This window comes from Schistocerca cancellata, chromosome 4, assembly GCF_023864275.1.
Source record: "Schistocerca cancellata isolate TAMUIC-IGC-003103 chromosome 4, iqSchCanc2.1, whole genome shotgun sequence".
Taxonomy (NCBI): domain Eukaryota; kingdom Metazoa; phylum Arthropoda; class Insecta; order Orthoptera; family Acrididae; genus Schistocerca; species Schistocerca cancellata.
In genome coordinates, this window is record NC_064629.1 from 380,187,345 (window position 1) to 380,259,433 (window position 72,089).

At 40.6% G+C, this 72,089-nt stretch overlaps 1 long non-coding RNA gene across 1 annotated transcript; it reads left to right on the top strand.

The window, feature by feature from the left end:
- The first annotated feature begins 5,010 nt into the window (after positions 1 to 5,010).
- On the top strand, positions 5,011 to 54,637 carry LOC126184700 (uncharacterized). The gene is made up of 4 exons (XR_007536863.1): positions 5,011 to 5,135; positions 15,495 to 15,578; positions 51,142 to 51,282; positions 54,424 to 54,637. It is a non-coding gene; the product is annotated as an uncharacterized LOC126184700 (long non-coding RNA).
- The last annotated feature ends 17,452 nt before the right edge of the window (positions 54,638 to 72,089 follow it).

Consider the following 72,089-nt stretch of genomic DNA (forward strand, 5'->3'; position numbering starts at 1 on the left):
TACCTTAGGGCCATTCCTCATGAGCCGTAGATGGCTAATGATAAGAAGGCTTTCTGTGTCTCCCAAAGCCCATGGCAGGGCGAAGGAGGCTGTCATATGCCACTACGAGTATGTAGTTGGCTCTAATTCAGTAGCTCATAAGCGTGTGTGTGTAGCACTCAAAGTTGTGGCTATAGTACTACTGTGAATGTGTCTCTAATTCAGCTGCTCAGAAGTATGTGTCTAGAAGTCAAAATTGTTGCTACATTGCTGCTATGAAAGTGTCACTAATTTACTTGCTCTTGAGTGCGTGTGTAACAGCAGAAGTTGATCGTGTGGCATAAATATGTATTTATAGGAATAATATTGTAATAGTAATGTGATACATGTACCATCATCTTGCCGTTATCGGTGTGGATTTATTTACTCGTTCAGTCTCAGGCGTTCATGTAGAAAAGAGAACCAACAAACTACAATGCAATGCAAATGTAATGTCGCAAAGTCAAATAGTAGTCTGAAAATAGTATCTCCGTCGTACGACGTTGAACTGTAGAAGTATGTAGGCACTGGAAGACATTTATCAAGAAACATGGTATTGGAATTCATGCAACCGAACTAACAAATCAGCGGTAGGGCAGCCTCTGGCAACGGAAAAGACTTGTATGTAACTATATAACTATATGGGTAGTGTATCAAGGAATAAAAAAAGGGAAAAGAGAGAAAACTGAATGCGGAACATTGATTTACATCTGTTGTTAACCGATGCCATAAATCAGTCACATAATGAGTAAAGACAAAGTGACATCAGATCATGTACAGCAAATCCTGCAAAAATATAGTCTTCGTCTAACGCTGTGACAGTACGGACGTTACCATGGCGCAAAGGCGCCCTTCTCATATTGCAAAGTGGCAAATAGCGTAGAGCATCCGTTTGCTGGATTTTTCCGAATATGCCGCACCTCTCGTACGCGTTTCTGACGTTTTGCTACACGTTGATAAAGTGTGTCTCAGTAGAATACCACAAGGCATGAATGAACTGTAAGAATAAAATGAAGATAGCGACCAGAGTCTTGCCTCAAACAAAAAGTTTACTGAAACGACTTTTAGATAGTGAAATTTATTACCTTATACCATAAATTTGGTCGTGAAGATAATGATTAGTGGCTCTGTGCACTGAAAATTGTATCTGGTTTAATTGTAAACTGTTGTACACAAAATGCTTCGAAATCCACCTCACAAACTCCTAGGACGTGTGGAGAATAAATCGTATGATAAGCCAAAAAGACAAGCAATTTCCGTGTTACGCAACCAAATATGTAAACCACTCTCTCAGCAACTGTGCGAATGGGCGACAATAATTCACCGTGACTCTTTTAATAGTTACATTTTATGTAGTAAGAGTGCAAGTGTTAACTGCTATCGAAACAGAGTAACGAGATGCAGACCACTATAGAAAGAAAAAGACACCGATCTACAGACGAGACCTGTACCTTTCGTCAGTTCTACCCAGTACCTACACACATCCTGGGAGTTTGCATGGGACTTTCGAAACACCTTGATTTATGTAACATGTATGATGTTAATAAACTGATTTCTGTCTGTGCATTAAAACTTTCAAAAATCGATTATGTAAATGTGTTTCATAACATTGTTTTCTACAAACGAATAAATGCATATTATTTACTTAAGACATTTTGTGATTTTCCTAATCACATCTTTATTTAACTGAATAGTAGTCTATCTCTAAAGCTCTCCAAGCTAGTGGGGAGTTTAAAATCTAACCTTGTTTTTTTTTTTTTGTCCTGCCCAAGGGCAGACACTCAGTAGTATGATTTACTCCGTATCGTTACCTGCAGTGTTATTCGTACGAAAGATTACACTCGTAGCTATAGCACTAACTGCATAAGGAAACAGACTCCACAATTAAAATAAATCAGTCAAATTACCGTGTGAGCGACATGACGCTGAAATCTAATTCCAAGAGATCGATAGAGGCCTTAAAATACCAGTTCGTCACTATAAGTTAAATCGATTTCTTGTCTCAAGTTCGCAAGGCAGAGAAAGGCAAAGTGGAACTGCGCCGAGAAGTTTATTGATGGCTAATCGTTCTTCACTCAGTGCAGCTGCAACTGTTTTTACTTAATTCGTATTACGACAAACCTGATACCGGTACAGGGCATTTTGAAAGGGTAGACCTTAATCAGCAGTGTTAATATCTGTTGGTTACTAGAAGTGCAACACTAAGAAGAATAGCAAATAACGAAATTTTTTATTGTGCGTATGCAGTATAGTAGGAAGAATACGTGATTAAATTCGAAAGTGATTTGGGAGTATACTTGGTGCGAAAAGTAATGCACAGGGCTGCCGCCTCTGGGAGCAAAAATGGCTCAGAAGTGGCTGGTTCAAATGGCTCTGAGCACTATGCGACTTAACTTCTGAGGTCATCAGTCGCCTAGAACTTAGAACTAATTAAACCTAACTAACCTAAGGACATCACACACATCCATGCCCGAGGCAGGATTCGAACCTGCGACTGTAGCAGTCGCTCGGCTCCAGACTGTAGCGCCTAGAACCACACGGCCACTCCGGCCGGCAGAAGTGGCTGGATGTCGACTCAAACTGAGCTTGGATGACTGACACGGGTACATCATTCCATACTGCTTCAACCCTCTGCCAGAGTTCGTCAATCATAGTGGCTCGTGGGTGATGGCGTACCAGTCTTTCAGTAACCCATGACAAGATGTTTTCACTTTATGAGAGATCTGGAAGTGTTGGCCAAGACAAGAGTCGAACACTCTCTCTATCAAAGGTAGGTCTGGTCAGCACGAGTAACACACCGTTTCCTGTTATCTTGTTGAAAGATAACGTCATGGAGTCCTCGAAGATAGAGAACAATCTTAACACGTGTGACGATGATGAATGCAATATGGCAACGTTATGGCAATGGTCGTCATGCTGACAGTTATTTAGTACTCCAGACTTCGTCACATTGTGCGTGTTGGTACTTGTCTTGCTGAAAACAACGCCATTTCCTGACAATGTACCTGACATTGTTGTACAATTCCTCGGGCGCCAGTCACGTGGTGCCCTAGAGATCCTGCATGGCATAGTGTATAGCCCTCCTGAACCCATCGATTCCATATTCGAATAACAATCGTGGGGCCGCCCGGTGTGGCCGTGCGGTTCTAGGCGCTTCAGTCTGGAACCGCGTGACCGCTACGGTCGCAGGTTCGAATCCTGCCTCGGGCATGGATGTGTGTGATGCCCTTAGGTTAGTTAGATATAATTAGTTCTAAGTTCTAGGTGACTGATGACCTCAGAAGTTAAGTCGCATAGTGCTGAGAGCCATTTGAACCATTTTAACAATCGTGGGATGCTGACCAACGCGAGCAACAATATTGCAGGATGATAAACTGCAGTTTGAATAGGCTACGATGTAGAGCCGTGACCAGCTGCGCTACGTTTCTCGGTTGAGTTCCGTGGTGCAAATAGTCCGATGGAGATGGTCCCGCAGATTCTAGATTGGGTTTAAATCTAAGCAGTTTGGTGGCCAGGGGAGTACGGTGAACTCATCTGCTCTTCGAATCATGCATGTACACTGCGAGCTGTTTGTGTGACACATTGCATTTTCCTGCAGACAGACGCCATCGCACCAAGGAAAAACAAACTGCATGTAGGGGTGGACATGGTACCAGAGGATGGAGACATACTTGTGTTGATCCATTGTGCCCTCCAGAAAGACGAGATCACCCAGGGAATGCCACGAAAACATTCCTCAGACCACGAGGCACCCTCCTCCGGCCTAGACCCTTTGCCTTCAGACGTTCCACCCTGTACACCACCTGTCGCCACTCAGAGGATACGTCTATTCGCGGTACTGGCGTCCAAATTCCAGCCCTCGTCGCCGTTGAACAGTAGCTATCATGAGTGCATGAACCAGGTGTCTGCTGTGGAAGCCTATAGCAACGTTCTTTTTTGGTACCTCCGTCGTTCATAGAGGCACAGCTGCACATCTATTCGTCCGTAAACATGTCCGCAGCCGTCGTTCAGCCCTGTTCATCTAAGGCTCATAGTGCACCACAGCTGCCAAACGCGTTTTGGATAGCGCCATTTTGGCATACACGGTATACTTTAGCCTAGGCGGCAGACGAACAGTTTACAAACTTAGCCCTTTCGAAAATACTTCCACCCTTGTCCCGAAAGCCAATGACGACGGATAAATCGCTCCATTTATGCATTGCGACAAGGACTGCACAGTTTCCCGAGTCCTCCCCGCTAACTTTATATAACTTCCACTGCTACTGCTGCCACTTGTCGTCTGTGAGTGGTTGTTGCACGTTGACGTCGAACGTAGGCGGTGGTCACATTACTGTGACTGGACCATGTATAATTCAAACAGCGTCAAACAAATCGGGCAAAGATAACAACTAGTTTTGCTTTGCAATTTACTTGTCGTTAACTAAGGTACTATGGATAGAAAATTGAAGGTACCATTAACGGAATCCCACCACAGATTCGGTAAGAAGAGGGAAATGAATTTCCATAGGATTTATTTACTCTCGTATTCACATAGACTGACTGGGGGAAACGTCTAGAAACTCAATGTCTCGAGCACATAGCAGAGACATCACCATCGACGAGGTACGCAGATAGATCGCTTGGAACGGAGCTCTTTTAACGGGTGTCTTCCTTTCGGATTTTTAAATTATTTGACGTGCATTTTACAACGATTTACATAGTATAGATGTAGATTTATGAGAAATAAGGTTCCAGTTGCACACATACAAGGTAATCAAAATCGAAAGGGGAATTCCTATGGACCGGCATATCACAGTAGCCTAACACCGGACCTTGGGAACGTTTCACATAATGATGTATCTCACTTGACTGAAGCTCGTTGAAAAAAAGCTATTTGTGAGCGAAAACGAGAAGAAAGCTTTCGAAATAGGTCTGTTGCTACAAAAACACAGAACGGATTCCCGCGGTTCAACAGTATGACGTCATTTCCTGACAGTAGTGGGAGGTAAGTGCATCTTCAGTTGTGAAAATGAATCTCTGGCGTTAGAGCAGTAGATCAGTGGTAAATTTTGCTGCGGAGTTACTGTTGAGAAACGACAATAACATAGTAAAGAGTGCTATTCAAGAAGTTTCCGAAGGTTAATATCGGTTATATTTCTTCATACTTTAGTGTTTGCATGTGCATTAGTTGCTGTGCAAAATCTAAACATCCACTGTTCGCGAACACATGCCGCAGGAGGGAAGAAATCACTTAATGTGGGCAGTGGTTAGACGACGACGCTTCTTGGTGTTATAGTATTGTAGTGTGTGCTTTAGTATTGGAAATTGAGAGTACGTTTTTGTATATTGGTTGCTGCAAACTTCCTATAGTTAAGCCAGTGTTAAATGATGTGGGTGTTGTCTGTCCATGTCGAATACTGTGTGCAATAACAGACCGTTGTGTTCAGGTTTATGGCCTTGTGTTGCTTATTTCGCTACCATCAGCCTGAATGAATCAAAATTCTATTCTCTCTTGAAGGTCAGGTGCATTTATACGGAGTGACAACATTTCGAGAACGTCTTTTGGCTTCTAAAAATTTTGTAGCAAGCTCTATGTTAATCATTGCTTAGTTCACAGTACATTTAGATTTAGTTGGCCTGAAATAAGACTGTTTCTTATCCGTTTGTCTCGGCTCTTGTAGCTGTGGATCTTGTTACAAATAATGTGACACGTACCTGCGTGCACGCGTGTGTGTATATGTGTATTATTTAGCGGTTTTGTTTTGACATAGCTTGATTGCTTCTGCACGAGATTGCCTGGCATGCTACTACATACTAGCTATAAATTTCAGAACAGTCTACACAGCTATGTATGATAACCAGCAGATGGCTGCTTTGAGTTTTACCGTCATAACAACATACATGTCGCCTGGAGTGCCTGTTAAAGTGTTCCCATAATGATGGTAAACTGGCCAGGAAGATAAAAACTCGCAAATCGTTTGAGAACCACTCATTTTCCAATGCCAACAATAAAAGAAATACTGAAATGACATCCCACATTATTTTTTTAAAAAAATCTGGAGACAGTTACGTAGTGCATAATAAAAACATTAACAGATGTTGTAAGATAAGAGAAATGCTAAGAACTTAAAATCAGAAGTAATTGTATTGTAAAAAGATATACTTACATGAATATATTAACATAATAAATATTGTCTGGCAACCAAACCCAAACTGTAGAGTTATCCAAGATCTTAAGTTCGGTCTAATGTTTTGTATTATTAGTTACAATATACAAGTTTCTGCATGCTCCAGAAATTTTCACTGAACTGATATTAAACCTATGGCAGTACAGTATGTGAGATATGTTTTGCTCAAAGGGTAACTCAAAGCAGCAAAATAGACACACCATAAGCCAGCACATGGCAGTTGATACAGGGCACCCTGTACCATTAATTATTCCTATTCCCCTCCAACCCGCCCCCCCCCCCCCCTCCAGCCACTTGTAGTATCCAGTACTGTCACACTCAACATATTGAACTTTGAAGCAGACTAGCCCACCACTCACAACCCACCATCTTTCATTCCTTTCTGATAAGAGGCTCAGAATAGTATTCAGTTTTCTGCATGGCCATAAAAGTGTCTGTGAAGTTCATGAGTTAACAGAGATAGTTTTTGGAGGTTTGTCAGCTATACACAGTGCTGTGAACCACCATTTATTCCATCTTATGTTGTAAAATCTGACGCAACTTGAATACAATAAAATGCAGTGCTGTAGCCCTTGGAAATTTAGACTTCTTAATAGACTTATGTGAACAGCATTGTCACTGGTAATCCAATAAATGATGTATTACAAGTTCATCTATTTGTGGTCATTTTTTTTTCCATGGTAACAACAAACAGCAAAATGTTTCATTATGTTGTTGTTCTACGAAAGGTTGGAAGAAGATAAAAGAAAACCATCTCAATTAAGACCTTGCCTGGGTTGACACTGCATTATTCCTATTTTGACACCAACCTGCATTGCTCAAGTATTCACTTGGCGGCATTGGCTCAATAATCTGACTCCAGTGGCACCAGGTATACTGTTTTACACCATTTACATCTTCCTGAAGTATTATAATATGATCTGTCCCAGTCCAAATTGAAAAATAAAGCAGCCATTTATTGTCACCAGTTATGCGTCTGACTTCAACAGTAGAATTGCAAGGAGTCAAAATACTTGAAAGTGGCATTCGATAACTATTGAACTTGATCAAAAATTCAGTTCCTTCCAAGAATTAATAATTTTTCATTTGCTACAATCAAAATCACAAGTTACAGAGATGCCTTGCTTCTGTGGTGTTCCACAGCAGAGTGTATTTCACTTTTGTATAACTCAGTCTTTATGAAATTGACAGTGAAGTATCTAGGCTGAAAATTGTTTGCTTAAGACCTATTCCTACCAAATGTCTGAACCACTCAGAATAGTATGAGCATCAGTTTGAAGACAAGTAGGCTGGATGTGTGCAAAATGGGATGAACAGGTGAACTTAACCCAGCCCACTCACTAAAACCTACCTTCCTAAACAGAAGGTGAAAGTCGAGGTAAAAAATTTCTTCATACTCCTAAGAAAGTAGCAGTTTCTTTTGACAACACATAATCAGAATTGTGAAAATGAAGGACTGCCATACTGAAAGCTGTAAATGTTAACATTCAAGAGTGAGAACATTACTTTATCAGTATTAACATAAGTGAAGAAGTAAAAATCATAAGTTATGTTCTTGTATACCCCTGTTGTGCTATCTCACTTGGAATGCAATGTATTGATGTGTATTATACTCAATCTGTGACATCTACATGAATTAATTATTGTGCAAGAGATGAAACAAATAGGCCCAGTATTCACAGATAAACTACATTTGTGATGTTGAAAAGCGTATGTTGGTTTAATACCACTTGGTTAATACAGAGCATCAAGAGGAAGTGGACAGAGTTTGACACTCCCACCCCCCCCACCCTTTTACAGTAGTTCACTAAATGTAAAATTTTCAGCCGAGCTTCAGGAAAATAAATTACCGGGAAAACTAAGGGTCTTGAGAATGCCAAGGAATTCTAGAAAGTTACTAACTATACCCATGATACCTCACAGTTGGTTTGATGGCTAGCCATCGTGAATACCCTTGTGGTTTGACTGCCTGTACAAAAGGTGAAAAGAAGCTGAAAATCCACATACAGAAAAAAAAATTAAAATACTGTATGAAATGTAGACATTACTCTGATTCCTCCCCCACCCAATGCCATTCCAAAGACACACCAATAATGAAACATTTTGAACAACACCCTAATGCAGGAACAAACTCTGGTTCATCCATAACCTGCCCCCCCCCCCCCCACCCATAAAAAAAATAGTCCCTTGGAATTGAACTGTGTAGCTGTAACTACTCTTGCACAGTGCACAGAAATTTAGCAAGTCAGTACAAATCATAGCATTATTAAGAGAAATGTGTACAAAATGACAGTGTAAAGCAGTTTTGTAAACATAGTCTACAGATTTGTTTATGCATAGCAGAGATGCTTCAGACTTATTGCTGTTTTACTTTTTACTAGCAGTCACTTTTAGCCATTGGTGTGCCAGTAACTGCATCGTACATATTCAGTTCTCACGGTGTCCCAGCACGACAAGACTTTTGAACCATATTTACTTCATACGTGAATTATCTTCAAATTTAATGCACTCAGTAATAGTTTCATAGTACATCATTTGCAAACAAGAATATAAATAACTTTAAAGATATGTTTCTCATGGTGCTAACAGGAGGGAGAGGGCGGGTGGGGTGAGAGGGAATAATACAAAACAAAAATATGTGGTAAAAACTGTTGTAATGCCTTGTATAAGGAACTATGGGAGGTATACCTATATGTACTATAAATTAAATTGCCCCAATGTATTTTTTTCTGTCTGTATGTAAAGGCAAAGCTCATTATCTACTGTAGGACTTTTAATACTGGTATGGCTTTCACTAATAAACAGATTGGTTCATGAGGAAGGGTAGTGTTGCCAGGCTCTGTCCTATGAGCCTAAATCATGCACTCTGCACTTTTAACACATTGACTGACATAATACTGTTGTTGGCCACAGCAAATTTTCTCACCTGATGCCTTGGTATACAGCATTGTGGCAGTCAACATACTGAACTTTGAAGCAGACTGGCCCACAACTCACAACCCTTCATCCTTCATTCCTTTCTGATAAGAGGCTCAGAATAGTGCCATACAAGTCATCTGGCTCCAGATACCTGTGCAAAACCGGGGCGGGTTGCTAGTATGAAATACACTATGGTCGCACATATGGATGTTACAACTAGAAGCTGGCATGCATTTTTGTTGAATATTGTAGGCAAGGAATGTATTGAGTCAGATCTGAGTGTTATTTGTTCCAAGTGTGTGACATTTTTTAAATACAAAGGAGACTTAGATTTCAGTAGTTGAAAAATGAATTTACTGTAAGCTGGAGTTTAGGTGACAGTAGCAGGCATCACATTAAATGCCAGATTTCATAGTAGAAGAAACTATACATAAGTTTCAAATTACGGAAATTAGCTGGTTTTGTGTTCCATGGATTATTAGGATGATTAAGCTTGATTATGTGGAACGAGTCAGTCTTTATTCACATTACACATTCATTTGTAAACATGGCTAGATGCTGATCATTTACAAGGATTTTTTATTTAAAAAAGATCAGGTTGGGTTAATGTTTGCTCATTGTCTTTTATAGTTTACAAAAAGGGAAATTTTGCTGTGGAATAAGAGTTGTCCAGGAGAAACTTTTTCAGTTTGTTTTTATTTGTCAGACATCATTGGGTTAAGTGATCAAAAATTTTGGATGTAGTATTATGCACCCCTTTACTGGTAGAGGAAACCTTATGTGGATTAATGAATGTCATTTTTCTACTGGTATTGGAATAATTACCATTATTGTTCCTTTTGATCTGAAGTGAATTTTTTACAACATACTTTGTGAGGAAATCTACTATATAGCAGTAGTCAAAACACCTAACTCCTTAAACATATGTGGGATAATGGTAGGTGAGTACCACATATTATCCTTACAGTGAGTTTTTGAGCTATGAAGACTTACTTTCTTAAAGATGGGTTACCCCAGAACATAGCCCCATATGACAGTACTGACTGAAAATGCCCAGAAAATATCAGTTTACCAATTTGCCTCTCCCCAAGATTGACAATGATTCTTAGTGCACTTGTGGCTGAAATAAATTGTTTTATGAATTTCAAACTGTTTTTTTCTCCAGTTTACATTCTTATAAAATGGACACACAATTTAAAAAAAAAATTCTACCTTATTTACTATTTCAACATGTATTACACTTATTGTTGGTGTAGAAGAAGATTGGGAAGGAGGGACAGGTCATTCAGAGCCCAGGTTGAGAAGGACCCACCTGTCCCGATGACGAGGGGAGATGTTGCATTTTTCCGTGAATTGTACAGGAAAAGAAAGGTGCAGCCACCACTTCTTAGAATATCATTTCTGCCCCCCTGTCTCTGTTCCTTTGGTAGTGTTGGGATTGTTCCACAGATGTCTTGGTACTCAATCATTTTGTGATTGACATCGTAATTACTGAGTGAGTTGGCGCAGTAGTTAGCACACTGGACTTGCATTCGGGCGATCGTCAGTTCAAACCGCATCCGACCATCTTGATTTAGGTTTTCCGTGGTTTCCCTAACTTGCTGTAGGCAAATGCTGGGATGGTTCCTTTGAAAGGACACAGGTGACTTCCTTCTCCATCCTTCCCTAATCTGATGGGACGGATGACCTTGCTGTTTGGTCTACTACCCAAAATCAACCCACCAGACAACATCATAATCAATGTTGTAAGCTGTATTTAGTAGTTCATTTATCACCTAAGAGTTATTTTGGCTTGACTGGGTATTTATCTCTAAAAGCCATAGTTTTAACATTTTTATATTTGGTCGTACTTCTTTTAAGCTTGAACATCGGCAAATTGTATTTCAGTGTATTCCTGAAGTGAATCAATGTTGTAAGCTGTATTTAGTAGTTCATTTATCACCTAAGAGTTATTTTGGCTTGACTGGGTATTTATGTGTAAAAGCCATAGTTTTAACCTTTTTTATATTTGGTCATACTTCTTTTAAGCTTGAACATGAGCAAATTGTATTTCAGTGTATTCCTTCATTTATTTTAATTCCTAGAGTTGTAGTGGATTTCCATTCCTGCAGACAAGGTGTTTTTTTCCCCTTCTATATAAGGCTTTTCCATACTAACTAAATGTAAGCAGTATCTTAAGATTAAATTCACTTCTCATTTTAATCAGTATTTCGTAGATTGTGTAACACAACAATATACAGCAGCACTCTGCAGATACAAGACATACACAGGAGAGCCTGAAAAAATATCTTAATCTTCAAGTAGCTGTAATCCAACCACACATTAACTAGCAGTATTCCTTCATTAGTCTCATATGGTACGAGGGCCGATCAGTAACTAATGCCCCACAACTTTTTCTCAGAACATATTTATTCCCAAGAGTTAGAATTTGGTGACATTATCAGTAACGTTTCTTTTATATGTACTATTTTTCTATGTAGTCTCCATCATGTTCTATGGTCCAATGCCAAGTGTGTGTTTTCCCTGTTGATAAAGGCTCTTGTCCTGTGTGTAGATGTGATTTCATTGCAGAATTACACACACACACACACACACACACACACACACACACACACACCTTTAGGAAGTGTGTTCCACAACGAGAAACCATGTCTCACAAACAGGTCAAAGTCAAGCTGCACCAATACGAGCTAAAGGGCAAACGAGGCAGTGATGTTCCAACACAATTTGGTGATGTGCTCTCTAGTTCTGAGACTTGGGTGTGGACATGCATTATCATATAGGATCAAGATGTCTTTTGGATTTTTTTTTTAGACTGAACGTGTTGGAAACAGTTCTCCTCATAAGCCTCTGAATTAATGGTTAATACTTTCGGCAACACATCCAGAGAATGATACCATTACTATCACAAAAGACTGTCAAGTCTTTGCCAGTAGAGGGAGCTGCCTTGAATTTCTTCTTCTTTGGTGACTGCAGGAGGTGCCACATCAGTGACTGCATTTTTGTTTCTGCGCAAAAGTGGTGCACCCAGGTTTCATCATCTTCAGCAATCTGTGAGAAAAAGGCTTCTCTACTGGGCTTAATCTGCTCTAACAGTTCAGATGAAATGGCTATTCTTTGAATCATGTGATCCGTTGTGAGCATTTCATGGAACCCACCTTGATTATACCTTTGAATCTCCAAGAGTCTGTCATTGCACACTCACTTCAAATGCTCACCGATAGCTGTAGAGCCAAATGTCAAGTTGTATTGTGCTGACCTGCATGAGTAATGGCAACTGTGCGATTTTCCATCTCGGGAGCAATGGCAGTGACAGGGTGTCCCAAATGTATGTAGAGCTGTGTTTCTGGACTTACGTAAGGTTTAACTCTCTCTGCCTCTTGCCCAACACTACTCTTGTAAGCTGCACCATTACCACACATGGCACACAAACATGTATGGATGTTCACCACTGTTTCTTTTTCAATAATCAAGAATTTAATTCTAGTGTGTTGGTTGTAGTGAGTGTATAATGGGTAGTATTTAGATGTTTCACTACGACTCTGCCATATGTCGGGACTGTTGAGAACATTGCACTGTATTGGGGCGTTATTTATTGAACAATCCTCACAGTTTGGAGATATGGATCAGTAAAGAGAGAAGTGTGTTAAATATGGCACAGACATATTGATTTGTAATGTAAGCAGTATGTAGAATGTAGTTTATTCGTCTAATAACATACAGTTACAAATCAAAGATTTTTGTACTGGAGAAACATCAGATTACTTTAATAAAAAAGGTTATAATAACTAACATATTTAAGCAGGCATTTCTGAATTTTTAGACATGAACAATTTAACAAGAACGTATATAACACTTATGGTCATTTTGCAGCTTGCAATAAATTTTATGCAATATATTAACAATTTATTATAGAATTGCTGCTTCTCTTTTCAAATTGCCAAACTGTCCTGCATGAATGCTTCAATTGAATAACAACATTTTTTCACTGGTGTATTAAATAACAATCTTTTTAGTGGGTCAAACAGATTTGTGTTATTTAATTTGTTGTAAATTTTTAATCCTTTTACAATGGCGTTTGAGTGTAAAGTTCTCAATTATAAGAGAGAAATTTGAAGCTGTGTCTGTGACGAGTACTGTAATTGTGATTGAAATGAAAATTATCAAGTGAGTTTTAATTTTCATACATGAAGATAACAATTTCGTAGATGTACAGAGAAGGAATGGTTAGTATTATTAATTTTTTTAAATAATGGGCGACATGATGTTCATTTTTGGGCTAAACACGTTTCTTATTATCCCCTTTTGACGATTACATAATCTAGGGCTATTCCTTAAGTTTCCCCAGAAAATTCTTTGGTATCCAATTACGGTCTCAAAGTAGCTGTGGTAGATTATCTTCCTGGTGTTCATAAGGGTGAAACCAGATAAGACAATCATCACATAAGCTAGGCTGTTTAGTTTGTTTGCTAAGAAGTCTACATGTGCCTTCCAATTTAAATTTTTGTCCAGATTTAGACCTAGAAATTTTACATAACCTGCTTCAGTCATTTCCTTGCCGTGCACTATTTTTATGGGGGATGCTGATGGTGTTTTAGCACTGACTGCACTAATTGTGTTTTTTTTTTCATTGAATTTTAATCCATAATTATTTCCCATTATATTTTCCACAGTATTGTGAATTTGTTCTAAATTGTCATTTTCAATTAAAACTGAGGTGTCATCTGCGAATAAAATAGAGCGAACATCAGTGCATAAAGGTAAATCATTTAGGTACAGCAGAAAAAGAAAAAGACCCTAGAATTGAGCCTTGTGGGACCCCTGTACAAATCTTTTTCCAGTCCAAGAATAAATTTTTTCCATTTGAATTTAGAATAACTATCTGTGTTCTTTCTGACACATAAGATTTGAACCACTGCAATGCCCTGTCCATAATCCCATATCTCTCTAACTTGTGTAGAATTAGTAAGTGGTTGACAGAGTCCAAAGCTTTGGCCTAGATTAGGTTGAAAGATGACAGTTCAGTTATGATCTGGCAAAGTCAACGTATATAATGCCATGAAAATAACAAAATTTCTTGGATTTGTGTGTGTATTGTGCATATTAGTTTTAGATAGATAAATGCTGTACGTCTGTCATTTTGATGCAAGCAGACTGCCTGTATTGATAGGTTCAGTATTAGTAGAAACCTTTTCCACTTGTAGAATTTTTTCAAATTATCAGTTTTGTAGGTGTTTCACATAATTAGTTAATTCTGTCAACAATTGTTATGGCTATGCGTCAGTTATTGCTACTAATCTGAGTGTACGTATACATGAGTTAACTACAGGAAAAATAATAATAGGCTATAATAAAGAATGATTTACTTTGCCACTAAATGTTCAGTCATATTCAAGACAATTTCTGCTTGGCTAAATTTTCTTGTGTTGTGAAACATGGGAAAAAGCACAAAGTGCAGTGTTTGGTTGGACTTAAAATTAAGTTAAATTTTTGAGGATAAGGCCATTTTATATTTATGAAAGAATGGACTGTAGACTGCATAGCTCTGTATGTTACAAATACCATCTCTGTTCTGCTTTTCTCTCAATACAGCTTATGTGTAACACTCTAGCAGATATAGTTCTACCTTTTTATTTGTAACATTATCATTGATTGCTACAGGGTGTATTTTACATTCCACAGCTAATTACACAGCAAAAGCAGTTAACTTTTACTGATACACTGGCAAAGTTTTTGTAATTGTACCTGTGCTGCTCAGATGTCTCTGTCCTGTAATTACAGGCTGATAGCTGTTATAAAACATCTGTCGTTTTGCTTATTTTGGTTTCCATCACTTCCAACTAACAGTGAATACAGGAAGTTAATGTCTTTCCTACAGGCAGAACTTTTATGAAACAGCTTGTCGCCCCATTGCTGAGCTGACTCTTTCTTCTGTTTTTCAGTTTGAGCATTTCACAACAGAGAAAGTAATATCTAAGTCTTAAATCACTTAACATTTGAACCCTAAAAAAATAAATAAATGAAACATTTCAGACCTCCCCATCCCCTTTTTTGTTCAAGAACCAATTAGTCTCACTTTTGTTGATGTAAATCCTCTTTCATTTAGATGAAAAGCCTTTTGATACATCTTCCACAAGTAAAATGACTGTTATTTGGAATTTGTTTCAAATGTTATTTGACTTAATGAGTGCAGCATTGTGTGATAGAAGTGAAACAGTAGCACTTTCTGTTTGCACAAACAGTTTTGCATGGAAACAGATGGTCATCGAAATACAGATTTAATTGTATTACCACTGTGTAATATGTTATAATTTTTATGAAAGTCAGGACGACATTAATGTTATTTTTCTGTAGTGAATAACTGAAGAATTGAAACACATTTTGTTGCAGGGACTGTCGAAAATATTGCAAGATCGAAAGCCACTCCTTCATGTGTTTGAACACGTGCACTTAATTGGCAGTGAAAGCTTGTTGGTAAGTCTCAACTTGAAAACTTTATTTTCAAATGTAATTTTCGTTTTTGCTGCAGTTTTTGAGATAAACATAACAGCTTTCGAGAAGCCTTTTGCTGTTTATTAGTTTCCCCCATTTTGTGTAATTCATTTTGACAATCAGCATTAATTGTAAGAAGTCATTCCACCTCATATTGGAAATACACACATCGGGCTTTATTAATATCCTTCCATTCTCATTAATGTATGTTTGTGAATGCATAGTTTATAATTGTACAGATTATTAGTTACATACCTATTTTATGATAAGCTTAAACTATAAAAATATAAATCTATGAGTGCTTGTGATATAACTTGCATTCTTTTTGATAGATGAATAATGTGTGCACCTCAATAAATTAGGCTGATGGCATCGGTATTTCAAGCCATACATTTCAGAGCAGAACCAAGCACCAAATGTCACATTTCCACAGCATAATATTATCCATGGAAAGATTTCACAGCCATTGAAGGCTTGAAGGCATTGAGCTTTAAAGTTATTTTTTATTTGATTTCTTCCGGATTTCTCATGCTGCCAGTATAACACACACCTTTAAATTTTAGTATAAAAGACAAACTTTGGGATAACTATGCTTGTAATTAACACAGTAATTATTTTTCTGTCATGGATTTCACAAAAGGTCCTCATTCTGAAATTCATTACTGTTGAATGACGTAGGGGTCACCACTCTGCCATGTCAGATTTTGCTCAAATTTTGTGTGCACATTTCCTAAATGATCAAATGAAGGCATCCAAATTTATAGCTCATAAAGTTCAATACTTTGTGAGTAATTAACTCATAACCCTAGAGTGGTCATGCTCTTTAATGTTACAGGAGCAGGCGCACGGTGTATTATGTTCACATTGATAATTAGTGGCTATTTCATATTTGTTAACATTGTCAGCAGAGATAAGTGATCTTTCACAGTTTTTTTATATGGGGTATTGAAACTCTTCCAAGCCAAGATTGCTAATAAATTTTTACGGTATAACATGGTTAGTGTGAACTCGCTATTAACACGAAAAAAATATTGACTTGGCAGGAATACATTAGTTCTTATGAGAAGTTTTATCAGTCAACAAGAAATTCAGTTAAGATGGATTACAGACTTTTTTTAGTCTCTAGTGTAGTTAAATTTCATTATAACAGAAACTATTAATGTTACAGTTTTTTTAAGCATCATGAATGCAAGAAATGTAACTACAAATCTAACAACCCATTGTCGACTCGTTTCTAACATATTGTAGGTCGGCAGCCACAATTATCTCCTCAACAGTCAGCATAATAATAAATAAATTCAATAATGTGTGCATTAACATTTAGAAATATATTTGATGCCAGATCTTCTTTTAGTCATAGCCAGATCAAGTTAGAATACTGAATAAAAGTCTAGAAACGGTAGCACGTGAAACATGGCGAAGAGGATTAGGATTAGATTAGATTAATACTTGTTACATAGATCATGAATACGACACTTCGTAATGATGTGGAACGTGTCAGGTTAATAAAAGATGTCTGTACAAGATATTACATTACACAAAATATTGCATGACACTAATTTTTTTCCCCCTTAATTTATATCTAAAAATCCAGCCAATGAGTAGAAGGAGTTGTCATCTAGAAATTATTTTAATTTATTTTTAAATGTTAGTTGGCTATCGGTCAGGCTTTTGATGTTGTTTGGTAGGTAACCAAAGACTTTTGCAGCAGCGTAATTTACCCCTTTCTGTGGCAAAGTCAGATTTAACCCTGCGTAGTGAAGATCATCCTTTCTCCTGGTGTTACAGCTATGCGCACTGTGATTACTTTTGAACTGGGATGGTTTATTAATAACAAATTTTGTAAGTGAATATATATACTGTGAGGATCCCTAGATCCTTAAATAGATGTCTGCAGGATGACCGTGGGTGGGCTCCAGCAATTATTCTGATTACACGTTTTTGAGCAATGAATACTTTTCTACTCAATGATGAATTACCCCAGAATATGATGCCATACGAAAGCAGTGAATGAAAGTAGGCATAGTAAGCTAATTTACTGAGATTCTTATCACCAAAATTTGCAGTAACCCTAATAGCATACGTAGCTTAACTCAGACGTTTCAGCAGACCATCAATGTGTTGCTTCCAGTTTAACCTCTCATCAGTGGACACACCTAAAAATTTTGAAAATTCTACCTTAGCTACAGACTTCTGTTCAAAGTCTATATTTATTACTGGAGTTGTGCCATTTACGGTAGAGAACTGTATATACTGTGTTTTATCAAAATTTAAAGAGTCCGTTTGCTGAGAACCACTTAATAATTTTGTAAAAAACATCATTTACAATTACATCACTTAGTTCTTGGTTTTGGATGTTATTACTATACTTGTATCATCAGCAAAAAGAACTAACTTTGCATCTTCATCAATGTGGAATGGTAAGTCATTAATGTATATCAAGAACAGTAAAGGACCTAAGACCGAACCCTGTGGGACCCTGTACTTGATAGCCCCCCCCCAGTTTGAGGAATCAGCTGTTGTTTTAACATTACATGAACCACGTATTTCAACTTTCTGCATTCTTCCAGTTAAGTATGAATTAAACCATTTGTGCACTGCCCCACTCAAACCATAATGATTTAGCTTATCTAAGGAAACAGACAGCTCTAAATGTACAGGTAAAGCTTAAGATTCTAAATGAAGTGGACCATGTACAAAGAAAACAGCAACTGCAGAGTAGTTTGGAATGCCAAAATTTACTTTATGTATGATGATTAAGAATCAAGAAAAAATCCATTTATGCTCCTGCATCAGGTTCTGGAAACAAATCTAAATGACTTCATAGTGCTATGTATGAAGACATCGAGACTTTACAGCTAGAATGGTTCAGTCGTATACATGCATCTAACATACCTGTAAATGGCTCTATGATTCAGTCCAAAGCAAATGCGATTGCCAGAAACATAGGCATCAAAGACTTCAGTTGCTCTGCTGGTTGGCTGCATTGGTTGTGAAAGACAGATTCAATTTCATCTGGATATATGATGAAAGTGCGAACAGCAGATTGCAGGAATTCGACCGAGAAATGTATGCCTCGTCTTATGTATTCAATAACGATGGAACTGGAATTTACTACAAACTTTTTCCAAATTGCACCTTGGGGATAAAAGGTGATAAGTGACATGGAGGAACACACAGCAAACAACCTGTAGCTGTTTTCCTTGTATGTATTGCAGATGGCAGTGAGCAGTTTCGTCCTTGGATTATCGATAAGTCCGAGAAACCACATAGTTTTAAAAACATAAATATGGGCACTTTACCTTGCATCTGCTCTCATCATAAGAAAGCTTGGATCGATGGCACATCATTTAGCAAGTGGCTTCTTTGCTTCAACAGTCGAATGGTTGCTCAAAACAGACGTGTTTTTCCTACATTGGACATATGTACTGCCCATAAAGTACAGGATCGAAACCTAACCAACGTAAAGGTTCATTTTTTTCCATCAAATGTGACAAGCCACTTTCAGCCCATGGACCGAGGCAGCATTTTTCTTGTGGAGAGAGCTTATCGCTACTGACTTGTAACAGCTGCAATTCGTGGTGCTGAAAACAATACAACGACACCAAACTGGAATCTGCTTGAAGCAATAAAAGCTGTCGCAGCAGCCTGGAAGTTCGTGTCATCACATCACATACAGTAGAGCTTTAACAGTGTGTGAAGACATAGCAACACTGAAGATGAAGATGTCCACGAGTTAGACACTGCCACTTCACCTGATGAATTGACAATTCTGCAAGACATTGCAAACTTTGGGATTAGTTTTGCAGAATTAATTAATGCAGACGACAGTGTTACCATATGTGTTTCTGCAGAATCTGATTTGCCAAAAGCTGCAACTGAGGTCCAAGAATGGTCATCAGAAGTAAGCGAGGAGGAGGAGAATACAGATACCATTTGAACTACCTGTCAGGAGATGTTTACAGCTTCGGACAGTTTAGAATGATCTGCTTCAACATCTGACGTCACTGCTGGGTTTACAGACACTATTAGTTAAAATTGTCTGTGAAATTACAAGGTATTTATGTTCCCGTGAAGTCAGCAAACCACGCTTGAATTTTTTCCAAGAAAATAGTGTAATTTGTGAGTACTTGTACTTACACAGCCACTTTGTAGTGTTGTAAGTCTACAGTAATCTAAAGTGATTTATACAGTAATATATTGCGTATAACAGTCCTACTGTACATGTATTCGTATTAAAATCTGTGGTTCTCAACCCGAATTTATTTTTTAACGTGAAATCTCAATTTTTTTAAAATTTGTGTTACGAAGGCCATACTGTATTTTAATTACTAGTTTCAGCTACACACGACCCGTCTTCAGAGCAAAGATAAAAAATTGCACATAATAATACAGCAATGTACAACAGCTTATAGGAATCAAAATTACAGGTCCAAAATACAAACTGCATATAAAATTATAGCAAACTTTAAAAGTATGTAAGAAGTTGTAATTGCAAGATACATGCTGTATAAACATTCTCGATAAGTGTAATTGCCATAACAATTCAGTGCGATATTAATATCTTTTTTGAAATGACAACATCCTTACAGAATGTGTAGGTAAAATAACTTTGCACTTTTCATAACAAGAAGAACAAAAGCCATAAACTGAAAAATATTCAGTAAGATAAGAAAGAGGCAGTGAACAAGAGAGAATATATTTACGCAAGTCAAAACTGCCCGCTTCAGTGAAGAAAAAAAAAAATCAGCAGAGATTATAATGAGTACATTATGTGGTATATGAGAATAATATAGCTGTTGATGACCATTACAGTGATCAACAAATACAACATTTGAAATACATGCTGTGTAAACTTGTGTGGTCAGTTCCACAGGGAAGAGTAAGATAAACTCTAATGATCAAGGTTTTGCAACTATCATGTATGCACTTCATAGGCATCTAGCTACAGAGTTATATGCAGTTTTTATAATTTTCATAATATATTTCTGGTATATCATTTGCATTATCACAAATTTTGTATCATTTCCTTTTCAATAATTGAGTAATCTGTTATTACAGTCATTATGACGAAAAATTATCAACTGTTATTTCAAACCCAGTTATGGTCTTTAATGTTGTATGTTGATGAGATTCCTTATACTTTAATTTGTTATGAAGGCAAGTACTTTGTTGTTTTTAAAAATCTTGAGACTGTGGCTAAGACTGTTAAACCTTTGTAAATTACAAATTTGGTAGAATAATGCATAAAATTGGATTGCTTGGTTTACATAACTTTAGTAGGCTCATATCACAATGCCATGTTATTATCAGTTACAGCCATATTCATTCCGTTATAGGGTGAACTATACTGATGTGTATTTCTTTTAATTTTTTTTAGAATATTGAGATTTTACACAAGTTGTATAGTCGACTGCTGACACCATCTAGTGATCATCGCCTCAAGCAGCTTATCGAACTTGGTGGTTGTTAGTTCCATCTTCGTTGTACTACTGGCCACACGTTTGCATAATGTGTAGGTCAAATGTGATATTTCTTGCTCGTTGTAATGGTCATCAAATGCAACGCTATTATCATGTACCATGTAATAATGGAAAATCCAGCAGGGAGTAATGACAGTATTATGAAAGGGATAGATTGCTACTCACCATATAGAATAGATGTTGAGTCACAGACAGGCACAACAAGAAGACTGTTAAAGTCATGAGCATTCAGCCAAAAGGTCTTCTTTTGAAGTAGATAACATACACACATTCACGTAAGCACAAAATAAAAACACGCATGCACACGCACACATGCGTGTGCGCGCCACCACTGTATCGGCCACAGAAGCCGAACCTCGACGGCCTGAGATAGCAGTCGGGTGTGTGTGTGAGCTGTGCTTATGTGAATGTATGTGTATCTTGTCTACTTCAGAAAGAGGTCTTTTTATTGTGCTTGCGTGTGGGTCATCATCTCTATGTGGTGAGTAGCAATCTATCCTTTTCATGATATTGTCGTTATACTACTTAATAAAGTACTCATGGTGATCTCTGCCATGAGGTAATGCAAATACCAATTAAACTGTATCAGTTAATAAATTTTAACAGCTTAACGTCTTAGGTAAGGAAATGCCATATATAGGATAGTTTTGGCTTATGTAAATATAGTCTCTCATTTTCACTGCCTCTTCCATATCATAACATATTTTTATGACCTTCATTCTACCTGACTGGCTGTGAACATTGTAAGGGTATTTACCTGTATGTTCTGTGTGAATGTTGTCATTTTAAAAATGATTTTAACGATTTATTGAGCCAGTATGGCAATTACACTGATCAAGAATGTTTTTGTGGTATGCATCTTGTAATTACTTCTTCTTATATACGTTTGAACTTTGCTATAATTTTATGTGCAGTCTGTATTTTGGATCTGTAACTTTGATTCTTGTTGTTGTTGTTGTTGTTGTTGTGGTCTTCAGTCTTGAGACTGGTTTGATGCAGCTCTCCGTGCTACTCTATCCTGTGCAAGCTTCTTTATCTCCTATAAGCTGTCATTCATTGCTGTATTCTTATGTGCAATTTTATATTGTAGCTGAAACTAGAAATCAAAATAAAAATATATTTATGATCTTGACTTGGAGGATTTTCAATCCTTAAAAAGGAATAATTTGCTGGCAAATTGTCTTCAGGTTTGGGTGAATACACATTGCATTTTTCACAGAGAAATGTTGTTGAGAATGATTTTTGCAAACAAAATCATTACAAGTGCTGCCTGGGGCACCATTCTTCCCCCTTCTACATCCACCATTTTCTCCATTAGTTGCTCTTGTATATGCTCCTCTTCAACTTCATGACGACATGGATATGTGCTAATATCAGCTGGTAAACTTGGTATTGGAGAACTTTCAATAAGATTTTGTTCTATTAGTTGACAAAAAAAGATAAAAGAAGACTCATTAGTAAAAACTCAACATAGACGTTTCTCTCTCTATTCATTTGCTGGAAACTACAGCGCATTGATACCATCCATGTTCAGCAGTGCATACCACAGAGCTATTGTCCATCTTCTTGTCATTCGTGTTACCGAGTACTTAATGCACATTTGGTCAACAGTGCCAACTCCCACCCTTTATTTTATTATTATCTAGTATAATGTGAAGTTTCTTATTGGCCTCATCTACTGTTCCTTCATTGTTCATTTTGGAAATAGGTAAAAGAGATTTGTTGCATTTAGGTACATACAGTACATACCACGTAATGTCTTTCTGGGATCCAGAAACTGCTGAATTAGTTTCTCTGTTCTTATTGGACAAAAACTCTGGTGGACTGGTGGAATTTCTTTTTTTACCCTTTCTTAGGGTTCCTACACAAGTGGTTTTTTTGGGGGGAGAGGGGGGGGGGGGCAGCTATCCATTGTGACATTTCTATTAGTGCATTTTATCAGTGCTGTTAGTCTACACACAGTATCAAGTGACTTATTATAAACACAAAATGGTCCTTCCGGCTGTTTGCCACAGTACACTTCCAACAAACCAGTGTAGAATGATTTAGCATTGCACAGAGCAAACATTTTGATGCCATATTTAGCTGGGTTGTTTGGAATGTATTGTGTGAAGCTGCAACCACCTCTGCATGCTTCTAGTTTCTCGACAATAGTAACACATACTCAAAGATTGTGCTGTTGATGCAGTTTTTCACCCCCAGGTTCAGGAAAAAATGACGTGTAATTAAAATCCATAAGTTAGTGACCATTTACATGTGTTTCTTCCACAGGTGTAAAGATGTTCGTATGGCCCTGTAATTCTAATGATCGCCGTTCTATTGACCACTTCTGGGACAAGATGGAGCAAGGTGGACATGCCTTAGACATAGCTCCAACCAATTATTAGCAGAAATTTGTGCCTGTAAAAATATTGATGTTTGACGTGTGCAACTATTACCACCGCCATACCTTACATCTACGTATATACTCTGCTAGCCACCAAGTGGTGTGTGTCAGAGGGCACAATTCGCGTTGAATTCATATTTCCCCTCCTCTGTTCCACTCACGGATCGCAGGAGGGAAAAGCAACTGTCGCTCTACATTGTTGGTGAAGATCGGATTTTGAAATTTAGTGAGCAGCCCTGTCTATTTAGTGCGTCGTCTATCTGCAAGTGTATCCCACTTCAAACTTTCTCTGAGATTTGTAATGCTCTCGTGATGGCTAAATGTACCAGTCACAAATCTTGCCGCTCTTCTTTGGACCTTTTCAGTCTCTTGAATTAGACCCAACCGGTAACGGTCCCATACAGGCGAACAGTACAAACTGGACAAACTAACGTGTTGTAAGCTATTTCCTTTATTGAAGGACTGCATCGCTTCAGTATTCTATCAGTAAACATCAATCTAGAGTTTGCCTTACCTGTTACTTGTGTAATCGAATCATTCCATTTGAGATCATTTCGAATAGTCACACCCAGATACTTGGCGGATGTTACTGCTTCCTAAGACTGGGCATTTATTTTGTACTCGTATATTAATGGGGATTTTTGCCTTGTTATACGCATTAGGCTACACTTACTAATATTGAGAGATAACTGCCAGTCATTACACCATGCATTTATTTTCTGCAAATCCTCATTAATTTGGTCGCTACTTTCGTGTGGTACTGCAGCATCATCGGCAAACAGTCTAATGCCGCTGTCAACACCATCAACCAGATCTTTTATGTAAACCATAAAAAGCAGTGGACTCATTACATAACCCTGGGGCGCACCCGAATTTATGCTCGTTTCTGTTGAAGTCACCCCATTCAGGATGACATACTGCTCTCTGTCTGTTAGAATACTTTCTATCCAACCACATATGTCATCGGACAGCCCATAAGCGCGCACTTTCTGCAGCAAGTGGCAGTGTGTAACTGAGTCAAACGCCTTTCGAAAGTCGAGAAATATGGCATCCACCTGGGAGCCGGTATCTAGAGCCTGTTGTATATCATTCACAGAGAGGACCAGCTGTGTCTCGCATGACGGCTGTTTCCTAAAACTGTGCTGGTTTCTGCAGATGAGCTTCTCAGAGTCTATAAAGGTTATTATGTCTGAACCCAAAATGTGCTCCACGATTCTACACCCCCCTGCGGGTTCGGGGGTTAGAATAGGCCCGCGGTATTCCTGCCTGTCGTAAGAGGCGACTAAAAGGAGTCTCACATGTTTTGGCCTTATGTGATGGTCCCCTCTCGGGTTTGACCTCCATCTTTCTAAATTATTCCGAAGAGCGAGCCAATTGGGGAAGGGCGCCTTACGTGGTGCACTGTATCCGTCGTGCAATTAGACCTTTAGCCGTCTTTCACGTCGTTGCCATGGTGTCCCGCTCGTTTTCGATCTTTAGGGCGGGGATACGTCCCTGGGTGCGATTACCACGCTGCCCTCTGCAGTGTTTCTTTTAACTGCGGCGACGACCTTGGACAGTTTTGCACCTAAGATCCAGCACGGTAGCCAGTCCGTTGTGGTGGGGCCGCCATGTACCCTCTTGGTTGTAGCCCCCTGACAACACAGGGATCGCTCTACTGATGCCTGCGCCGTTAACTCCCCACGTATGCCAAGGAGTAGATGCCTATCCTCCTGGGGTATCAGGACTCCCGGCAACGGCCATCCTGCCAGGTGGCCTTTGCTGTGGCTGGGTGGCGCCCGTGGGGAGGGCCCTTGGTCGGAGTAGGTGGCATCAGGGCGGATGACCCGCAATGAAGCGTGGTACATCATCTCTCGCTGGCGGCCAGCCGCCAGCAGTCTCTAAGCGTTCTCGGGCTCAATTTAATGCTCAGAAGTACGATCCGAAAACGTTCCCCTCCCTGGCCACGCCGTGGGAAGAGCGTAAGTCCCAGGATGGAGGTAACAGTTATTCGCCCCGATTCTTAGTTTGCACGAGAGCTGATGGGGAGTCTTTTCTCTCCACAAAGCCTCAGTTCTTCGTCGAGCATTTAGAGGACAAGTTTGGGGAGGTGGAGGGCTTGTCTAAAATGCGCTCTGGCTCAGTACTGATACAAACGGCATCCTCCGCCCAGTCACGCAGGTTACTTGCTTGTGACAAGTTGGGGGATGTTAACGTTACTATTACTCCACATAAGAGTTTAAATATGGTCCAGGGTGTTATTTTCCATAGGGACCTCCTTTTGCAGTCTGATGACGAGCTGCGCGCCAACTTAGAACGTAGAGGTGTTCATTTCGTCCGGCGCGTTCATCGGGGTCCGAGGGACAATCAGGTTGCTACCGGTGCCTTCATCTTGGCCTTCGAGGGTGATACGTTACCGGAAAAGGTCAAGGTGATGGTCTACCGATGTGACGTCAAGCCCTATATCCCTCCCCCGATGCGGTGCTTCAAGTGCTGGAAGTTCGGCCATATGTCTTCCCGCTGCACTTCCAGCCTCACGTGTCGAGATTGCGGACGCCCATCTCATCCCGATACTCCATGTGCCCCGCCTCCCATCTGCGTCAACTGCGGGGAGCACCATTCACCTTGCTCGCCAGACTGCAGAATATTCCAGAAAGAGCGCAAAATCATGGAATATAAGACCCTGGACCGACTGACTTATACTGAGGCCAAACGGAAATACGACCGATTACATCCAGTGAGAATGACAACTTCCTACGCCGCTGTTACAACACCTGTGCTAGCCCCATCAGTTTCGCGCCTTTCGGCCGGATCGACGAGTGGTACAACTCCTCCTGCCCCCTTGCCAGTGGGGGGCTCTACCCACCCGATTGCTCCTGTGCCACCTACCTCAGGAGCAACACCATCCCCCCCATCGGGGACGTCGGTCCCCGCTTCTACGCCGGAGAAGTGTCCAACTTCTTCGGCTTCTCACGCTCGCAAGGGGTCCCTTGGGTCCCTCCCTTCCCAGGTTTCCACCGGCGGGAAGGCTGACGATAGACAGTGGCGTAAGTGCCCACAATCTGCAGGTCGAAGGGCTTCTCGATCCTCCTCAGTCCCGGAGACTGAATCGGTGAAGCCCTCCCAGCCAGTTAAACCCAAGGAGCAGCGTGAGAAATCAAAGAAGAGCAGCTCTAAGCCCAAGGAACGCGCGGTGGTAGCCACCCCATCGCAACCTTCTAGCTCTGCGTCTGAGGACGCGGTGGAGATTCTGGCGTCCGCTGAGGACCTCGATCTCGCCGGTCCCTCAGACGCCATGAATAGCAATAGCACTAGCACGGGTGCTCAATCGGAGGCAGCAGGTGACCCAGCGGCGTAATCTGCCGTCCCAGTCCCGGCACGCCTTTCTCAGCCATGGACAAAACCATCCTCCAGTGGAACTGCAGCGGTTTCTTCCACCATCTAGCTGAGCTCCGCCAACTTATCAGCCTTCACCCTTTCCTCTGCATTGCTCTGCAGGAAACTTGGTTTCCAGCAATGCGCACCCCCGCCCTCCGTGGCTATCGGGGTTATTATAAGAACCGAGCAGCTTATGAAAGGGTGTCTGGTGGCGTCTGCATCTATGTCCTTAACTCACTTCACAGCGAGTCTGTCCCTCTCCAAACAGCTTTAGAGGCTGTCGCTGTTAGGGTGTGGACGCCGCAGGCTCTTACCATCTGCAGTCTTTACCTTCCACCGGAGGGTGATGTCGCGCAGCATGTCCTGGCTGCGCTGATAGCCCAATTGCCGCCACCTTTTTTATTACTGGGCGACTTTAACGCCCATAACCCTCTGTGGGGTGGGTCAGTGGCAACAGGTCGAGGCGCCACCGTTGAGCATTTATTGTCGCAGCTCGATCTCTCGATTTTGAATGATGGTGCCTCCACACACTTCAGTGTGGCGCATGGCACCTACTCCGCCATTGACCTTTCAATCTGTAGCCCTAGCCTCTTACCATCTGTCCACTGGAGTGTGCATGACGACCTGTGTGGTAGTGACCACTTTCCGATTTTTCTGTCACTACCACAGCGTCACTCTTCTGGGCGCCCTAGCAGATGGGCTATGAATAAGGCTGACTGGGACTTGTTCTCCTCCACTGCCGCTATTGAGCCTCTCTCAACTGATGCCATTGATGTGGTGGTTACATCGGTCACCGCCGGCATCGTCACTGCCGCCGAGTCTGCCATTCCCCGTTCTTCTGGGTCCCCTCGGCGGAGGGCTGTGCCTTGGTGGTCGCCTGAGATCGCTGAAGCGATTAAGGATCGCCGGCGGGCACTCCAGCGTCACAAGCGACATCCCTCCATGGACCACCTTATCGCCTTTAAACGGCTGCGTGCGCGGGCCCGCCTCCTTATCCGCCAAGGCAAGAAGGAGTGCTGGGAGCGGTATGTGTCCACCATTGGACTCCATGTCACTCCATCGCAGGTCTGGGCCAAGATTCGACGGGTCTTCGGCTATCGGACCCCTGCCAGCGTCCCTGCGCTCTCACTGAATGGAGCAGTTTGTACTGACTCCGACGTCATTGCAAACCGCTTAGCAGAGCATTTTGCTATGAGTTCCGCTTCTGCGAATTACCCCCAGGCCTTCCGCTCCATTAAAGAGCGGATGGAACGTCGGAGCCTTTCTTTTCGCACCAATGCTTCTGAACCCTACAACGCTCCATTCAGTGAGTGGGAATTTCAGAGTGCCCTTGCCGCTTGCCCTGATACCGCTCCCGGGCCAGATCGCATCCACTGTCAGATGCTGAAACACCTTTCAGTGGACTGCAAGCGACGCCTCCTCGACCTTTACAACCGTCTCTGGGTCGAGGGTGAGTTTCCATCGCAATGGCGGGAAAGTATTGTCATCCCCATTTTGAAACCTGGAAAGAACCCTCTGGAGGTGGACAGCTACCGCCCCATTAGCCTCACCAACGTTCTTTGTAAGCTTCTCGAACGGATGGTGAGCCGGCGCTTAAATTGGGTACTGGAGTCTCGGGGCCTTCTGGCTCCGTCTCAGGGTGGGTTCCGGAAAGGTCGCTCCGCCGCCGACAATCTGGTGAGCCTGGAGTCGGCCATCCGTACTGCCTTTGCCCGCCGTCAGCACCTGGTCGCTGTCTTTTTCGACATGCGGAAGGCGTACGATACGACATGGCGTCATCACATCCTTTCTACGCTTCATGGATGGGGTCTTCGGGGCCCTCTGCCGATCTTTATCCGCAATTTCCTGTCGTATCGTACCTTCCGCGTGCAAGTCGCAGCCTCCTATAGTTCCACCCACGTCCAGGAGAACGGTGTGCCACAGGGTTCTGTTTTAAGTGTCTGTCTGTTTTTAATAGGCATTAACGGGCTCGCTGCGGCCGTGGGAAATTCTGTCTCTGCTTCCCTGTATGCTGACGACTTCTGCCTTTATTACAGCTCTACTGGCATTGCAGCTGTTGAACGTCAGCTACAGGGCGCTATCCGTACGGCGCAGTCTTGGGCTGTAGCGCATGGGTTTCAGTTTTCGGCAGCCAAGACCCACGTTATGCATTTCTGCCGGCGCCGAACAGTCCATCCTGAGCTGCGGCTTTATCTTGGCGACGAACTCCTTGCTGTGGTGGAAACCCACAGGTTTTTGGGGGTGGTTTTCGATGCCCGGTTGACTTGGCTGCCTCATATCTGGCAGCTTAAACAGACGTGTTGGCGGCATCTCAACGCTGTGAGATGCTTGAGCCACACCCGCTGGGGCGCCGACCGCTCTACCCTGTTGCGGGTCTACCAGGCGTTAATCCAGTCCCGTCTGGATTATGGGAGCCTGGCTTATGGCTCAGCATCCCCATCTGCGTTACGGGTGCTGGACCCAATTCTCCACAGCGGGATACGCCTTGCCACTGGTGCTTTCCGCACCAGCCCTGTGGACAGTGTGCTAGTGGAGGTAGGTGTACCCCCACTGCGGTTCCGGCGCCAACGTTTGCTGGCCGCTTATGCTGCCCATGTTCTAAGCTTGCCCGGGCATCCAAATTATCGTGTCCTGTTCCCGCAGTCAGTCGTCCATCTGCCAGACCGTCGGCCCCGGTCGGGTTGTCCGATCGCCGTACGCGTCAAGGAGCTTCTCTGTGGGCTTGGGTTTTTCCCTGTTCCACCTCCTTTCCGGGCGCCTCTGCGTACACCCCCGTGGTGTGTTCCTCGCCCTTGCCTTCGGCTCGACTTGGCACAGGGCTCGAAGGACTCGGTCCCTCCAGAGGCCTTCCGCCGCCGCTTTTATTCCATCCTGGCCACGTATCAGGGCTCTGGAATTGTTTACACCGACGGTTCGATGGTTGCTGGTCGTGTCGGGTATGCGCTAACTCTAGGGGACCATTCCGAACAACGGTCCTTGGCGGCTGGCTGCAGCGTTTACACTGCTGAGCTAGTCGCCATCTTTAGAGCCCTAGAGTATATCCGCTCCTGCTCAGGTGAGTCCTTCGTTATCTGTAGCGATTCCCTGAGCGGTTTACGAGCTCTCGACCAGTGTTTTCCTCGTTCTCGTCTGGTGATGGCTATCCATGAGTCCCTGCATACTCTTGCGCGTTGCGGCCGCTCTGTGGTCTTTGTGTGGACCCCCGGTCATGTCGGTATCCCGGGCAATGAACATGTTGACCGCCTGGCGAAAGAGGCCACGAATAAACCATCTCTGGATGTTGGCCTCCCAGAGGCTGATTTGCGGGCTGTCCTCCGCCAAAAAGTTTTTGCGCTTTGGGACGCTGAATGGCGCGATCGGATTACACCCAATAAACTCCATGCCATTAAGGAGACGACGACTGTGTGGCGGTCCTCCATGCGAGCCAACCGCAGGGACTCAGTCGTCCTTTGTCGGCTCCGCATTGGCCACTCCCGGCTAACACACAGTTATTTACTGCGCCAGGAGGACCCTCCTGTATGTCGCTGCGGGGCGGCTTTGACGGTGGCCCACATTCTGTTGGCCTGCCCCCTTTTAGCTGTGGTCAGGCAGACATTTGCGCTGCCTGATACGCTCCCTGCCGTTTTATCCGATGACCCTGTTATGGCTGCCTTAGTTTTACGTTTTATTAGGGCAGGGAGTTTTTATTCTTTCATCTGAGTGTTTGTTTTATTTTATTTTTTGTGTTGATTCTGGCCTTTGGCCTATGATTTTAAACTGATCTTTTAATGTGTTTCTAAGTGGTTGGCTTTTCCTTTTTTATTTCTATGGTCGGCCAACCACTGTCACACTCTGTGTGGTTTTAGTTCGTTTTGTCTTGTCCTTGTCTCCGTTTCTTTTGTTCTGTATCGTCTGTGTCTATTCTGTTCCTCGTTTTTATTCTCTGTGGATGTTCTTTGTCTTTGGAAAAAGGGACCGATGACCGTAGCAGTCTGGTCCCTTTCATCCCCCAAACCAACCAACGTTTCTACAACAAATCGATGTCAGTGAAATTGGCCGGTAATTATGTGCATCCGATTTTCTACCCTTTTTTTTTTATAGATTGCTATGACCTGGGCCTTCTTCCAGTCCCGTGGAACTTTCCACTGTTCCAGTGATCTCTGATTGATGGTGGATAAGAATGGTGCTATATTTGTAGCATAGTCAACATATAATCTTACGGGGATACCGTCTGGGCCAGATGCCTTCTTGGCGTCTAAGGATTTTAACTGTTTTACAATCCCAGATACACTAAACACTATGTCAACTATCCTTGCTTTTGTTTGATAATGGAAAGGGGGAATGGTGCTGCAGTCCTCTACCGCTAACAAGTTTTTGAAAGCTAGGTTTAGAATTTAAACCTTAGCGGAAGATCTTGTTGAGAACCCAAGAAAATTGTGTCCCTATGTAAAATCACTGAGTACTTGAAGACCTCTGTCCAGTCACTCATTGACCAGTCTGATGTGGCAGTAGAAGAAGCAAAAGGAAAGCTGAAGTTTTAAATTTCATTTTTGAGAAATATTTCATGCTGGAGGTTTGTACAAACATACCATCATTTGACTGCCACACAGACTTATATATGGATGACATAGCAATAAGCATCCCTGGCATAGAGAAGCAACTGAAAGACTTGAAAACAAATTTCACCACATGTGGATGGAATCCCAGTTTGGTTTTAGAGAGAGTGCTCTATGGCACTGGCCTCTTACGTAGTTTGCACATATCGCAAGTCTCTCACCCAGTGCAAAGTGAATGGAAAAAAGTGCAGGTGACTCTAGTGTATGAGATGGGTAAAAGAACAGACCCACAAAATTGCAGACAAATATCGTTAACATTAGTTTGTTGCAGAATTCTCGAACATATTCTCTGTTAGAATACAATAAATTTCTTTGATATGGACAAGCTAATGTCCACAAAGGAGTGTGAGTTTAGAAAGAACTCAACAGGCACTTTCTCACGACATCCTGTGAACCATGGGTTAAGGGCAACAGGCAGATTCTCATTACTAGATTTCTGGAAAATGTTTGACACAGTGTTCCATTGCAGACTGTTAACAAGGTGTGAACATAGGAAATAGGTTTCCAGATATGTGAGTGACTCAAAGACTTTTTAAATAGTAGAACCCAGTACACTGCCCTCAACGGAGAGTGTTTGTCAGACACAAGGGTGTCATCAGGACTGCCCCAGGGGAGTGTGATAGGGACTGCTTTTGTTATCTACATACATCAATTATCTGCTGGAGAGGGTGAGCAAATGTCTGTGGTTGTTCGCTGATGACATTGTGGTGTACAGGAAAGTGTCATTGTTGAGTAGCTGTAGGATGATACAAGATGACTTGGACAAAACTTCTAGTTGATGTGATGAATGGTAGCTTGCTTGAAATGTAGACACTGTAATGTAATGCAAATGAGGAGGAAAAATACTCCAATAATGTTCAGGTGAAGTATTAGTATTGAGCTGCTTGAGACAGCCACATCCACATCGTATATAATGTTGACCACATTTCGCACCACAGCTGACAGTAACGTTAATGATTAATCCCAATTGTAGCAACTGCAGCTGCAGTAGCACAGTGAATGTGTAACAGTGCAGCTGAGGTTGTTTTCGTTAATCGTTAACAGTCATGTCAACTAAATATGTAAGTGTAACCTTGCAAAGCGATACGAAGTGGAACGAGCACACAAGGACAGTAGTAGGGAAAGCGAATGGTCTACTTTGATTTATTGGTAGAACTTTAGAAAAGTGTGGTTCATCTGTAAAGGAGGCATTGTATAGAAAACACATGCAACACTTTCTTGAGTACTGATCTAGCGTTTCTTATCGCTACTAGGTCAGATTAATGGCAGTAGCTTTGATAATCGTGCAGATATTATGGAGGTGCTTCATAAACTTAAATGGAAATCCCTGGTAACCACATGGACAGGTAACATACAACTGGTGCCAAGGTAAAATACATAATTTTGTGAAGTCAGATGAATCTTTTTGAAACGCCCTCTATGTATGAAAGTCAATATTTTAATCATAGGGTCCAGGCAACAGCAGCGTCTGATTACTGTCCAAATCACAATTTATTTGGTTTTGGAAACTGGTTATACAACCGTCTTCAGACCAATTTCTTTTAAAAACAAATGTAATGGGTCATTTGTATTTAAAATTATAGAACAGTGAGGAATGAAAAAAGAATGGACAAGCCTTATGTTATCCACAGAGAGGCAGCAGTGTTGAAGAAAGTAATATCTTCTAATAAGTACCAGTCAATTGTGGAGAGCAACGTCAGACCTGGCCAGAAACAAGGCTTGGTGTTGGAAGTGTCTAACTATTTTCTGGTAAATTCGTACTCTGTGTAAGCCAAGGTTGCCCGGGCGTAACCTTAGAACTAGTGCTTTGTCTCTAATGACTCTTTATCAACTGTATGTTTAACCATCACTTCCCTGTTCCATGACAAAACACGCTGCTCGTCTATGGCGATTCACACTCTCCTCCCCCCCCCCCCACCCCACCCCCCCATCCCCCTCTGTTAAACTGACCTGGTGAGACATTTAGCAATGTCCTGAATGTACTCAAATCTACTTCAACATATGACCATTTCTCTCATTAATAACAAGCAGAGTTCTATATTTTGGGGAATATTCACTCCTGTCACAAAGTTGATTTGATACCCTTTAACCTCACTTTTAGTCTGAGGCAACTGTGTGAAGCTCATTTGAAACTGAGAATTATGGCAACAACAGAAGTACTGTTTTCAGAATCTATGTTTATTCCTCCAGAGGGAATTCTTATTCCTAATAAATGAATATAAAACATATTCCACACTTTTTAGAATAGACTGAATTCAGCTACATAGGTTGTAGTTAAGAAACCTAAAGGACCACTTACATTTGTGGTGATTTTAAGTGTACAGTTAATGCTCAAACAAATCTTGATTTGTATCCGCTTCCCTGGCTGGAGGAATAATTGGTTAAATTGGCTGGTGGCCATTATTTTTCGAAGATTGAGCTCACTGATGCCTACTTTCAGTTGTCTGTAGGTGATCAGATGAAACAGTGCTGTAATGGTTTGTCTTTGGGACTGGAGGGGCTCCTGGAATTTTTCAGATATACCTCGAACAACCCATCCCATGTGTCCCCAACTTTTTACATCAATTAGATGATTCCCATGCGGGAGCAGCACCTACACAACCTCCAGTTGTTGTTGGAGTGACTCCAAACCCATTGTCTGTGTTGTCACATTGATAAATATAGTTTCTTTAAGTTGGGTGTCAAGTACTTGGGAGATACACTACTTTCCATTAAAATTGCTACACCACGAAGAGGATGTGCTACAGACATGAAATTTAACCTATAGGAAGAAGATGCTGTGATATGCAAATGATTAGCTTTTCAGAGCATTCACACAAGGTTGGCACCGGTGGCAACACCTACAACGTGCTGACATGAGGAAAGTTTCCAACCGATTTCTCATACACAAACAGCAGTTGACCGGCATTGCCTGGTGAAACATTGTTGTGATGCTTCGTGTAAGGAGGAGAAATGCGTACCATCTCGTTTCCAACTTTGATAAAGGTGCGATTGTAGCCTATCGTGATTGCGGTTTATCGTATCGTGACATTGCTGCTCGTGTTGGTCGAGATCCAATGACTGTTAGCAGAATATGGAATCGGTGGGTTCAGGAGGGTAATACGGAAGGCTGTGCTGGATCCCAATGGTCTCGTATCACTAGCAGTCGAGATGACAGGCATCTTATCTGCACGGCTGTAATGGATCGTGCAGCCACATCTCGATCCCTGAGTCAACAGATGGGGACGTTTGCAAGGCAACAACCATCTGCTCGAACAGTTCGATGATGTTTGTAGCAGCATGGACTATCAGCTCGGAGACCATGGCTGTGGTTACCCTCGATGCTGCATCACAGACAGGAGCGCCTGCGATGGTGTACTCAACGATGAACCTGGGTGCACGAACGGCAAAACGTCATTTTTTCGGATGAATCCAGGTTCTGTTTACAGCATCATGATCGTCGCATCTGTGTTTGGCGACATCGCAGTGAACGCACATTGGAAGCGTGTATTCGTCATCACCATACTGGCATATCACCCGGCGTGATTGTATAGGGTGCCATTGGTTACACGTCTCGGTCACCTCTTGTTCGCATTGACGGCACTTTGAACAGTGGACGTTACATTTCAGATGTGTTACGACCCGTGGCTGTACCCTTCATTCGATCCCTGCGAAATCCTACATTTCATCAGGATAATGCATGACCACATACATGTTGCAGCTCCTGTACAGGCCTTACTAGATACAGAAAATGCTCAACTGCTTCCCTGGCCAGAACATTCTCCAGATCTCTCACCAATTGAAAACGTCTGGTCAATGGTGGCTGAGCAACTGGCTCGTCACAATATGCCAGTTACTACTCTTGATGAGCTGTGGTACCGTGTTGAAGCTGTGTGGGCAGCTGTACCTGTACACACCATCCAAGCTCTGTTTGACTCAATGCCCAGGCGTATCAAGGCCGTTATTATGGCCAGAGGTGGTTGTTCAGGGTACTGATTTCTCAGGATCTATGCACAAAAATTGTGTGAAAATGTAATCACATGTCAGTTCTAATACTATATATTTGTCCAATGAATACCCGTTTATCATCTGCATTTGTTCTTGGTGTAGCAATTTTAATGGCCAGTAGTGTATATTAAGTAAAGATTGGTTCACACCCACACAAGATCGTGTGGATGCAATCACTAACTTAGCAGCTCCTAAGGGCTTCTCAGAACTACAGTTGGTCCTGAGCAAAGTAAACTTTTATGTCAAGTTTATTCCCATAGCAGCTCACATTTCCCATCTGCTCAGTTGTGTGCAAAGGCATGCCAGAAAGTTTTCGTGTAACTTAAAAAGTGCCACAGTCAGCCTCCTTGTTTAACAAATTTCCATCCCGGCAGTTGTTAATGCTTGCCGCTGGTGTATTGGATTGTGCCATTGATGCCATACTCTCCCACAAATACTCTGACAGCACAGAACAGTCTATTGCATTTGCATCTTAAATGTTAAATGCAGTGTAGAGTAATTATTCGCAAATTGAGAAGGAAGTGTTGGCTGTCATATATGACGTATGGTAGTTTCACGTATATATCTGGTATTGAGTGTCACCTAGAATTGTAAAACTTCTGTAGGCTATCATAGACTATGATAAGTAAGTGTAGATTACTGTAGTTTTTCCAATAGATTTAGTCAGTTAAGGCCATACCCGTGTTACCTGTACATTAGGTGTGTTGCATACCTGTCAGGCATTACAGAATAACAATTGCTTTCTTTATGTATGCGGTCAGTGTCTTACTAGATTCCCTGAAGAACTGGAAGCAGTGTACTTTCTGAGGATATGTAAAGAGCTGTGTAACCTATGGAACATTTTTGTTCTACGTAGTTATCCTCCTGTCCATTGCTTACAAGTAAACAGTATTCATAGCATACTGTATGTACAGAACAGTGCTGTGTGCATTACTACAGTGGCGACAGCCAACGTTGTTACAGACTTTGTACCTACAAAGCATGTTCTGGTACACTCTCTCCATCCCATCTAGTGTTACTTCAGTTGCTAGTGCAGTGGCCAGAACTCATGCCAGCAGCCCTTCCTCTGTCTCTACAGGAGTCTCTCAGCAAGACAGAGGTGAAGCGACTTCAGGTGACTGTCTGATTAAGTAAGTCATCCTATCTACCCTATTGCATACGTTGACGCGCAACTCTGATACTTTCTCTTTCCCTCAGCAGACGTGGACACATTACATGCCTGAATTGAAACTGTCAGAGAATGGAAATAACAGGAAATTCCAAACATCCTGCATAGCACTGGAAAAGGTGCAGTTAGAAACTCTTAGCCGGCCGCGGTGGCCGTGCGGTTCTAGGCGCTCCAGTCCGGAGCCGCGCTGCTGCTACGGTCGCAGGTTCGAATCCTGCCTCGGGCATGGGTGTGTGTGATGTCCTTAGGTTAGTTAGGTTTAAGTAGTTCTAAGTTCTAGGGGACTGATGACCACAGCAGTTGAGTCACATAGTGCTCAGAGCCATTTTTTTAGAAACTCTTATTTCATTGTGCAGTACTTTGTTGCAGTCTGTGTTTTTCCTTGTAAGTATATCTGATGGATAATCATTAGGCCATTGCGCCCCACAGAGTGATTTTCCTTACGCTCAACAAGTCACATTTTCTTTACCTAGCAGTGTGTACATGTGCATGGGTGGGTGGCAATGCGTATGGGGGGGGGGGGGGGATTCTAAATATCAGTCTCACTAAAAAATAAAAATTTAATCTGTGCTTTAGGTACCTTTTTTTTTACATTACTGTGATTTTCAAAATAGAAATGAATTGATACTAAATACTGTACAGACTCTTTTAAGTCCATTAAATGGAAAATTTTCCACGTCAGTAAAACATTACTTTGTTGTTATACACACATCTGTCACCTGTAGTAACAGTAAGTAAATTGGGACCTGTTTTGAATATTTGTGTATAAAATGTCTGCATAGACATTGCTGCAATGCGTATAACAGGCTGATCAAAAATATTTTGTTAAAATTGAGATTCTTTCAGATAGTCAATTTATGAATTTTTCCTATTGTTAGAGTTGAGTGCCTGTAACAAGGTGGACAATGCATGGTAACAGTAATGTGTGTGCTATGTGACACACCAGTTTATAGTGTTGTTCTGCTGTCTCTTAAAGTGTGCTTTGTGGTGTATGATGAATATGTAGCTGTGATTTTCGTGTTGATAAACATTTAGTTATTTTAGTATTCATTGTGTGTGACATAAAGAAAACACAGTAGGCATTATATTCCATGAGTATATATTTTTTAGAGCAGCACAGATGTACAAACAGGTCCCCATATGAACTTCGTATGAGCTTGTCAAGGCACAAGTACAGAGGGATTTTGTAGGACATGGAAAAAGAGGGAGACACTGGCAGTGGCACAAAGTGCTCTGTAAGAAGAGGAGAAATATAGCCAAGGAATAAACAGAGAAGTAAATATCATAAGTGCATAGTGTAAGTTGAAATGAGGAATGGAACAAATTATGAGAATTTCTACATGTTACAGTTCTAATGCTGGAAGGCACTCACACAGCATGTGTTGCAACAAAACGCAACCAAATAACAGCTATTGTCATGAACGTACCCTCTGCAGCTGGGTATTATGTAGTGCGAAACATACTCTTTGTGGCCATTCAAATGTAGTGGCCCCTGTCTACAGCTTTAGAATATGTGATAAACTTACTGTTCTACAGCCTGTCCCCTCGCACCCCCCCCCCCCCCTTTTTCCCCTCTGCCTTCACTTAACATAATTACATTGGCAAACTGCTTCAGAAGCAAATTTCCCTCGCTGCCATAGGAAACATGAAAACTGATCTTTCTTGTTAAAAACAACGAAGGAATATCTCAATAGTTACAGAACAATAGCCTACCCTGGACCATGTTACATTAACAGTAATCCCTGAAGTAATATCAGTACTGTGTTCACATGCCACTGCAAGTGTGTCTTTTTTTACCGAACGAAATGAAATGCAACGGATGCAGCACTGGATTCTTCTTGTTGCATTGTAGCCACAAATTCGGCGCCGCAGCCCCCGCCGCCGCCTGCCGCCGCGCGCGTGTGTGCGCGCAATTTCGTAGTTAGTGTACGATAGATGTATGTCATACTTGCAGGAAATTTGTCTTTTATGTAATACAGCTTTTCTGTGTTTATCTTGCCGTTTCTCTCTCTCTCTCTCTCACACACACACACACACACACACACACACACTAAATCATCACGAAAAGTGCATTGAATATGAAATAAATGTAGACTTGGGGACGTGTTGAAGTTTAATCTGTTACCACAACTTTTATTCGTTGCCTTTTCCAGCTCTCAACAAAATTACCACCTTACAACCGAACCTGGTCCTCGCTACGCTTCAGATCAGGCTTTCACAACAAACAAGATTTCGAGTACGGACACTATCATATTCTAACCAATTCCTTCACAGTGCTGTGCGGAACTGCCCGTTTTCTTTTAAAGTAAAGCACCAAGATAACATTACAGAACAGCTGAATTAACTTTGTCTTTGAGGACATGAAAAGATAAATGAGCGCAAATCGTACAGAACACCACGCCATACATTACTCTTAAACATCTTAGAGGGTAAAATTTGCATGTTAATGATGAGAACACCATACAGAAATTTGTGACTTATAGAAGTAAATATAAGTGACAAGTTTTATTTGTTTTGTTAGCTGCCCAAGCAGTCCACTTCGAACTAACGATTTCAATTCCCAAAACTAACAGTGGATATGACGGAAAGAACGTAAATGGCAATTTTAAGAACACTTGTTAGTTTCTTCCATCGTCGCGAGTGTTTAGAAAAGTGCTACGTAAAAGTAAAGAAATGCCTCCCGTTCGGTTTATGTTGTATGACGACATAACAATTACTCGGTCAGCGGCGGAACTTCTACTTTGCATAAACTGTGGAAACTTGGGGATTGTTGCTGACTAATCTGCAGTAGCCGAAAGCTTGGTGGCAGGCCCGTACCTACTGTCTTCCCTTTCCAATGACGATATATGTAAAGATATAACTTCCTTGGAGTGTCACCTACAGTAGGTCGTGTTAAAATTACTAAGTGGAATCTCGTTATTTATTTAAGCAGCTGGTTACTATTTCGAAAAATTACATACAAATAGGAAGAGACTGGTACTTTCAGAAATCTTCAAAACTCATTCTTGGACCAAATTTGAACATCGTTGTACTTTGAATTCAACGCTGAAATTGTATCCGCCCTTCTTTTGTTTGCGTGTCGTGTTACGTAGCGGATTTTTCTTTCGTACGGCGTGTTTACGCGTCTGATTGTTGTTTGCTCTCGCGTTAACAAATCTGTGTTAGTATCCGTATTTCTTCGCCTTTAAATTGGCACCATGCCTAACATTTCGTGTTGTAATTGTAAGTACTTTTGTTTTTGATTCGTTGTTTAACATTTAGATGACCGCTTTATGCTTTCGCAGAAAATCTGTAACATTTTCCAGGTGTCGGTGGAACGGTAAAAATGAATGGAAACTCGTTTCATCAATCTTACATCAGAATATATGCTTACTGATACACTATCAATTTTTACAGTAGGTTCTGTAATTGAACTTGACGTAGAGCGCGAAATGTCAGGGTAACTAGTAGAGTCTTATTGCAGGACGAGAGTTCCGTATTTAACTGTCAGAGAGTAAATCAGCGCGAAGTGAAAAGAGCGCAGCTGTATTGTTATAAAATGCGTGCCGAGAAAGCGCCGCGCCGCGGCGTTTCCTGGAACGTGATTGGCAGCACGACATTCGCGCGCAGAACTGCGGAGTAGTGGGTGGGTACACTGGTTCTCACCGCAAGAGAAAACATTTTCGAGGTTATACGTGAATGCCTGTGCGCCTCGACAGTCATTTTGGAGCTTCATCTATTTTCAGTTGTATCTGTTTCGTGTCTTAACCATGTGAATAAATGCAATTGTGTTGTCATAAAACATGTTGTTGACATTGAAAGTATATAACTAACTAATCTGATCAGCCGCGAGGAAGTATTATTACGTAGCAGTTTTTTTATCTGAAGTTTCTTAAACACGCGTATCATTAATGTTAGTCCGAGCTAACCACTATCGCTATGTTAATGAATATCACATATAAATGTGTTCTTAGCATTTTGTAGCTGAGAGACATCTCGTGTAGTATTCAAATTTGTTGTATTTGCGTATTATTCCAGGACTGTTCATGTCACAATTGCAACATTTTATATGCCTCTCTATTTGGCGACTTGGCAGTTCAGTGAAATTAATTGATTTTCATTTCAAATCTGCCACTGATTGGACAGTAATTACAGAACTCGGCTCTATATATATATCTGGCGTGAAAAAAAAATCTGTTGAATGTGCTAAGGGAGAAGCCTACAACATAACACTTTTCTAATGTACTGAGATTTTATGATTTGGTGGGGGTAGAGGGAACTGCATAATTTCTGAGGGGGTTCCAAGTAAATTGCTTTCCGTTATTTATTCTCTCACAGACATTGTACCTTTTGTGTAATTTCTTAGTTCCATGTGGGACTACAAATCCAAAACTCAGGGGTTTAGTCCCTAATTGTTCCTAGGATATGCCTAACCCCAGCATTTTAGTGCTTGAAAAATAGTGTCCTTTGTGTGGTGGAAAATGAGAAAGTAAAAGTACTACAAAATAAGCTTTGACACCACCTACATACCTTTAAATGTATATGGGTGCAGATTCAAGGGGAGTTGGAATGAAAGATTAATACCTCCGAAAGTAAAAAACAGAGAAATATAAATGAAAAGTTGACCAAAATGAATGCAGTCTGTTCAGAAATGTATGCCTGTGAAATCAAAAGCTGCTTGCGGGTAACATTTAGTACTGTGTTGCTCCACCCTATGCCTTGTAAGATCCACCTCATAATGATGTCCACAAATGGTAGAGATTTTGCAGATCAATGGCGACCCTTCTGAGTTCGTCTAGTTTTGTGGGATGGTGGCTTGCAGTGACACACTAAAAGTTAAACTGATTGCAGAATGCCCAGTTGGGTTCATGTCGGAAGACCCAACAGGCCATTGCATTCTGTTGATGCCTGTTCCTGGAGCAAGATGGTCACTAGGTGGCTGGTTTATTCAGTCACTCGGTGGCTCTACTGGTGACAGTAAGGAAGATGAGAGAGAGAGAGAGAGAGAGAGAGAGAGAGAGAGAGAGAGAGAGAGAGAGAGAGAGAAGTCTGTTGCACAAAATCCTTGTATGAATGCCAAAATGCTAGATATTGAGGTAAGTGATTGCAGAATACAGAATCAACTAAAATCACTGATCACATGAAAGGCATCTGTATCAGATGAGATATCTGTGACATTCTATAGATTTCACATGAAAGAATTTGCTCACCTTCCAGGAGCAGTGTCTCATAGATTGCTGGGAGAATGAAGAATACCAACCAATGGGAAAAAAGCATTGGTGGTTCCCATTTTCAAGAATGGTCCTTGAACAGATTCAGATAATTATAGGCCATATCGCTCATGTCAGTCTGTTGTAGAATTATGGAACATGTTTTTTGCTCATATGTTATGGTGTTTTTGGAGGACAAAGATAAAAAATATATGTGGATTCCGCTAACAGAGGTCTTGCAAAATCAGCTTGATGTGTTTGGAGCCGGCCGCAGTGGCTGAGTGGTTCTAGGCGCTTCAGTCTGGAACCGCGTGATTGCAACAGTCACAGGTCCGGATCCTGCCTCGGGCATGGATGTGTGTGATGTCCTTAGGCTAGTTAGGTTTAAGTAGTTCTAAGTTCTAGCGGACTGATGACCTCAGATGTTAAGTCCCATAGTGCTCAGAGCCATTTGAACCATTTTTTGTGTTTGGATATCAGATTCAGAGTACCTTAGATAATGGCACTCAGTTGGTTTTGTGTTCGTCAGTTTCTGGAAAGCATTTGATACAGTTCCACATTGTCATTTAGTGAAATAATAGGAGCTTATTGAGACCCAGGCCAAATTTATGACTGGATTCAGCTTTCCCTAGCAAACAAAACCAACACATTTTTCTTGATGGGATGGAATTAACAGAAGTAAAAGGTAATTTTGATTGTACTCCGAGGGAGTGTTATAGAACCATTACTGTTCACAATATGTATATAAATGATCTAGTTAATAACATCGGAAGCTTTGTGATGCTGTTCGCAGGTAATGCTTTGTCAGTAGGAAGATTGCAATGCCAGAACAGTAGAGAAATTCAGGAAGACATGCAAAAGATCAATAGTGGGTGCAGAGATTGGCAGTTATCTCTGAATTTGAAGAAGTTTTAACATATTGAATGTATATAGGCAAAGATATCCATTACTGTTTGATCACACTGTTGGTGATAAATCACTGGAAACAGTAGCAACCATAAAATACCTAGGAGCAGACATCCAGAGCAACCTAAGGTGGAATGATCACATAAAACTAATAGAACAGGCATATGGCAGACTGAGAATTTGTTGGAAGAATCTTAAGAAAATGTAAATCACTCATAATAGATGTGCCTCACAAAACATTTGTTCGGGTGATGACTGAGCATTGCTAATCAGTTTGTAGTGATAGGGGGGAGGGAGGGGGGTGGAAAAGAGAGAGAGAGAGAGAGAGAGAGAGAGAGAGAGAGAAGTGTGTTTTGTCATGGGCAGTTTAGTAGGCACAATAACGTTACAGAGATGTTCAGCAAACTCCAGCAGCACACACTGCAAGAGAGGCATTGTGGATAAGAGAGAGGTTTGTTGTTGAAATCCCAAGTGGATTCTGAACGGAGTAGGGCAACCTACTGCTTCCTCTCACATGTCTCGTAAAGTGACCACCAAGTGAGGTGGCACAATGATTAGCACGCTAGACTCTCATTCAGGACGACAAAAGTTCAAATCCATGTCCAGCCGTCCTGACTTAGGTTTCCTGTGATTTTCCTTACATAGCTTCAGGAAAATGCTGGGATGGTTCCTGTGAAAGGGCACGGCGGCTTCCTTCCACATCCTTTCCTAATCTGATGAGAGTGATGACCTTGCTGTTTGGTCCACTTCCTCAAATCAGCCGACCAAAGAAGTAACCACAATGAGAAAATCAGAAATGACAAATGTTTACTTACTGTTGTTATTCCCATGCACCACAAATGGCACAGAAAAATAGTAGTAGTACCAGAAGTAACCTTCCGTCATGCACCGTATGGTGGCATGTAGAGTAGATATGTAGATGAGACATGCATTGATACCTGGCTACTTCGTTTCTTCTGTGACAATCATCTGGCATGGGACGAATCCTGGGATCGCTTAACCAGCACCATTTATTCAAGTTCCATTCCACTTGTTCCCTTGCCCACCTTCAACATGTAACACACTTCTTGGGGTTTGTACTACTGTTTATAATGGATGTCTAGAAACCAAACTGATTGTATGGACTGGTTGTTTGATATCTGGATTGACACATCTCTTTCAGTTACCATTTAAAAGACAGGTAACAGTTTGTTTCATTCTCCTTAGGACACTCAGAAGCCATAATTTGTCTTACATGGTCTACAGCTGGTGTTTTTGTCCTCATTCGACCAGTATTAGACAGATCTTTAAAGATTGTGCGCCTCGGGATAGCAGTTTAATGTTTGTATGAAGTCGCTGTTGTTTACAGGGTAATTGCTGTCTCGTGTGCAGTCTATAAACTTGAAATTACCTGTGGAGGCATGTTGACATAGTAACAAACCTCACAGTCTCATTCACAATAGGACACACAGTGTGCTCTAGAGAACAGCACTAAGAGCAGGTTTACCTTCACCTTCATAACACATGTGGCTTCAGATAATAATTCACTGTGATCAAACAAGTATTAAGAATCAGGTGTCTGAACACAAACTACGGAAGTCAGAAGTATGGTGGAAACTTTTTTCACCAATTTAGGAAATGTGATTTTTACTGTCCAGTCATAAGAAACCATCCATTTGTTTAAATTCTTCTGTGTCCCTTCTTTCCCCAATGAAGGAATTCGTTGTTCTTAAAGCTAAATAGTCTACCATATTGTATTTGTTCATAAATCTGTTGCTATCAGGTATGTGGACATCCATGCATATTATAAAAATGTATGTATGTATATATGTTCCACGTTTCCTCCTAAGCCTCAGGATCAGTTTCAACCGAACTTGGTATGCGTATCACTTACTGTCCGATAATTGCCCCTGTTGGGGCAAGAGCCACTGACCTATCAAGGGGGTGAGGATGTGGTGGTGGTGGTGGTGGTGGTGGTGGTGGTGGTGGAAAAACAGTGTAGCCCATGCCACACGAATACCCATACTTTAGTCACCCAATATTTGAGAATGACAGCACTTAGAGACTTGCAGCAAACTTTACACACAATTTCAAACCTTTACGAAACTTTTTCTCACTGACAACCTCCACAAAATGGCAAAAGGAAAATCTTTATCGCTTACTACAGTTATGCTGTTCGTCCAGCAAAACTGTCACATGAAGCACAACATTTTAATTTATTTACTTCTTTACTACTAACTCTATTTACAACATATTTTGCAGATAGTAGCCACATACAAGGTGCATTCCATAAGTAATGTGACTAAATTCATAAAAAAATCAGTTATTGAATATATTCGTACAAATAATCAATTTTCAAAATAGCACCCCCTTGCATCATACACTTCTGGAGGCGGTGTTTCGATGCCTGGAAGGCATCCTGGAGTGCCTTTTCCGGAATGCCCTATAGAGCTGATGTAACACGCACCTGGATGCTTTCAGTCGTGTCCCAATGTTTTCCTTTCATGACTCCTTTTAAACAAAAAAAAGTCATTGGGAGCCAGGTCAGGACTGTAGGGAAGCTGGGGAACCAATGGGGTCTTGGTCCTGGCCAGGAAGTCGTTGACAGTGAAGGCGCTGTGACTTGGCGCGATGTAGTAGTAAACTTTCCATGTGTCCTTGATGTCGCTTCGGCAGCGCGAGACCCTCCTTTTCAGTCTTTTAAGCACTCCAAGTAGAAAGCTGAGTTACTGTAGTCCTGGTGGGTACGAATACGAGGTGGACAATGCCTCTGATGTCAAAGAAGACAATGAGCATGGTTTTGATCCTGGACTTGCTCATGCGTGCCTTCTTGGGATGGGATGATGATCAGGTGTGCCACTCTGAACTCTGCCTTTTTATCTCAGGATCGTACTAAAAAATCCACGACTCATCACCAGTAATAATTGAGTTTAAAAACTGAGAATCATTTTCACACATTTCCAACATTTCTCGGCACCGAAGCACTCGCATGTGCTTGTGTTCGTTGGCCAACAATTGAAGGCTCATTCATCTGTCAGAGTTCAAACAATCGCACACACGCGTCATATTTTTGTCAACTCGTGCAGTTGATGGCTGTCCACTGCAAGGTTGATCGGTGATCTCCTCTCAGCCCTCCATGAACGACTTGTGCTGTCGGAAAACTTGTGATTTGGACAAGCATTGAGTCCCAAAGGCATGCTGTAGTAATGGAAACGTTTCGGTGGCGGACTTCCTGAGTTTAACGCAAAATTTGATAGCGTACCGTTGCTCTACAGAATGATCCATTGTGCCGTGTTACATGAACTCAAAATGTGGTTGACGGATTTGCACGTCCTGACTCTCCGGCAGCTTGCAGCCGAATGAGACAAAGAGCGTTTTGAATTAAGACACACATCCACCTAGCCGAGCCAGTTACAACACGCTGTGGTGTACCGTTGCATCAGAAAAAATTGATCACATTACTTATGGAACGCGCTCTGTGTACCTCTTAATGTTCCTGCAAAATTGCATCATTGTACAGCACATAGTTCCGGAGATACGTCGTAAATGTTGAGCTGTGTGAAAATTAAACTGTGGGCCGAAATTCACTAGAGCATGTATTTGACATGTGCGTATGTGGGCAAAGCCATAGGCGGTAAGCTTATCCTAAATCCCTGGCGCGATTTCAACAAAAATTTTTACGCATGTTAGTTAGTCTGGTAAGAAAGACTGTGGGAAGAAGAACCATCAGCCTTCTATTGAGGTGAGTGTGATAACATGGAGAGAGAGAGAAAGGGGGCGGGGGAGGTGTGGACAGACAATGAGTGGGAAGGAGGAGGGTGGAGAAGAGGATGGACAGAGAGGGAGGGAGGGAGGGAGGGGAAAATGGACAGAGAAAGGGGAGAGGAGCAGATGGACAGATAGAGCAGCAGGGGGGGGGGGGGTGCTATATTGCATTAGAAATACTAATTTGTAATGAACTTTACATTTTATTTCAGTTTTATTGTGTGAAAGCATGTTCCATATATGACAACTAATGGAAAACATAAGTTTTAAAAATTGGCTTGTATTAGGTGTGTACCCATGTGATTCTTGCCTTTTAGAAGACAAGTGGAGAATTGGAGATATTGATTTGACTATATATGAAGAGTTGCCTTTTTTGACTAGCTTATTAATTTAATGTGTGACGTATACTTGGAAGCCACTTTCTTTGTAGCCGGATGCGTAAATTGTGTGGGAGTATGTGTATGTTTCTCATCCTATGTTGCTCCTAGTTCCTTTATGTAAATCTGGCTGCATTTCTGATTCCCCATCCTGCCCTCCCCCCCCCCCCCCTCCCCCCGTGTGCTCTCTCCTCTTTCTCTTTCCCCCTCTCTCCCATGCTCCTTGCCCCCACTTTGTACTAATTCATTATACGTAAGTTTACAGGCGTTTGTTTTATCCATGGTCCACTCCTCAGAATCCTTTTGAATAACATGCAACTATTAAGCTGCTACTGGCAAAATTCACATTACAACTGAAACAAACAATTGGTAGGAAGTTCTTGTTAGTGAGACAGTGTGTAAAAGTTTGTAAATTTTGAAAATGAATATTCTAGCATTCTCTTATTGTGCTTCTTGATTTTAAATGTCGTGTTTGACTTTATTTTGAATTTATCATTTGTGTTATGAAATTATATTGGCCAAGCAACTTTTCGTTTCCAAATAGTTGTGCAGTGAATGATGCAAAAACAGGCCAATTGGCCATATGTACGTCAGTAAATCGTAAAGTTAGTAACCAAAATTTTGTTTTCCAATGATGTTATCACACTCAAAAAAACTTGCAGTGATCAAAGTAAGTTGTACTGGAGAGATGCAAATTAAATAGCTGTTTTATATAAATTCACATTATACTAGACATGTTTCTTTATTTTTAATTAATTCTATATTTCATTTATAAATTTTGTAATCTAATTATCAGTATGACTAATTGAATAAGAAAACAATCCTTAAACATTTATTTTAAGCCAATTGTTTGTATGTGTAAGCAGCAAATTTGTTCTTTAGTTGTTTCTTTAATGAAGCTCATCTTCCTTGCTTCCTGTGACGTGGCCATTACTCTTTATATTTTAGTGACTCTGCCAGTTAGGATTTAATTCCCGTGCAGCTTATGAAAATTCCCACTAGTTTATAATGGTAAGGTGTGAAGTTCAAAACATGTTAAAACTAGAAAACCTGTTAGTGGTAGTAGCTAAGCTGTTTCAGTGCTAACAGAGTCATCTTCCATATTGAACTTATGCCCAGAACAATTGAAATATGATAATCATTTAGCCAGCTTATGAAAATTCCCACTGGTTTATAATGGTAAGGTGTGAAGTTCAAAACATGTTAAAACTAGAAAACCTGTTAGTGGTAGTAGCTAAGCTGTTTCAGTGCTAACAGAGTCATCTTCCATATTGAACTTATGCCCAGAACAATTGAAATATGATAGTCATTTAGCTTTTCTGATGCACGTGTTTCTCTTTAAGTGCAGTCCTTCTGCTTAGTTGAATGGTAAAGTATTTGTCTACCATGCAGCGGGCCCAAGTTTGATTCCCGGCGGGGTTGGAGATTTTCTCTGCTCGTGGACTGAGTGTTGTGTTGCCCTCATCCTTTCATCATCATCATCATCACTGGCATCACCTGAAATAAGACTTGCCAAACTTCCCTGGATGGGCCACCAATGCCACATGATCATTTCATTTCACTTCTCTAACTGCAGTGGAGCATATCTGAAGTGAGGATGGTTATGGTTGACAAAATGCTTTACACTTGGAGCAAAAATTTCTTTATGAACCATTTATCTTGCGAAACATTACAGGGAAGCTCCACCCTTTGACATGGGCACAATAGATCCTCTGCTATAAGAAGTTAAACATACTGAAATCAGAGGTGTTAGTGACAGCTTGTTTGACGTAAATTCAGTATGACAGGTTTTCTCTCTCTCTTTGTCGTGGAAGACTGTCAGCATTACCTCTACTTCACCTGCTACTTTATGATTTAATGGTGATAGTCATAAGAAATTCAAATTGGCTAAGCAGGTTTGGCTGAAGGAGAAATGAAAAGCTGTAGATGCAGGCACTATTATGAGAAAGACATACATGTATCGTGTACGTGGACATTAAAGAAACTTTGGAAGGAAAGAGAAACAGCTGAATGAATGTCAGAGTTCAGAATGAAAGGGATTTCGAAGCAGAGAAGGGAAAGCTGAGAGGTTGAAAGAATATGCAGAAAGTCTAAGTAAAGGAAAGAAACTTGCAGACAGTTTTACGGAAAGAAAAAGGAAAGTAGATGATGAGAGGACGACATGATACTGCGAGAAGAATTTGACAGAGCAATGAAATATGTTTGTCAGATTGAGGCATCTGTAGTAGATGACATTCCATTAGGATTATGCTTATCCTTGAGGAACCAGCCATGAAAAAACTATTCCATCCGGTATGCAAGATAGGAGACAGACAAAATACTTTGACTACAAGAAACATGATAATCCTAGTTCCAAAGAAGCAAGTGCTGATCTATGGGTGTTACTGGATCATCAGTTTAATAAATAATAGTTGAAAACGTACTAACACAAATTATTTACAAAATGATGGAAAGACCGATAGACAATAGACAAGTTTGGTTTTGTGAGAAAAGTAAGAACATACAAGGCAGTACTTGACTATAAGACTCATCTTACAAGGTCGATGGAAGAAAGGCTATTTAGTGTTTATAGGATTTGTAGATGTAGAGAACTTTTTGGTGATGTTGACTAGAATATGCTCCGTGAACTTCTAAAGGTATCAGAGGTGAAATACAGGGCTCAAAAGCTTATCTACAACTTGTACCGAAATCAGACTGCAGCTGCAAGAGTTGAGACATGTAAAGGTAGTAGTATTTGAGAAGGGAATGAGATAGAGCTGTAGTCTACTACTGTGTTATTCAGTCTGTATATTATGCAAGTGGCAAAGGAAACCAGTGATAAATTTGTAAAGGGCATTAAAGTTTAGGGAGAAGAAATAAAAGAACTTTGAGGTTTCCTGATTACATTGAGAGGTGGTCGAAGACTTGGAAGATTAGTTGAATTGACTGGATAAGATGAACATTAATAAAAGTAAAACAAAGGTAATTGAATTTAGTCTAATTAAATTAGTTGTTGCTGAGGGAATTAGATTATGAAACAAAGAGGGTATCGAATGCGAAATGATAATAGGAAGAAAAATGTACCTGAAAAAAAAAAAGGTCAAATGTAAATTTAAGGCACTGGAAAGTCTTTCCTGAAAGTATTCGGCTGGATTGTAGCCTTATACAGAAGAGAAACATGAAGTTTGAACTGCACAAACAAGATGAGAATATAAATTTGTAAAATGTGGTGATACAGAAGAATGGTGATTAGATGGGTGGATCAAATAATTAAAGTATTGAATCAAATTGAGGAGAAGAGGAATTATGGCACAATTTGACTAAAAGAAGGGATCCACTGGCATTACACAGCCTGAGTCATGAAGTAATAGTTAATTTAGTAATGGAGGGAAGTGTGTGGGTTAAAGATTGTGAAGCAAGACAAAGGCTTAACTATAGAAAGTAGGTTTCAGTCTGTTGGAGTAGTTATGCAGATATTTCCATGAGATAATTAGTGTGGAGAGCTGCACCAGACTAGTTTTCAGCTGAAAATAACAACAATGACAACAGTCACATTCACTGGGCACATCATACTCAATTTAAGAGATGAAAGTGAAAAATATTAAATTTTGTGCATTACAGTAATTTTGATTCCTATTATCAGGTTGCATATTTATCATTATCGTGCCTTCATCTGTCAGTGTGAATGTGGGTCAGCCAAAAGACGTCTCTGTGCTTGAATGTTTTGCAGGTATTTCATAAATTATCTGCCTGTTGTCAGCAGAAGACTCATCTGACATCTTTACTGTTGGAGTCTGGTATACTTCTGCCATCCAATACACAATATTGGTTGTGTTTAAAATAGGTATAGTGCACACATTCTGTCCTGTCTCAGTAATGTGACAGTTTTTCTAGTTGACCAGACAGTGTAATACTTTGTGTCAGTAGTCGCAGCCAATGCAGGTTATGGTAAATTGAGGTCTGTGCACACATTAATTTCACAAGCTGTGGCTTCTGCTGGATCACATCACACAATAATGATGTGTTTCACAATTGTAGCTAATCATTGCTTACTGATGTAACAAATTCTAAGAGTCTAACAAAATAGTGATAATAAAGATGATTTTAAAATATATTTTGGCTTCATGATAGGACCATCTTTCTTTGTACATCTCAGAAAATTTCATTTTATTCCTCCTGCTCGTGAATGAGGGGGTGGTAAATTAACCCGTGTTGGGAATTACTTCTCTTGATGGTGGATGATTGGTTTGCCATCATTTATTGTATTGCCTAATGACACTGCTGCTTTCATTGCTAGTTTTTTGTCTTTACTGCAATGTGAGTGATAAGTATAATAATATCAATAAATAATTTCATTAAATCTCTTCTTTGTAGGTGTATGTGGAAAACAGACAACTAATAAAAACTTTGAGGTGCCTCGACGAGCGGGATCATTTACCACCAGCACAAATCACTGTAAAGTGTCTACTGTAAGAGAAGTAGACGAATCACCTTATGTTCCTTATGATGGCCCGGGTTAGTAGTACCTTTTAATCGAATGTCTACTTAGTACTGTAATCATCATTTTTGAGATTATAATGTGTTATTTAATGTTTGTGTTGCATTTATCATAGTGTAGGTAAAACTTCAGAGACAAATACTCATTTGACAGTGATTCATGTTTAAAAGTGTGCGCGTGCGCACACACACACACACACACACACACACACACACACACACACACACACAATATATTCCATTGGGTTCTACAAGGGTTTAACACTTTGGTAGCTTCTTTCTCTTTACAAGTAATTACAGTCTATGTGTAAATCCAAGAATGTAAGGGAAGGAGATATCTGTTTATCCACAACTTCATTGTTTCTGGTATATAGCACACAATGATATGTTATATAGAAATAAGCAGTAGTGCAGACAGCTTTTATTCAGATTAGGAAGTGTTATTCAGACAAAAGGATGTGATAGCACAGATGATCGCAGTAGTCATGGTAGTGGGGAAATGGGCTTACAGCCCAGATATGGATAGAAAAGAGAGAAGCTGTAAATGAGATTGGATATCAAGGGCTAGAGTATAAAGAAGAGAGACGAAATGGTGTTTGGGGTAATCAGAATTGAGTGACGGGCAAGTGGTGGTAATGTTGTTCTGGTATGGCTTTCTGCTGTGAATGTATTTAATGAACCATGTAATATCGTGAACCAACATATTGATTTTCTGTTTTGAATAAGAAATTATTTGCAACAAGGAATTGGTTTTCATGAATGAATTTTAGTTCCTGGGAAAAGTGTACTTCTCCAATTACTAGCGTTAGCACTTAAGATTAAATGACAAATCATAACTTGTTGTCTGTTTGAAAGTAATCATATTGTCAGTGACAAACTTGTGACATTAATAGACGTAACATAACAGACAGTGAATTTTTAGAAGAGAATGTATCTTGGCAGCTCTGTAATGAGATACCTGACTTACTGGAATCATTTCATATGCCAACTTGGTCAACTACTCTACTTTCTGTCCAACTCAGTAAATCGTGGAATATTAAATATGGCAGTACTTAGATCTTCAATCCAATTCTAATAAATTTATGAATACACTTGAAAATTCTCCCTTGTGAAATTAGGAAATTTCTACTTAGGTATCAACTCAGCCATATTTATTATAGGCTTTACCAGACTACAACAGTGATCTTTAAATTGAAAATTAATGAATAATTCATTCAGAAAACAAAAGATATTGATTAAAAAGACAATCCACAGGAAGACATGGATTAACATTGCACAGTGCTTCTGTATTAGCAACATTATTTTAAAAAGTCATGTAACCAGAATCTACAACACTACTTGGTAACACTGGTCCCAAATTTTAGCAAAACTATGTGACCTCTAGTTATTTATTTAGGATGTTCGCCACATTGAGCGTCATGATTTCAAAAGATAGAGATATTTTAAGTGTCAAACTTTTTTACACGAAATCTGCCTGTTATCCAATATCTCAGGACCTTTGTTTTACAGGTACTATGGCTTCAAGGAAAGTAATTATTAACATAAAAAGAAAATTGGTCATTAATGAATAGTTTATCTGAACCATTACTTCTACTTAGGCTGTGATTCAAAAACAGGGTTCTCTAAGCTGGTAGATGCATACTGAAGCTTATCTACTGGTCATCTGTTGGCAATAATGCTTCCATGGTCGATGATATTCGAAGTGGATAAAATTTTCCTGAGACTAAAGTTGTCTCCTTTCAGCCTTATCACTGCATACAAGTGCAAATTCTTCCAGATTAGATCATGGGATCGGGCATGTACTTTACATACAATAACTTTCCATCTCCATCTTCAGCTTTCTTTGGGATAAGAAAGTACTTTAGACACTGCACATTTAAAGTAAAAAATCACTATCAAACAACATTCTGCTTACATATTATGATTTGTGTAACGTGCACAACTCCATTGCTGTAAGAATAGACAGGGTTCTGCAAAGACTGACTCTTTACATTCTCATGACTCTGAAGACAGATGGTGAGATCCAAGGTGATGATGTGAGCCTTTGATACAGTTGCACACAGCCATCAAGTAAACAAAATATATGATTGTGAATTATTGGACCAAATATGTTATTTAAAAGAAGACACCTAATCAAATAGAACTCAGTATTTTATCCCCAACCTGGAGACACAATTTGAAATTACAGTAATATCAGATGTATTTTGAAGAAGTGTGATTTGACCAATCTTACACATGGTATATGTGTAGACATAGATAATATTTTTAGCCCTTTGAGGTTGTTTACAGTCAATGTGAGAGTAATGCAGTAATGCTAGATGGTCTCCAGTGGGAGATGCTACGTGAAAAACGAGTATTGCTTTAGAAATTAACCTTAAGATTCCAGAAATGTATATTAAAAAGCAAAGCAAGAAGTGTTACATATTCCTGCATACTGACAGTGATCATACAATTAGAGATATTCTGGTTTATCCAGAAGAATACCTACTCATCATCCACAAATGTAATAGTACACGATGTAAAATGATAATAGTGCACTATGTTCCTCCAGATGCCACATGATGGCATTCGGAGGAGAGTGATAGATGTTGATGTAAGAACTGTTTCTCAGAAAATGGGGATACAGGAGATAAAGAATGATAGTTCACGGAGTCATCACATGTGGGTACTAGCCATGCAGCTTTTCTGTGGAACCCCAATTAGATAATTTTTTTAAATTCCATATATTTTGTGGCAAGAATTGAGAAGATTTGTTGGCAGGAGACTATGTTGGCAGTTGAGGAGATGGAATTGACCATATTAAGGCTACCAAGGCAGATGATTACTGAAATTGCAATAGGTTATAAGGTTTGTAAACAGATGAAAGTTTAGTGTGACTATGCAATGCTAATTCACTGATGATGATTTATCAGATCAACAGGAAATCATGTTGGCACTAATCTCTTCTTAGGGTGGTTGATCTAATCCTAACAGATGTTAGATATCTATTGATTATGTTTGCACGAATGTTGTGACTATATCCACTTATCTCTTAAGTGTGTTACCACTAGATAGCATTTTCCTCTTAATTGAATTTATATTTTGATTTGGTTCATCTAATATATGCCATTTATTCATGTTTTCGATGTCTTAGTGACACAGATTTTATTCCTTTCGCAGGGGAGTGTAGCAATAACAGCATCAGAAATCCATCAGCTCTTGGAGGCAGTTTTCACAATGTAGGAGACAAAGGTAATTACATGACTGTTGCTGTGACTCACTAGGATTGGTAAACAAAAAGGTGAATGCAGAGAAAATGTTACACAGACATCTGATTCTGTTCATTGTTATGTGCATGTAACAATAAAGTGCTTTCCTGCAGCATAATTTGCTATTTGCTTGTAGATACGCACATTGCTATTCAAAGTTTTTAACTGATGAAAACCACAACAGCTGCATCAAAAAGCTTTTATTAATCACGTCTAGTTTCATGGCATTATAGTCACAGCTTCAGCTGGCAAAATGTTGACCTAAAGAAGATACACAAATCATAATTAGAACTAACTAAAATGAGAATGAACCACTTTGATACAGTTTTGATTAGCAAGGAAAGAACTTGGACTTTACACCACATAATGTACTTAAAATCTCCCTTAGGGGAAATAATAGAAGTCCCCAATTTTCCTGCACAAAATTGGCATCATAAGGTACACAACCATCATCAGTAAAATAACTATAGGAACAAGAGCAGGATGTGACCCTAGAAACGAAAATTTTTGGGTAAGGACCAGCAACATAAACATGGAAAAGAATCCCACAAACTAAACAGGTGTACCAGATGTATGCAGTAAATCTTCTCTGGAATAATAGCCAACCCACTATTGGGATGTACACTGAATAAGCAGGCACCATCCTCAGAAAGAATGCTCAGCACCACATACACGAAGCCAGAGGAACACAACATAGTGAGCCAGAGGCCACAAGCACATGAAAAGCATATATTTAACAAAAATATATAAAATACCACAACACCCAGTCATTCCACTGCCTCTCTGCTGTAATATGATGATAACATCACACTGTCAGTAGTAATTGACTACAGGTGACATTTGTTTGCTACTGTGACCTACATCATGCGGAACTTGCTCAGGTTATTATCAAGTGTCTTTTGATAGAAGTTACCCTTTCAGAACTTAGAGTGTTAGTTCTTCCTACTTCATTTATTTTCTCAGTGAAGTTTTCCTGAATATGTGGACCCTGCAATTTAAGTTGTGTTAATATTTTGACAGACAATAAATTCATAACTGTAAAAATGTTCATTAATTGTTGTAGGTTACAGGAAATGGTGATGAGGTATTAGTCTTGTGTGCAAGACAACTGCAGTTCCAGTGACTATAAACATTGTGCGTGCAGAGCAGCATCTAGATCTAGCCACTTCCTAAGGGCAAAGCAGTTTGTCCAACTTGGGGGCAAAATTGTGTAAGGTAATTGAAAAACAATAAAAATAACTGGAACTACAAGAAAAATGACATGACCATCATCAGAAACAATTGCAGCAGCAATTACATTGGCAGCAGCACTGTAAAAGCCATATTATAAGCTACAGTGTGACACTGTGCACATAAATTGTACAAAGAGGTAAAAAATGAAGGGCCAGCAAAATCCAAAGGTTCAAGAGGTAAAAGATCTGCCACCTTAAAAAATCAGTAGAATTTGTATCTTTAAAATGCAATAGATTCGTACAATTTTGTATATTGTTAAAACTATAAAGAGGAACTAAAATGAACACACAATAACAGGTCTGCTTCACAATAACATGCCAAATGTGAAACCACAGGAGGAGGATAGAGCAATGCCACAAAAGGTGGAGGAAGCATGTTAGGTACTTGTTGTCTCTCCGGCCCCCAACGGTCCCCCCCCCCCCCCTCCCCCTCTGCCCCTCCCCACACACACGTATGTACATTTGTGTAACCAATTTGTCAGTAGAAAATGGTGATGTAAATTCTACCTGCCAATTAATCGTAAACTCAGGCATGGTTTTAAGCATCTCATTATTTCCATCGCTGCTAAAATGTTAAGCATATGGTCCTTAGGTTCCTTATGTAAAATTTTTGGAAACTTTAGTAATGGAGTGTCCCTCAGCACATAAATGCAGTTCAAGAGTTTATATTATCAGTGTGTTCGTTAAATCTAACAATAAAACTTCTCTCTGTCTGAACAATATATTTTACTGGGCAACAGAATGAACAAGTCTGGTAATGGGACTGCTAATACCAACTTGGATTGATTTATCACTGTTATTCTGGAATAGGAGCTGGATCATAGTGTATACCCTAGGATTCCATATTTTGGTCTTGGTGCCTCTGTTAGACACACACACAGACCTCAGGGTCAGACCCCTTTTATGATACAGATGTTCGTAGTATTTATTGCGACTGTTGCGCAGTACAGCAGGTTGTGAATGGGTAGACAACATCACTGCCATCGGTCACAGCACCAGAAGGCAATGAGACAAGCATTGCATCTGTGGCAACAGAAACACTTTTGATAGAAAGCATGCACCCCTTTGACACCAGCAATGCAGCCTGGCCTGTGGTGGATGGTGAGGGTGGCTGTGAAGCTGTTAAGACCTCTGTCAGGTGCGGTATTTGACAATGGACTAGCTGTATTATTTCAGCTGACTGGGCAATGGCTAAGACTTCTTCCAATCTAAAGTCCAATAACTAGAGGACATCAATAAACACTTCATGACCAGGTGTGTGTATATAACTAACCTGTCTTGTATGATGCTGTTTGTATAAAATTTAACACACCTCTCTGGTGTGCAATTGAATTTGCAGTGTTAATGTCATGGAGTTTGCTAGTCCATTGTAAATGCATGTCCTGATTGTTTAGCACACTGAAAGAAAAACAGTCATTCTGATACCACTTGGCAGTTATAGTGTTTGGGGTAGTTTATCTAGCTCATCCAGGATGAAGGCAGAAGGCTCCTTCTGAGGGGCAATTTTCTATATCATCTGAAATATATCTGGTTATACTATGCAGGGAAGTTGTCCTACTAACAAGCAGTATGAGTAATGTATCTTTCCCTAAATGTCAGTGCAGTAGTGCTGCATTAGCACTCCTTTCTCATGGCAGCTGTTGAATGGAGGGAACGGGGCCAGGTAGGGTGGGGTCACTCAAAGTGAGACAATAACTGCCCCTTAGATTTCATTTGTGTCTGTTGCATTTGCTGCTGCTGCTGGTGATGATGATGTTGATGATGATGATGATGATGATGATGATGTAACTGCTGCTGCAATTGTTCCTGATGGTGCTTATGTTGTTTCTCTTGTAGTTCTAGTTGTTTTTACTGTTATTCCCAGTTGTTTTTACTGTTATTCAATGAGCTTAAAAAATTTTGCCTCCATCTTTGACAAACTACTTTGCCCATAGGAACTGGCTGCATCCAAATATTGCTCAGCACACACAATGTTTATGGTCACTGATATTGTAACTGTCTTTCACCCAAGACTAATACCTCAATGCCATTTGCTGTAACCTACAATAATAAACAAACCTTTTTACATTTATGGTCTCTGTTGTCCATTAAAATATCAACACAAATCATTGGGTCCTTGTAGCCAGGTAAAATTCCTCAAGAAGGTAAACAAAGCAAAGGGAACTAACACTTGAATTTCCAAAAGATAAACTTCTGTCAAAGGATGCTGTCAGTGGCACTTGACAATAATCTGAGCAGATTCCACACGATGTAGGTCACAATAGCACCGACATTCTGAGTAGTCACTCGTAGTCAGTCACTACTGACAGGGTCAGAGCCAAACAGCAAACATAACAGTGTGATGTTATCATATTACAGTGGAGTGGCAGTGGAAAAGACTATGGCTTAGCAGAGCTGGTGATGATCTGCTTGAGGTGACTGCTGAAAGAGAACTGACGAACACATGCTCTGCAGTCAGCTATGTGACAGTTTTTGTAGTTCACTAGGAGGCTGACTTGTTTGGCAGTTGTTCATGTACCATTGTTGCCACTGCATGTGACAGAGCCTGGAACCCTATGATGGTCATGGTCTGTAACAAAGATACAAGCTAAATCATGTTGTATTGTTATGATGACCTTGGTAACTTACGAAAGTGATACAGTGTAAATTATGAATAAGAGGACGGAAAATAGAAATAGTGTTTCCTTTATTCTCCACACAGTGCTAATTAGGAAAGTAGTATCTACATTTTCTATTAACACAGAAAAAATTAACAGATAGTATCACAGTTGTAAGTTATTACAATAGCAGTAGGTGACTAAGGTTTACTGAAACCACTATATAATAATAATAATGACAAAATATGAGTCCTACATCTCTCTCCTTTAACTATTGCAAAATCAAAGAAAAAACAGACAAAGATGAAAAGATATCAACCAGTGTCCTTTCATTAATTTGGCAGCTTACCAGTTATATGTAACCATGGACTGATGAGCCAAAACATTACGACCACCTGCTTAATAGTGCTTTGATCCACCTTTGGACTGCAATACAGCAGCGGTTCTTCATGACATAGATCTGACAAGTTCTTTGTAGATTTCTGGAATAGTCTACACACAGGTCACATACTTCCCATGACACACTGATGGTTTGTTCATGTGAAGCTGGCGCCCGATAATGTGCCATATGTGTTTCGTCGGGTTCAGATGTGAATTTGGTGGCAAAGGCATAAATGTGAGTCCACTACAGAACTCCTTAAACTTCTGTAGCTTGTCATGGGACATGGACAGTTATCTTTCTGGAAGATGTATCACTCTTGGGGAAGGCATGAAGTGTGAAGGGATGCAGGTGGTCTGCAATAATGTTCACATAGTCCACAGCTGCCTTGATGCCTTCGATTACTACCACGGGTCACGTGGAAGCCCAGGTAAGTGTCCCTGACAGCATAATACTGCCTCAATCGGCCTGCACCTGTGGTTAGGTGTATATTTCGAATAGCTGTTCACCTGAGTGACAGCATATCCAGACGTGATCATTGACGTGGTATATCAAGAAGCGTGATTCATTCGACCAGGTGACACATTGATCCGGTGACGATTCGCGAACGTCTGATGTCTTTTCACCTACTCATACTTTCATCATCCTTCGACCACTTTCTGTAGATCCTCTCGGCAGTCTACCAGCTTCAGCATTTCCGAGATGCTCATTTCCGGATGTCAGGCATAACAATCTGCTCTTTGTCAAAGGCACTTAATGTCAATAGATCTGTCAGTTACTTATGTTAGTAGATTTCTCATTTGTGGCCTATAACATTGCTATGATGATTCCCCATTTTTCTGTACTCTTACCATATCACACGCCTGCAACGTCAGGTGGCACTTAATCTATGCTTTGGCTCATCAGTGTATATATAACAATTAAAATGTAACTAAAGTTTTATTAAAACCAGTATATTAAATTAAAATATAAGACAAGGCTGACAGATTTCCTTTTCTTTTTTAACAATTGCAACATTGAAAGAATAACTGGATAAAAAGGTATGAAGATAGAGGCCTGTGTTCAAACACAACTTAAGCACCTTATTCATAAGCATAAATGCCAAAACAAGATAGGACCAGGGACAAAAATCAGAAGTGGAGTACCCATACAAAAGGAGAGTTTCAAATGACAAGCAAAATCATGCCAATGAACCAGAAAATGCTATGTGAAATCTTGGTAATATTCTAGTTGCGCTCAGATTATACAATCCATTTGCAAGTAGCATGGTAAAATGTTGTTACTGTGACAGTTGTGATGGTTTTGGGCCCTGTTGCACCTAAAATAATGGATTCTTAAGGCTGTGTATTTCATCTGATTAGGTAGTCTTTTAGAAGATAAATCTGACTGATTTTTAAAGTTTTTTTGCAGTCTGGATCCTTTTAAAATTGAAATCTTTGAAGGAATAGAAAAAAACTCCAAGCAAAATTGTATAATGGATTTCTTTATTTGGGGCAAAATTCTTACAGAAACACTCAACCAGCTCCAGGGAAAGATAAAACAGACAAGACATTGTGGTTAATGTAGAGCCTTACTTGTTAAAGTTCCATTTGCATTACTTCAAAAATGAGTCTTAAACCATATTACTTGCACCCACATAAACTGCCTAAAAATGTTTTGCATCACTTGAATATTTGTCTTTTTGTTTTAATTATAAATGCCTTCCTCATTACTCTTCTGACCACAGGAAATACTACATAGACCCAGATGTGTAATGGAGCTTAAAGTAAATCTACATCCACAGGACAGTTCAGCAGAGCTTTCTTTCTACATTTGTGAACAGGACAGTGAAGCTTGCGTACACTGTTCAGTCGGCATGCTTCAAAGGATCACTTCGAGCTTAGACCAGGCCTGCGTTGTTACTGAGTGGTGCGTTGTTACTGACTGGCTAGACAGGTTGTGCACATGGGAAGTAGTTTGCCAAATTTACGTGCACCATAGTAGCATTATTCAAACATTCGAATGCAGATGTGAGACAGAACACAGAATACTGCCTTGTAGTGGTCACCTGCAGTCAACTCTAGCTGATGACCACTACATACAAATTGTGGCTCATAGGTACCCCAAGGCTAATGGGAGAGTACTACCTCTTTTTACAGGCAAGTGGAAACGTGTCATGCCAGACAGACGTCTCCACAAAATCAATTCGGCATCTAGGAATCCATTGCAACCAACAGTAGGAACCCCCCCTGGAAGATAGTTGGCCAAGGAACATGTGGAATGGAACATGGATCAGTATCTTTTTTTTTTTTTTTTTGCCCCCAGTGTGTGTCTTGGGCACTCAGCCTTATCAGTTCAACAGGCAGATAGGATAGTCCTGTTTTGGGTTTGTATCAGATACAGCTATTGTACACACCTCATCACTATTGAGAGTAAGTTGAGGGCTGTGCAGCATCAGGACAGGATCTTAGTCTTAACATATTATCCAGCCTTACAGCCCACCTTTTCGCAATAAGTTCACCTTTGAGGGTGACAACACACAAGCACGCCATGCCTATCTTGTGGACACTTTCTACCAGCCAGGAGACAGTAATCAACTGAATGGAATGGCCTGTGGTATCTGCTGGTATGAACCCAATTACGCATGCTTGGGACCAGTTGGAACTTGCAATGCATTATTTCAGGAACCTTCTTCATACACTGAAGGACTGCTGTTGAAGAGTGGGCAGACTGTAGCAGCAATGACTGACCTGACGACTTGTTACAGGAAAGAGGTGGTTCTCGATATTATGGCTGCACACTAATTGTTATCCAGTATTGAATTGGCAAGATTTGCAGAACTGTTGCTCATCTTAGTTACTGTTACAAGTCACAACAGTTAACACATTATTGCTTATACCAGACTCCAGTCACAGCTGTTTCCTCCAAAACTAGTTACAGACTGAAAACAGAAGAATTTTGTGTCACTTCAAGTGAAACATTTCTGAATATCACCCTACTGCCCCAGCTTGCCTTGAAGTTATATAGCTCATACATATCTAGTTTAAGCTGCTCATTTACTCTATCCATCCCCCCCCCCCCCCCTCCCATCATGGTGAACCTATGCTCAGACTACAAAGAATTGGGAACACTCATTGCAGAATGCCTGTAATTACTTGTTAGGCATTGTTTCTCACTTTTCTGGACTCCCTGTGCAATGAAACGTGTGTAAAGGTCCATGAGGAGTAATAACTTACAGGGTTCATTCAGAGTTGAGTCTTTTGCAACTGTTTACAGTGCAAATGAAAGATTGCTGCCAGAAATATGGTAGATGTATGCTTTAAGGCATTCTGGTAAGGTTTAAATCTAGTGGAGTATAAAAAAATGCTTCATAATGAATATTCTGTTCTTAAATGAGTTTTTGTATTCCAACCCTTTATAGTTTGAATCATCAAACACTACTACTATACCCTCTGTGGGCCTAAGTCAACAATTGGTGGGTCCAGACAGTGAATGCAGTGGCCCTGCACTCTTGTGTCTGTAGAATGTTGCTCAAACCACATTCTTACACGATTCACAAGTGATGGGTTTTGTACTTTGTCTTGTTGAAGGTAGAGGTGCATATGGGATGATTTAAGTGAACAAATCAATGCACATGATTGTATGTTAGGCTCATGTGTCATTAGCAGGTGACAGGAATTGGCAGCATTTCACTCTACGTAAACATCCGCCGTATGAGAACACCTTTGCCAACTATCTGAATGATGCCCTATTGGCTAGTGGGTGCATTGCCTCACATTGCTTTCAATGTACTTGTACCATGCCTTCATTGACAGTGTTTCTGAACCCGACGAATTGTTATAGGAAAGAGGTGGTTCTCGATATTATGGCTGCACACTGATTGTTATCCAGTAGTGAATTGGCACGATTTGCAGAACTTTTGCTCATCTTAGTTACTGTTACAAGCCACAACAGTTAAGGTGTTATTGCTTGTACCAGACTCCAGCAGTTTACTAGTTACAGACTGGCAAACACAAGAATTTTGTGTCAGTTCAAGTGAAACATTTCTGAATATCTCCCTACTGCCCCAACTTGCCATTAAGTGATTTCCACTTCTTCATACACAAGAAAAAGTGGCTTGGCAGTCAACACTTTCATTCTAATGAAGAACTTCCATATGCTGTCACTCACTGGCTACAACCTTAGGCTGCAGAATTTTATGCTGAGGCAGTTCGTTAATTCATCAGAAGATATGATAAATGCTCCAGTATGAATGGCAATTATGTAGAGGAGTAATACAAAGCCCCAGAATGAGATTTTCACTCTGCAGCGGAGTGTGCACTGACATGAAACTTCCTGGCAGATTACTGTGTGCCGGACTGAGACTCGAACTCAGGACCTTTGCCTTTCTCGGGCAAGTGCTCTACCAACTGAGCTACCCAAGCACGACTCACGACCCATCCTCACAGTTTTACTGCTTTGCGTAGCTCAGTTGGTAGAGCACTTGCCTGCGGAAGGCAAAGGTCCCGAGTTCGAGTAGTCTCGGTCTGGCACACGGTTTTGATCTGCCAGGAAATTTCAATACAAAGCTGTAGTTTTTAGGTTTTTCTAGTAAATTTGCCTTACCTTCTCCAGTACTTTAACTGCATTCTGATGGAGATTACTTTTTCGATATCCCGTGTGTGTTGTCAAGGTGGAACAAAATGTCACCTTACTTCTCCTGGGCTTTTAAGAAAAATTTGACAAAATATTCTCCAGTATACTGATCTGTGATTACTGGCTTAGCATCTCAGTTGGGGGTTGTAGTTATGTGTTCAGATCCAGAAAAGAAAGTAAATGCCAAAGAACATTATGGTAGTAGATAAAATATATGTATATGTGACGGTGACTGGGGTGGCCAGTGCAGATGACACAGTTCATCCTTGGGCTCACAAAACCAGTGCTGAATGAGATCAAGCTGTATATACAGGGGCCTGGTTGCCCTGGAACACAGCATCACTCACACAAATATCTGGTTGTATCACTTTGTAGGTACAGGAAATGTAATGATCACATAGGTTCAGTCATTGGTAAAGCAGGTGGTAGACTTTGTTTTATTGGTAGAATACTGAGGTACTGCAGTCAGCCTGCAAAGAAGATTGCTTACAAATCACTCATGCGATTGGGTCTAGAGTATGGCTCAAGGCTGTGGGACTCTTCCAGGTAGGACTAACAGGAGATATTGAACAAATACAGAAAAGGGCAGCACAAATGGTCACAGGTTTGTTTAATCCATGGGAGTGTGTCACAGAGATGCTGGAGAAACTGAACTAGATGACTCTTGAAGATAGGCATAAACTATCCCGAGAAAGTCTATTAAAAATGTTTCAAGAACCAGCTCTAAATGATTACTGTAGGAATATTCTACGACCACCTATATATATTGCTCACATACAGATTGTAAGGATAAGATTAGAATAACCACTGCAGAGACAGAGCCATTCAGATAATAATTCTTCCCGTGCTCCATATGTGAATGGATTTGCTAGAAACCCTAATAACTGGTACAATGGAGCATACCCTCTGTCATGCACCTCATGCTGGTTTGCAGAGTGTAGATGTAGATACAGATCACCACTGGAGAACAAACATTGTACCATAGTATAGACCAGATTGAGCAAAATGGTCAAATAATCCTTGGCAGTAACGCAACCTTGTAGAGTAACCATGGGGCCCAAGGAATACCATGATGTGTCTGCCAAAATAATCACTGAACCCCTCACAGGACATAAACTCAGCCAAAAGTTAGAAACACTGAAGCAAGATTCATCCAACCATTTGACTTTCTTCAGTTGCTCCACAGGCCAGCTTTTGTGGCTTTGGCACCACCTTTTCCTGTTACAAGCATTTCCATCCACTGATGAGTCATGTTGGAATTCCAGTTTGCCATGCATTTCTGGGTTTATGAAAATCCCATTGCATTGTTTTGGTACTGACAGGGTACACAAGTGCGACATTCAGCTCTGCAGTGAGATTTGTTGGTGGCAGCCTCTTATTTTTTTTTTTCAGTGACTGATTGTTTCACTCACTCATTGTACACTTCTGTCCAGGTTGTGACTTAGCCGAAGGCGTTTCTCTGCTTTCACTGTATGTGGTACAAATCTTCGGTATGGTACCTCTTCAAGCGGCAAACACTTTGCCTACCTTGGTTACAGAAGCAGCCACCATATGAGCACCAACAGTTTACCAATGTTCAAATTCACTTAGCTCCTACGTAACACATTCATAACTATACAGAACGCTTTTGTGATGTATTGTGTATGTTTTCTGTAAATCGGGCAAATGCATAGATGATTTGTTCTGAAGGGTGCTGTTGGTTCCTCTTACTTTTCTTATCCAGTTACTAAGTATGGTGGTGTAGTGTTAAGGCACTGGACTCAAATTTGGGAGAATGACTATTTAAATCCTTCCCTTATTTGAGCTTGAGCTCCATCTCTAATGATCTTGTCATTGATGGGAAACTAAACCCAAATCTCCTTTTTTAACTTCCTTCTAATTCAGATTTGTTATTTTCTCCACTCTTGTCTAATTCTATCTGTGTTAGCATGATGCTAAACTGTAACTGTCTACCATGATTCTGCCGTCGGAGAAGCATTACACAGCAGAATTTTGAATGATGTGATACCTTCACTGTCATGACCCATTTTTTGTCTTCAAACATTCAGAATGAAGCTCCAGCCATCTTCACACTATGGTCTAGGGTGAAAAACAAATTATTTACCATGAAAGCAACCATATTTTAACAACTACGTAACTTCTATAAGGAAAAAGGACCCCAGAATCTGGTATAATTTGTGTTCTGTTTACATTGAGTACTTTGCAAAATGACCTGCTTCCCCTTTTTTAATTTTGTTATGTGCGCAAACACTAACAACTTCACATTATCTTTTTAAAGAAGCTCAAGCCATTCTCTTGTAACAAGGGTAAAGAAATTGACATTCATGCTTCACAGATATCTGTTGAAGGTCCTAGACCACCAAGAATTAATGTAACACGTTTCACATGAAATAAATGTGCTAAATCCTGTAAATCATAGATCGTGGTAAGTACGTGTGAAATTTTTGGAGATTTTTAATGGAACTGTGCAGCATACCACACTTTTACCTACAGCAAAAGGAGATCCACATGATTTATCTTTCCAGATATGTGATTGACTCAAAGAATTCTTGACAAAAGAATCCTGTATGTGATCCTGGATGCCAAGCATTTACCAAAGCCAAAACCATGTGGACAGTGTATGGTTAAGAGGTTTTCTCATTATCATAATAACCATAAATCATTTTTTAGGAAGAATGAACTGCAGTCATAAATATCTGGTAACACCTACAGAAAAGTTCTGTTGTTGAATCATTGTAAATAAGTCCCAAATAATGAATTAGAAAATTTCTCTTTAACAGCAGTCGACACTCTTTGCACATAATTACAAGATAATACTGATAAACATTACAGAAGTCTGATTATATTCAATTGCAACATCAATAAGCTCATTCTCAAACTCTTATCGGGGAAGTTTATATAGGTAACCTAGGAAGTAATATAACATATAAAGTCTGTACAAAGAAACTTCCATAATCAAGCCTGTTAGTGTGCAGGACTGCTTAAAACTGTTCACACGCAAGCAGATGGGCAGTGGTTAAGGCAGTAGCTAGGCTTCTTCAGGCACCAGCTATCAGCAGTACTGTGGTTCGACTACGTCACATCAGTCAATGGACTATTCCTTTTGACCTGATTTTACTTTTTCAGTGGACAATGTATTTCTTGTAGCACTTGCAACTGGAGTGTGTTGAGCATTTCTGCTATGGTCTCGTGCCAGTTAAATCCACGAGAAACCATAACTCTTCCTTGAATCTCTTCTCTCTCTTCCTATAACACAACTCTGTGCTTCTGACTAACAATATTCAAGACTTGACTGGAAGAGGTGCTTGTAAGCAACCTTCCTTGTGATTTCCGAAGGATTCATCCAGTGCATTCCAATCTGCTGCAAACTAGACGTTATGAGGCAGGTGCACCTCAAATCACTGTGATGGTTGTCTATAGGTATTTGACATTGATCACTGATAGTGGATGATTTAATTGAATTGGAGGGTACCCTCCCCCTCCCCCCTATTAATGTGCTTTACATTATACGTGAGTATGATGGGGGGGAGTCACTTACCAACCTACCAGTCTTTGCACCAATCATTACCTGCCAGCTGGTCTTCGTGCATATCACATCAATTTTGGGATCATGAAATCTCCCTGTATACAGCTGCTTCATTTATGACAATCACATCCAACACAGTTTGTGCTTGTAGTACTTGGTCCTTGTTGGGAGTGATGCACATTGTGATGTCTTCAGTCCAGTCACACACTTTCAGCCTTCACATTATCATCTTTCAACCAACTGTATACTGATGGAAACTAGTATTTAAAACCTTCCTGCAATTTTGACCGTAGGAACAGTGCGAAGAAATTTAGAGGTGATCTGTAAGTTTGTTACTCACTAGTTCAGTCAAAACAGACTAATTTATGGAACTGATATAAGATACACTGCAAAATGGATCTGTTGTGTTCTAATGAGAACTGCCTGAAAATTGTGACTCTTATGAATTTATAAGATTATCTCATCGCACACCTTGTAAGTGAAACGAGGAAGGGGCCAGATAATAGCAAATATCACATTATTATCTGATCTGAGACTATGGTACATGCATTGCTTACAGCAGCTATACAGGGTGTTACAAAAAGGTACGGCCAAACTTTCAGGACACATTCCTCACACACAAAGAAAGAAAATATGTTATGTGGACATGTGTCCGGAAATGCTTACTTTCTATGTTAGAGCTCATTTTATTACTTCTCTTCAAATCACATTAATCTTTGAATGGAAACACAGCAACAGAAGGTACCAGCGGACTTCAAACACTTGGTTACAGGAAATGTTTACAATGTCCTCCGCTAGCGAGGATACATGCATCCACCCTCCGTCACATGGAATTCCTGCTGCACTGATGCAGCCCTGGAGAATGGCGTATTGTATCACAGCCGTCCACAATACGAGCACGAAGAGTCTCTACATTTGGTACCGGGGTTGTGTAGACAAGAGCTTTCAAATGGCCCCATAAATGAAAGTCAGGAGGGTTGAGGTCAGGAGACCGTGGAGGCCATGGAATTGACCTATCCATCGGTCACCGAATCTGTTGTTGAGAAGCGTACGAGCACTTCGACTGAAATGTGCAGGAGCTCCATCGTGCATGAACCACATGTTGTGTCGTACTTGTAAAGGCACATGTTGTAGCAGCACAGGTAGAGTATCCCGTATGAAATCATGGTGATGAATCGAGGAAGTACAGTACATACTGACGAAACTAAAATGAGCTCTAACATGGAAATTAAGCGATTCCGGACACATGTCCACATAACATCTTTCCTTTATTTGTGTGTGAAGAGTGTTTCCTGAAAGTTTGGCTATACCTTTTTGTAACACCCTGTATAAGAATGTAAACAGAAAGTAGGGAAATAACTGTGTGTGGGAAAGATAGCACAGTCCTCAGAAAGGAGCAATGACATAAAAGTAAGTACTAATTTTTGTTAATTCGATCAAAGGCCACTCTTATTGGCTGAGACTGCTTCCCACCCGCATTTCATGGATCCCACTTGTTACTGACAGGTAAATCTGTCAGTGCTGTGTCACGAAGCACATTCTTTGTCCTGCTAATGGTTTTTGAATGAGACAGTCAAACTTAGTGTCACACGCACTGTTGCTGCGCTACCTACATTGAGCTTTACTTCTAAGTTCATCCAAGGTTAGTAACTTGTGCAGTTTGACAACTTGCAGTTCGTATCATTAACAGCTGGGAAAATAATTGGTTTCTTCTCGTAACACCTAATTTTTTGGGGAGAATTTGAAGTGTAGCTTCATAGTTTTGCATCAAAATATGTATCTGCGAGTGGTAGTTCTGTTTTCTTATTTCTGGCGATGGTTACACAGTATTCAAATGTGCCACATTCTTTTTGTGAGTGTAGTGAATTTCTAGTAAGTATCGCATCTACAGCAGCACTGGCGCCTCCGTCCGCAGCTCGTGGTCGTGCAGTAGCGTTCTCGCTTCCCGCGCCCGTGTTCCTGGGTTCGATTCCCGGTGGGGTCAGGGATTTTCTCTGCCTCGTGATGACTGGGTGTTGTGTGATGTCCTTAGGTTAGTTAGGTTTAAGTAGTTCTAAGTTCTAGGGGACTGATGACCATAGCTGTTAAGTCCCATAGTGCTCAGAGCCATTTTTGAACAGCAGCACTGTTAGATTTTGACAGGTATGAGAAAAGGCGTTTTTGAGAGAATCTCAGAGGCTTTCCCATTTATGAATTTGACACAGCAAAAAATGTAATCCAAAATGTTAAGTCTTGTATTTAAGGTCTGTAGTGTTTCTGTACCAGTTAATGGATTTTTTTTTAATCAAGGTTTTTTGATCACTGGCATATCAAAGGCCCAAATTATTTACTGTGTTCATTCTGCAACTGTCCACAGAGAGAAAGTTGAGGGCAGCAAGCTATTGTGCACGTCCTGTCACAGTGAGACCAAATTACTCTTTAGCAACTTCTTTCGGGCTGTGTAGTGAAGTATGAGGATTGTTATCAAAACTGTGGGGCAACCGGACATACATGCTTAATATATTGCTGGCTGGGCATTGTGCAGTTGTGGGTCACTACCATAGCAATCCTGCTGTTGAGGGTACATTTACAACTAACAGAAATAGGATATTTATGACTATAAATGGGAACCCTACAAATATTTATGGCACCGCGGTTCTAGTCCAGAAACTGTTCAATTACTGTAACACTTTTATAAAAAAACTAAACTCCGCCCGAACAGGCCTTGGAAGGCCCAACGGAACCGACCGGCCGCCGTGTAATTCTCAGCCGTTACACTTTTATAGGTCTTCTAAATATGAGGGATCGGTTTACAAAATTTCACTTTATTAGACGGCCGTGCACAAATACCTCGTTTTCAAGTAATATGAGACTTCTCGTTAAAGAAATATGGCCATCTAGATCATGTTTTTTATGGTTTCCCAAAATCGAGAAGGCAAATGGCAATGTGGTTCCTTCGAAAGGTACAAGGCCGATTTTCTTTCTCATCTTTTCCCCAATATAACTACAGCTCCATCTCAAATCACCTCGTCGTCAACGAGTGGTTAAACCCTAATTTCCCTTCCTTCCGTCTAGAAGGACACATTCATACGATCGCAGTAACGGGGTACTATGCTATTAAACACTGTGTGTGTGTGTGTGTGTGTGTGTGTGTGTGTGTGTGTGTGAAGTGTATATCATTGTTTTTTGCATTTTACTGCATGTCTGAGGCAGGGCAGAATTTGTGTAGATGGAAAGTGGCGCAGACTAACCGCGAGCTCTTCGAGCCAAGTTCCACCTCGCTTCCCTATGGCCAGGAAGTGTAGCGCATTGGAAAGGGGCCATCGCGCTGTCTCCACTTGAAATATGAAGCCGTCTCTTTAGTACGGATGAGACCTTGTGTTGATATAGCTCACTAATTGGCGATCTTTTGAAATTAAAGTCGAAAACAAGTTTTTGTGAGTTTCTGCACGTTTTTACGTAGGTAGCCCTCTCCCCCACACAATGCGCGTTTGTTGATTGTTCTGCTGCCAAAATGTTCAGTTTCAAGTCCATGTCGGCATAAAGTTTCGCGGAGCCCTAATTTCTAACTAGCTAGGTGCCTGAAGAAGGTACTAGAATTACTTCACTCCTAATCTAGCTATCTTGCATTACATCAGAATTAACACAGGCAGTAAAGAATTCTAAACATAGTCTTTTAATATAAGGAACTAAATGAATAATGAATATTGTAGCTGGTACGGAGCCGTGAACGAACAATGCATGTGGTGCGCGTTTGTGAACTACTTGTATCTCATATATAGAACACTGCCTGCCGCATCGACGTTTTCAGTGTTACCTTGGAAAACAAACACAGTCGAATGCACTGTGGAGTTTACTATTGTTTACCGTTCGTGACTGGTTATCGGAGATAGGTCATTAGTCGTTACATTTAATGTTTCTGATGCACCAGGATGCAGTGCCCGGAAAGCAGAACGAATGTGTAGACAAAAGTTTAGCAACAGATGTTATCCTAATCGAAGAAATTTATCGCCATGGAAAATACGAGCAGCTGGATCGTTCAAGTCAGAGAAGCCAAGGTTCTCAAGAAAGCATTGTACGCAGAGTAGTATTTGAGGTGAGTGTGTCTAGCAGAGGATTAATCAGTAAGCGCTACTCAACCGTCCCGTCAAATCCATAATATGAAGAATACAGTGTGGGGAGGGCACTGGTCCGTAAACGTTGTGCAAGCTGTGGGGCCAAAAGATTTCGAACGCAGAGTTCAGTTCTATCAGCAGATTACATTGTAATGCGTTTATTGAGTCTGGTGATCACTTTGTTCAGTTGCTATGAGCTTAAAATGCAGCCATGAAGTTTAAGTAATTCATGTCCACGAAGTTAAAATTATTTATATCAACTAAAATAAATATTCATTTTCGACAGTTAATTTCTTATCTCAAAGTAGTTAGTATATGATCCTCAGTCTCTATAAATTTAATCGTAAAGGTACATTCACTTAGAAATCATATATTGTTTACAGGACCCTTCGTGGGATTGTTACCAATTTTATGCAGTTGTTAAGAGCTGCAGTTGGGTCTTGAATGCAGAATGAAAGTATTGATAACTCATTGGCATAAACGTGATTAAACCCTTGTCCACAGATTTACGATCTAGTTGCTTCGTGTAAAAGTCCGCCACCGCTATTTCTTCTTACAAGGGAACCTCCTCATCGCACCCCCTCAGATTTAGTTATAAGTTGGCACAGTGGATAGGCCTTGGAAAACTGAACACAGATCAATCGAGAAAACGGGAAGAAGTTGTGTGGAACTATGAAAAAAATAAGCAAAATATACAAACTGAGTGGTCCATGCCAAGATAGGCAACATCAAGAATAGTGTGAGCTCAGGGGCGCCGTGGTCCCGTGGTTAGCGTGAGCACCTGCGGAACGAGAGATCCTTGGTTCAAGTCTTCCCTCGAGTTCACTGTAATAAGTTTAGTGTCTGTGTCTTGCGACCGCACCGCAAAACCGTGCGATTAGTAGACGAAAGGACGTGCCCCTCCAATGGGAACCGAAAACATTTGATCGCAAGGTCATAGGTCAACCGATTCCTCCACATGAAAACACGTCTGATATATTCTATACGACACTGGTGACGGCATGTGCGTCACATGACAGGAATATGTTGTCGACGCACCTAACACTTGGCGATTGGGTAAAAAGATTCTTCTACCTTGCCCGATTTAGGTTTTCTTGTGGATGTGTTAGTCACTCCCAAAAAAGTGATGAAAACA